The sequence below is a fragment of the Aotus nancymaae genome, unplaced genomic scaffold (assembly GCF_030222135.1).
Source record: "Aotus nancymaae isolate 86718 unplaced genomic scaffold, 86718_ANA_hifiasm-v0.15.2.pri h1tg000020l, whole genome shotgun sequence".
Lineage (NCBI taxonomy): Eukaryota > Metazoa > Chordata > Mammalia > Primates > Aotidae > Aotus > Aotus nancymaae.
The window spans coordinates 10388375-10460463 of NW_026988432.1; the positions used below are offsets into that span (position 1 = coordinate 10388375).

General features: G+C 36.9%; 1 protein-coding gene across 2 annotated transcripts; it reads left to right on the forward strand.

Moving 5' to 3' along the window:
• The first annotated feature begins 18323 nt into the window (after window positions 1-18323).
• Window positions 18324-52050, forward strand: DSEL (dermatan sulfate epimerase like). 2 transcript variants are annotated; one of them, XM_064379037.1, is made up of 3 exons: window positions 18324-18442; window positions 19288-23821; window positions 51775-52050. In XM_064379037.1, the coding sequence occupies exon 2, from the start codon at window positions 20144-20146 to the stop codon at window positions 23810-23812; it is 3669 nt and encodes a 1222-aa protein (XP_064235107.1). In that variant the 5' UTR covers window positions 18324-18442; window positions 19288-20143; the 3' UTR covers window positions 23813-23821; window positions 51775-52050. The 2 variants fall into 2 exon arrangements, with proteins under 2 accessions (XP_064235107.1, XP_012320811.1); XM_012465388.3 differs by lacking the exon at window positions 51775-52050 and having other exon boundaries at window positions 19288-29987.
• The last annotated feature ends 20039 nt before the right edge of the window (window positions 52051-72089 follow it).

Genomic DNA, 72089 nt, shown 5'->3' on the forward strand with positions numbered 1-72089 from the left:
AAATGTCTTTCCATGTCCTTGGCCCACTTTTTAATAGAATAATTTAATTTTGTATGTTGAGTTGTTTGAGTTTCTTGCACATTCTAGATATTAGCCCCTTGTCAGATGAATAACTGGCAAATATTTTCTCCCATTCAACAAGTTGTTTTCTCATTCTATTGCTTGTTTCCTTTGCTGTGCAGAAGTTTCTTAATTTAATATAATCCCATGTGTCTATTGTTGTTTTTAAGCTTTGGGGGTATTATCTATTAAACTCTATCACATTCTGTCCCACATGGTTTTCACTGGGGACCTCACCATGATTCCTCCTCACAGGTGAAATACTCCCAACCAATTTCTGCACGCTTCTGCATGGGTGAACCTTTCACAGCCTCTCAGCTCCTTGAACACCACTTTCCAGTGAATTTATCCTCTACTCCACCTTTGGTCATGCTCTGGACCTTTACATCATGCAAAATTACTAATTTCTACATCCTGCTAGGGTTTTCCTGATGACACTTATTTTTTCACCATATCTTATTCTTCACATAGTAGTCAGAGAAAATTTTTTGAAATAGTTCATATCTTGCTGCTCCCCTGCTCAAAGCACTCTAATATCTTCCAAACACACCAAAGACACAATTTAGTACCCTTACCAAGGAACACAGGCCATGCATTACCTGGTCCTTAGTTACTTCTCCAAATCTTCATACCCCACATCCTCTAAATGCTTTCCAGGTGCACTGGCTTCCTTGCTTTTCCGCAGTCTCACTAAGCACTCCCATCTCCAGGCCTGTGTCTCAGCTGATCCATTTACTGAAATTCTCTTGCCTTGTTCTGTCACTTCGTTTGGTCCCGGTTCAAATATCACCCCCCAAGAAGAACCTCTAAATTAGCATTTCAGTGTTTCTGTGGCTTCTTAATCTGCTTTATTATCTTCCTGTTGTTGCTATAAAACATTATATTTTTTTGTATATGTAGGTATTGTATGTTAGCTTTACACGAAGGTAAGCCTCCTAGGCATCAGGGGTTTTAGTTCTTTGGTTCACTGGTCTATTTTTAGCACTGAGTCTAACTAGAAATTTTAAAATGTGAATGCAAGAAAAATAAAAAAAAGAAAGAATTGTGCTGTGATTAGGCTTTGAGTCCCAACTCAAATCTCATATTGAATTGGAACCCCCATAATCTCCATGTGTCAAGGGAGAGACCAGGTGGAGGTTACTGAATCATGGGGGTGGTTTCTCCCATGCTGTTCTCATGACAGGTAAGTTCTCATGAGATCTGAAGAAGATGCCTTGTTTCCCCTTTCCTTCTGCCATGATTGTAATTTTCCTGAGGCCTCCCCAGTCATGCCAAACTGTGAGTCAATTAAACCTCTTTCCTTTATGAAATACCCAATCTCAGGCAGTTCTTTATAACAGTATAAAAATGGACTAATGCACTTGTTCCCTCAAAACACCTCCTCTTTCTGCAGCTTACTTTAAAACTCTTTCCCTAAGACCAGTTGTTGGTCACATCAGAAATTCAATACAGAAACTTGCCATATTCATAGTTCCTTCTGTACACAGCTAGATTCATAGAACCTCATTTCAGTAGCACTGCTGCAAATACTACAGTCTCCTTGTACTGTCTTCAAGGTGAAACCTAATCTTGGATTGACTTTATAATCTGCTTTCTCCATGAGTATACCCACACAATTCATTGCTACTGCAGAGAATAAGAAAGTACAGCAAATGCCACTCTTTTAAATATTTAGAGAAAAGAACTAACTGAACTTGGTGAAAGATAAACTATGAGATGATGGAAACATAAAGGATGTTGGCATTCTGACTTATGTGACACTTCCCAAAATACAGGGAATGGAAATGGATCAGGTTTAGAGTAGGAGGAATTTGCAAATTTCAGTTTGGCCATGTGAATTTCTGGTTTCGTTTGTGAGAAATTCCATTGGCACTACTAAAAGGGCATTTGATTACCTTAACTTGGATATGTAAATATAGAAAATTAATCTATGGATGGCTATTAATGATGGGGTCATATATAAGATTATACAGTGAGAGGACAGAGTAGGAAGGAAATATCATCCAAGAGCCTTGAGGTTCTTTGAGGTTCCAATAGATAAGGACTGCAAAGGAGGTAGAGGTGAAAATGAGGAAAGTTATTCAGAGGCCAGTGTAAATAACAGCTTCAAAGACATACACTGAACAACAGTATCATAGGCTGCTGAGAGGTCAAGTAAGATGAGAATTGGAATAGTTCTATCAAATTAAACGACATAGATGTCATTGATGTCCTCAGAAGGAGCCTTTTCAGGAAATGGTGAGGGGAGACATGAGAATGCTTTCAGTTGAAGATAGTGAGAAGTGATAAAATCTGGGGAACAAATGCTGGGCAGAGACAAGAAGATAATTTCCAGGATCCAAATCAGAGGTGGATTTACTGACTTTAGGTTAAAAGAGAGATATCTCTCATATTGTAATCTGAGGAGGAAAGAGGCTTTGTGCAGATGTAGGTAGATCTGCAGGTTTGATAGCTGGACAATAAGGGAGTTTCTGTCTATTGATTTTAGTTTTCAAGGAAAAAGAACAATTTCACCTCTAGAAATTAAGGAGAAACATGTCTGGACGTGCAAGTGGGGTTCTAGTTTTTAAGAGAATGTAAAGGGTATTTACTAGTCATGGAGAGTGGGAGACTGAAAAGTTGAGGAGAGGTTCATGGAAGGATTACAGTGCAGAGTTGACAGCCCATTTCTCCAGTTGGGTCCCATCCATCCATCTTCACTGCTATCAATCTGATTCAAGCACCACATCTTGCCAGAACTACAGCAATAGACTAGCCTCTTTGGAAGTACCTTGGTAATTTATTCTACGCAGTATAGCCAGAGAGATATAGTGCAAAACACAAATCTGATATTCATGTTATTTTATATTTAAAACCCTTACCAGCTTCTTACTGTTAAGACAAAGAAAAAAATCTTAACATATGTAACGTGATCATAAAATGTATCATACAAACCAAGAAATGTTTGAGATTAGCAGGAAGCACTACCAGTACTTGAGATGGGAAAGCTAATGTAAACCCACACTATCCTGGGCAAAATGGAACTGATTATAAACCTATGTATTAGATCTTATTTGGTTGAACATCTTTAGTCTTCCATCACATCACATTATCCTCAGCTTTCTTCTATCCAGATAACCAATTGTTTTTGTTTCTCCTGTGAGCCTGCCTCCCTCCCTCTACAGGCATTTGTCCTTGCTATTCCATCCACATGAAACTTATTCTTCTCCCCACCCCTTACTGGGAAAACACACCATAGGTTTGATTTTTAAAAAACAAAAGTGTCTCATGTATGATAGTTGCACTGTAGGAACTATTGTTGGTCAAGGCCTGGACCACCACACTAAGTATCCCCCCCCTTAGAAAGAGAAATTTCCACCAACATGTGAGTATAACCAAGGCTCTCTTCCATATTTTCCCTGTGTCCAGTAGGGAAGATGGTACCCCATGACTCTCAGGAAGCAATAGTGTCATTCTACAAAGCTCACTGAGGGTGGGAGAAATAGACCTTGTGATTATAAGCTAGTAAATGTTAAAATAATTATGTTATAGGAGGCCTGATAACATATGTTGAAAGAGGCCATCATATTTGTCCAGAACAATATTCACATTTATAAAAAAGACTATTAATGAGACAGAGGATTAAAAATTAAAGGCATTTAAAAGGATAACAATATTTGCCTGAGGTAGCAAAACATTCAGAATCTCTTTGTAAGTTGAAATTGCTTAACTTTTAGAAAATATGATCTAAAGTTCAATAGATTATGGAAGGCCTGATTTTTTCCAACTCCTTCCCACAGTTTAGCTCAAGGAACAATTGCCACTTTCTCCAACAAGGCTTCTCTAACTATTCCTCCATACTGCCTGTCTATGTAAAGTAGTATAAAATATTTTTTTCACTTTAACACATCTTTTATTTATATATGTATTAGTGTCAATAGAACTTTTTTCTTGTACTAAGCCACAAAGTCAATGAGAACTACAACCATATTCTTTTGTTCACTATTGTATACCCTTTGCTAACTACTGAGATTGGCACATACTAAGAACTGTAATAAAATCTGTTGAATAAACAAATGAATAAACACAAAAATGTGTTTAGCTACATAATTTTGCATATTGTTTTATTACATGGATTATTTATTTATTTATTTATTTATTGAGATAGAGTTTCACTCTGTTGCCCAGGCTGGAGTGCAGTGGCATAATCTCAGCTCACTGCAACCTCCACTTCCCAGGTTCAAGAGTTTCTCCTTCCTCAGCCTCCCAAGTAGCTGGGTTTACAGGAACACACCACCACACCGGGCTAGTTTTTGTATTTATAATAGAGACAAGGTTTTGCCACATTGGTTAGGCTGGTTTCAGACTCCTGACCTCAGATGATCTGCCCGCCTTGGCCTCCCAAAATGCTGTGATTACAGGAGTGAGCCACTATGCCCAGGCTGTTTTGATTTAGTGATAATCTAAAATGTTATTTTAGAATTTGCCTAATGTCACATAGGAAATTAATGAAAAGGAACTGCCTTTGTTTTCTTCAACCATGACTTTTTAATATCAAAAATAATGGAAACGTAATAATGACCAAAATAAATGAAAAATAAATCAAACATTTGTTCTTCCTCCAATCAGCATTACTTGAATCCTAATCTGGAAGAAAATGTTCTTGCTATCTTTTTTTTTGAGACTAGTGCTCATCATGCTGAGATGGCTTAACTTAGGTGTCCTGGACTAAATGTCTTGCTTCTGAGGAACAGAGTAATGTGGAAGTAAAAGGTTGTGACTTCAGAGACAAGGCCAGCAAAGGAATGTAGTTTCCTCCTTTCTCTCTCTCTCTCTCTTGAAAGGCTAACTCTGGAGGACTTCAGGGGCCATACTGTGAGGACAGTCAAGCTGCCTTATGGTGTGGTCCATGTGAAGAACAGAGTCTTCATGCCAGCAGCCCCTGGGTGAGTCCTATAGAAAGTAGTTGTTTCAACCTCACTCAAGACCTAAGAAAATGTAGTCCTGGCAAACTGTGATACAGTTTTTAAAATGCTGTCTAAACCATTGTGAGACCCTAGCTAGTCTCTAGTCAGTTCTTCTTGAGAGACTAAGTCCAAATCCCAACCACCTCCCTTCTTGGGCTCTTATGCTCCAGGCCACTATACCTCAACCCTAATCATTCAGGGCCAAGTACCAGGAAACCAGGAACAACCCATATCATCAGAACCCATTGAACATATTCAAGCCAGCTGATTGCAAGCCTGCTTACCCTGCCTGGCCTGTTCCTTCCTGAAGAAAGAACAATAAGGACATTTGCCCACCAATCCTCTTTCTACCTCTGCCTCATGATCACTACACATTGCTTTCCGTGAACAGCATTGCATGGCCTGCTATTTCTTCCCAGTGAGCTGTGAATACAGCACAACTGTATTCCTTCCAGTTTCTCCATCTGTCTTTCTAAATAATGATAATAATAATAATAATAATTATTATTATTATTTAGAGATGGTCTCACTCTGTTGCTCAGTCTGGAGTGCAGTGGCCTGATCATAGCTAACTGTAGCCTCTAACTTCTGGGCTTAACGGATCTTCCCACCTCAGTTTCCTGAGTAGCTGGGGCTATAGGTACACACTACCATGCCCAGATAATTTTTTAAAATATTTCTTATGGATGAGGTTTCACTATGTTGCACAGGCTGGTCTTGAACTCCTGGGCTCAAGCAATCCTCCCACTTTGGCCTCCTAAAGTGTTCATGCCTAATCCACCATGCTCAGCCATTCTCTTTTTTTATCTGCATCTGGCCTTGTCATACCTCATCCAAGGTAATATGGTTAAAATACAAATATATTGGCTATAACCCTCTGAGTGACCCTGACCAGGACCATCCTGTTAATTAAGCTGCTTTGATTGTTAATGTTCAGATATTGTGTGAAAAAATAAACTGTTGTTTGTTTACAGCTGCCAAGTTTGAGGATAATTTGTTATACAGCAATAGATGACTAATAGCCAAGATAACATTCTTCAAAATTGGCCTCAAAGCTATTTTTCTCCTCTCTCTATCCCTCTTTGTCTTTTATATATAATAAATATGTAAAGTATACATCAAATTTCACAAGTATCATATATACATATATTTGCCAGACAAATATATCTGACAGGAGAATCATGCTTGTAATTCAGAGTGAATCGTAGAAATTATATCTTTGAAAATGATTCCTCTATACATGTGCTTCAGAGATTTTTATATAATTAAAACATTTGACCTAATTTCATTCCACCACTGTTCAATTCAATGAGTTAACTGAGTGGAAAGTATGTGCCTAAAATTCTGGCTGGAAGTGATGGGAAGACAAAAGAAGGACAGTGCCCAATTTCTGTCTCCAAGGACAGAATGGTTTAATTAGCTCGTTCGCAATCTTTTATTGGTAAACCTGATAAAAATGCAAATTTTCATGCCCTGATCATAACTCTGTTTCAAAAAGGATCTGTAATGGATGTAGATACTTGGCTTTTAAAAATGCTCCCAGAAAAATTTTGGGCCCTAGAAAATTCTTTGAAAAACTGCTCTAAGTTAAGCTGCACATAGAATTGTTATTTTATGAGTTATTTTTTTAATATCAGAATAAGCAACTTTATGTATTACTGAATATGCTTAAAAACAAATAGCATTGTCATGGCACGGCTGCAGATGGGTAGAGATCTGTGTTCTGGTCCAGCAGTCCTTCTGTCTGTCTCACACATCGAGCTCAGATTCTTCACCAGTAAAATGAGAGAACTGCACTACATGTTTCCTTCAACTATTCTCAGTCTTTAAAATTAGACAAGTTCAGAAAGCAAGTTGGTAGACACTGGTGTGGGTAACATGCCCCATGGGCACCGAGGAAGGAGAACTGTCCAGACCCCAGCACAACCAGTGCCTGAAGAATATCTTAGTTTATAGTGTTATTGCTCAGCTGTTTCCTTTATATAATCCTTCATATATAATCGTATATTAGTTTATTGAATTAGTGCTTGAAGTATAACTTACTGCTAACATATATCTAGTTTATACAATCATACTTAATACTTATATCTAGCATACTTAGTTCTATATACTCTTTCTATATACTCATATAGGTATTGTAGTCGGAGCTGTAGTGACACATTTAGTGCTGATTTATAGAATCCTTCTATATAACCATATAGTAGTTTGTAGTAGGAGGAATGCCTAGAGCAGTCACAGAACAGAAGCAGTACATAGGAAAACAGCCAGACCAGGACAAGAACCAAAGATCCAGGTAGTGGTGTCCCTGCCTGAAAGGGCAAACGCTGTATGGCAGGCTTGGAGCAAGTGCCTCTCCTCCTGATAAAGGAGTTGTAGTACCTTGCATCCAGTTCCTGTGGAAAGCAGGCCTCAGGCCTGAGATTCTGGAAATAACTGAGGGAGAAGAACCCCTCTGGTGTGACTAGTCACGGCGGCTGTACACCCTGTCAGTCTTTTCTGCTTCTGGGCTAGCTCAAATCATCCTCCCATAAATATCTTAAGAGAAGAGCACAAGTCTGTCAGCTCCCACTGCATTGGCTTACAGTATCCTTCTATTAGAAATCCTTTGAAGTCTCCAGCCCTCAGATAAGAAGTGTTGCGCATGACACCTGCTGCACTCAGCCCACTTCCTTGCCTCGGTGACCTAATGGGGGTGGACCCCTTTTCTGTACACGACCCTCTACTACTGCTCACGGCACAGCCCCCTGCTGCGCACGGCCCACCTCTCTGCCCAGGTGACATATTGGGGTGGTCCCTTCGCTTGTGATTCACGTGATTATGCATGCCCTATTACTAAGCCTATAGATGATGACCTCACGTACGACGCTGCCCCTTGCTAGTACCTAATAAATACAGATGCTCTGGGGCATTTGCGGGCCGCTGCGCTGATCTCTGCTCACAGGTGGCGTGGCCCCCCAAGTCCAGATGCTCTTCACCAGTTCTTCAGTGTCCTGTCTCTTTACTTCTCAGATCCTGCACCTCAGCACAGCATAAGGGACACTCCAAGACCCTGTGGGACCCCTACAGCCCTACACACTGGTATACTATTTTTGTCACACTATCCTAAGTTATAATATTTTCTATTCCTAATTTCTCTTTCTCAGTTCTTTAGTACACAAAATTGAGTAAATAATGTTTCACATGATTATTAAAAAGACTACATGAAATAAAGTTTGTAAAATGACTTTTAAAGTTTAACAACCCTTAAAGCTCTGTACTAAGAAATGTACCTGCCTCTTCTCATCTGATCTTCTCAAATACCCTATACAGTTAGTAATATTGTAAATCCATTTTACAGGGACACCTATATTCAGAAAAGTTAAGTAACTGGCCTAATACCTCCAGGAAACTTACAATATAATCTCAGAACTTGTGTTCAAACTCAGGACCATCTCATTCCAAAATCCAGCATGTAACTATAAACCTGTAAGAGTGGACCAGAAGTAAGCCTAGGACAACACACAGTAGGTAACTCAGAGTAATGCCATTACAGGGAGGGAATCAACCTTTACCCTTCTACTTCAGTACTTCCTAAATTTCTCTGCTGATGCTAACCACTTGATGTGCCTGCTAAGAACATAAAATTCTAGACTTGATCCCAGACCAAGAAGTCTGCATTTTCAGCTCAGGGAATTATTAAGAGCCTTTTGTGATTTTTTATCATCAGGACTTTTGGAGAACATGGTTCCGTTTACCTCTTTTCTATGTATTATTTTTAAAATGATTACCAAAGAGAGATGACTTTTGTCTTGCATTTTGAGTTTGACTAAATCCCATGACAAAAAGCTCTGGCCCATAGTGACACACACCAATGGTATGCCCTGTTCTTTCATACTGATCCTTTTCAGTGGCCTGCTTTGCGGCCAGCTGCAGAAAAATGGCTCAGTCTCATCCCCAAGGGCTCCTAGAGAAATAGCCAAACTACTAAGTTCTTTGTTTTTGAATTTCCTCGTTGTCTATAGGAAGTCTCTGGCTAGCTGTGCTGGAAACTCTGGAAGCAGGTCAGCAAGAGAGGGTTCAGCATTCCTTTCTTCAGTAGTCAGCCAGCTTGCTTTGTGCCTGGCTGGATTCCAGGCATTAGAACAGAAAGAGTGAACTTCTGAAAAAATGCAAACATCCTAGTGATTTCTTACAACATTTAGGTTTTTACCTATTTTCCCAGCTCCCGAGTCATTACTAATCTTCTATCCTCATTAATTTAAACATGATTTTGAAAATAATTGAATGAGGATATAGACGAACCTTCAAAGTCATTTAAATATGATGAAGTAATGATTAAAACACAGAAAAAAAATGAAGTAATAATTCCTGCCTTTTGTACCATTTCTATACACAGATTCTAAGCTCCATTTGGTGAAGAATGTTTTTTCCCCTTGAGGTTTCTCAGTGTCTGGCACAGTGCATTACTGGGCACTTAGTGAATATTTATCAAATTAAGGAAATAAAATTTAATACACATCTGCAGGAATAATGCTTGAATATATCACCAGTCTTTGATTGTTCCAGACTGAGAGGAGTTATAGCAGTAGATAACTTAAAAGAAAGGATAGTACTTTTTTTTCCCCAGAATTTAGATGGAAAGTTGAATTCCTGGGGTGTTTAGCTAGCATATGCAAAATCAGGAAATTTATTTTCATGCATCCAACTTAACAGTCAGAAGTTAAAAACCTTGAAGTTTATGATTTGAATCAGTTTTATAGATATATTTTATTTGGCATTCACAGAGTTTTCAAGACAATTTACGCCATTATAAAAATTAGATAATTTCCCATATGAGTTCAGATTTCTGGCTTTCTTTGCAAAATCAGGTTGTCTTGTGACACAGGGCCTTACATTCCACATGGTAACAAGCACCTGGCTGGCTTCACCCACATAAATTACCTAGCAGGACAGTGTGGTGCTACCCCTCATCTCTATCAAACTTTACTCTCTGAATCTGAAACAAAATTATGTTCTACCGTAAGTAGCTGGACAATTATTATTATTATTATTTTTAATCGACAGGTAAGGCCAGGTGCAGTTGTTCATACTTGTAATCCCAGAACTTTGGGAGGCCAAGGTGGGCAGATCATCTGAGCTTAGGAGTTTGAGAGCAGTCTGGCCAACATGGCAAAACCTTGTCTCTATTAAAAATACAAAAATCAGCCAGATGTGGTGGCACATGCCTATAGTCCCAGCTACTAAGGAGGTTGAGACAGGAAAATCACCTGAACTTGGGAGGTGGAGGTTTTATTGAGCTAAGATTGCACTACTGCACTCGAGCCAACAGTGAGAGACTGTGTCTCAAATAAATAAATAAAATAAGAAAAATAAAATAAATTGACAGGTAAAATTATAAGTATTTATCATGTAAAATATCATGTTTTTAAGTATATGTAGATTATGGTTTGACTAAATCTAACATATGCATCACATATAGTTATCATTTTTGTGATATCAGTATATCAAACAGATACTGATATATATCTCTGCACTGCCATGTTCATAACAGCCCTATTCACAATAGCCAAGCTACAGAATCAACCTAAGTGTCCATCAATAGATGAGTGGATAAGGAAAATGTGGTACATATACACAGTGGAATATATTATTTAGCCATTTTCAACAATATCAATGAACTTGGAGGACATTATGCTAAGCGAAATAAGCTGGGTACAGAAAGACAACTACTGAATGAACTCACTCAAATGTGGCTTATTTTTAAAAAATTAATCTCACACAACTAGAGTGTGGTGATTATCAGGGGCTCAGGTGTTGGTGGCAGCAGTGGGTTTAGGGACATGTTGGTAGCTGGCAATATTTTTAAAGGTTATCTAATGGTAATTTGCTAATTTTGCAGGATCATAATAGATTTGAAAATTCGAGCTTCTTACATTTCCTTCCTCACTCTATTTTCAAGTAGGGTCTTGGATCTCATATTTTGTGCTTTTAACAAGCAATTTGAAGTGAATCTTCTAATTAGGTAAATTTAATACATTTGACAAAAGAAATAATTTTCAGGGAGTAAGAAAGAGGAGTCAGCCTGTTCGTGATGTATGGGCATTTTTTAAACTTTCCTCTAACCCAGTCTTCCACTATCCCACCACACCTCAACTTCCACCACCTCAACTACTCACCACCAAATACGCTGCTTTTATGTGCGTCTCTGGGGGTGCATGACTCTCTGGTATGTCATTTTATAATATACTTTTAAGGTGTAATCTAGCTCTCTCTTCCTAAGATGACTGATACCCTGAACCCACGAATGTCAGCCCCTGTAGCAATATTTGAACTATATGACCCTGAATTGCTTTCCATTGCTGCTGGAGGCATGATGAAACTCTGACTCTGATATGAAACCATCTTTTCTGAGAATTTGAATTTGAGGTTCAAAAAGGATAATCAATATCTGCCTGATGGTAGAGTCAAGGAGATATAAACTTGTGCTGAAGGATAGCCATGTTGAGTTGTATCACCATGAAGGAGCAGGTGAAATTGATCCTCAGAAAAAGAGAAGCAGGTAAATGCTTAGGAGCAGAGAAAGAAGAGACAGATGGAGAGAGGAATCCTTTAGTGGCTTTCCAGCAAGAAGCCTACTGAGGAATATGGTACTGGCTGGATCTGAGTAAGATGCAGGTGCTGATGGAGGGTTAGTGGCCAAAACTCTACAGAGGAACCTGTCATTTCTGCTCTACCACTAAACTCTGTTTTCTGGGCAACGAACTCCTCTGTTAACTGCCATTTAATCAATTTGCACCCCCCCCCCCCACAAAATGCAAGTTTCAGTGTTTCTAGGTTGTATTCATTTTTTTTCTCTTTTCTGTTTTATAAATCTTATTTGCCTTTATTGGTTAACTCTACTACCTCACTCCCTCACATGTGAATAAACAATTTAAACGTTAAGACAATTAAACTAGCTGCAAAGTAGCTACATACATGTTTCTGAGTTATTCTGCAACATTAGTTCCTAACCCTAGTTAGTCCTTATGCTTCTGCCAGACTGAGAATGTTTCTGTTACATAGCCAAACAAACCCTCAGACACTGGTGTGTGGGCAAGGAGAAAAGAATGAGAATTACATTTCAATAGTGACTCTCAAAATTTGTTAGGCACTTGAGGAACATTTTAAGGTATAGAATACCAGGTTACACACTGAGATTCTTAATCCATAAGGCTGAGGCAGATTTGATAACTGTCATTTTTAACAGTACCATGAACTTTCTGATACTGGTATTCTAAAAATTGCAATTTGAAAAGCACTGTTCCAGTGGAAATAATCAGATAGTAAAGGTAATTTGGGTGTTTGATATGTAAGGGGTTGGGGGTAAAAGGACATTCTCTTATTAATATCAGAAGGGTGTTTCGAATAATCCTAAAAGATACATCATTCTAAATATTATTTGGTAGTAGTTAGTTTACTGCCAATTATGCCTATAGGCATAGCTCAAGCTTTTATAATAGGTGAGACAGCTGGGTTAGAAGTGTCTTAGGTCAAATGAAGAAAAATGAACCCCATATCTGGTAAACAACAAAAAGTCATCTGTGAATAAATGAGTAAGAGCTAGTGTCTTAGTCTGTTCTTGCCACTATAACAAAATACCACAGATAAAGTAATTTATATATAGCAGAAATTTATTTGTTTGAGTTCTCAAGGCAGGAAATTCCAAGATCAAGTTACCAGCAGGTTCTGTGTCTGGGGAGGGCTTACTCTCTGCTTCCAAGATGATATCTCTTGCTGAATCCTCACAGAGTGGAAGGGGCAATAAAGAAATGGACACTGTGTCCTCACGTGGAGCAAGAGATGAAAGACGCTATGGTCCCAACGTGTTCCCCAAAATCCAAGTGTTGGAAATGTAATCCTCAATGCAATAGCATTTGGAGGTGTGGCCAAATGAGAAAGCTCTTTATGAAGAACGGATTAATGTGTTATAAAAAGGGCTTGTGAGAATAATAGGTTCTCTCTTTCTCCCTCTTTTCTGCCATGTGAGGACATAATGACCTTCCTTTCTGGAGGTTGCAGCATTCAGGTGCCATCTTTGAAGAAGAGAGTCTGGACCCTAATCTGCCAGCACCTTGATCTTGGACTTACCAGCCTCCAGAACTGTGAGGAAATAAATTTCTGTTCATTATAAATTATCCAGGGTCAGCTATTCTGTTACAGCAACACAAAATGGACTGAGACCAAAGGGCCAAAAGAGACTGGGGCACTCCCTTCAACCTCTTTTATAAGTCACAAATGTCATTCATGAGAAAAGGACTTCCCAAAAGGCTCCACCTCTTAATATTATCACATTGGTTCCAACATACACATTGGAGGAACACGTACATTCTAGCCATAACGGTTGGCTCTAAAACAAACTGCAAGTAGGTAATTGGCAAGCTAAGGGGACAGTTCAGGACTTGATTTGAACTACCAACAATTTGCTCATAATCCATTTTTAGAGTCAGTGGGATGGGTCACAGTTTCTCATTCTCAGCAGTACTGACTTTCCGAGCTGGATAATTCTTTGTTTTGTGAGACAAGAGGGGAGAGGAAGTTGTCCTGTGCATTGTAGGATATTTAGCAGCATTCTGACCTCTATTCACCAGATTCCATCAGTCCCTCCCACTGAACAAGACCAATATCAAAATTTCTGCAGACATTGCCAAATGTCCTGTTGAGAAACACTGGTGTAAGTAGACCAGGCCAGGGGAAATGGAGGGAGGAAGAGCCCTGGAGAAACCATCTTATGATCCCTTTGCAAGTTTTACTTTGTTTAGAATTTTCTTTCCTATCAAAAGCCAAACTGTACGTAAGCAAATGTGGTAGCAATAAAGCTTTTCATTTATGAATTCAAGGCTTTAGTAGACTTATGGGAAATTTTTTTCCCCAGAATTTGGCTTTGGTATTTTTAAGTTTTAATAGATCTACTTACTGTCATACTGACTCTTGTACATACAGCTGGATAAACAAACTCAAGAAACACTCTCAGTCACATCTTCATGAGCAACTCTGCAGGCAAAATCCCTGTCATTTTGAGATGTTTTATATTCAAAGCAATTGTGAGGAAAAAAAGAATATTTCCAGATTCTACTGCCTGCTTTAAATTTGTGGTTTCATCTTTATTATTGGTGTGGCGTATTGCTGCTGGCCAATTGAGCAATTAAATTTGCAGCTTAAGTTTGGTGTCTGTTTCTAAACAGTCACAGCTGTAATATCGCTAACCTCTGGGGCAGACACTAGTTCAAATATTGCTAGTGGATCAATATAATATACATCTGGCCCTGGTAAGTGGTTCAAGAAATCTGCATCTGAGCTTTCAGGGCCAAAGCCATAGGAAAGAAGAGTTATGCTATCAGAATAACAAAGCTGTCTCCATATTCAAACGCCTATGCTGCATCAAAGCCCAGGTATTGGAGATCTGTACATATGAGTTGCTGAAAGCACAAAAATTGGTTCTCAAATGTATTGGCCCCGTTTATTTAAAAACCACCACAGTAATACATCATGGACAAATGCGATTTTAGATCAGGGACTTTGTGTAGTTTCTAACCTTGTGTTACCGCTGGTACTTTATCGTTCTAAGCCTCAGAGATTGAATTCGTCTATCTTAACATATACATTTCATGCAGAAATTCTCTTGAAAATGTTGTGTGACTTTCCAGTTTCATGTTTCACTTGAATTAAGTCACCTCAAGGCATAGCTCCAATTATGGGTTGTGTGGTAAGAGGCCTCTCAGCACCGGCAGGAGAAAGAGTGTGTGACTCTGCTTAGAAGGTAGTAACCCACTTTAGACCTTTATGCCTTTTTCTCTTCTGTTATAAAATGGGGGTGATAATTCATGTTTAACATTCACCATACACATTCAATAAAAAGTGCCAGGCTCTGGGATAGATATTGAGAAATAAAATTTAAAAAAAAGAGAGAGAAAGGAAGGAAGAAAGGAAGGGAAGGAGCATGAGAATGGCTTCTGCTTTGAAGAATCTATTCTACATAGCATTGTTTCTGTTGTAAGATAGGTGACTGTGGGTAGATTGATAGATATGCAAATAAAGAAAACAGATTTTCATAAGTACTTTGAAATCACAAAGTTAAAATCTCATGTAGATTTAAGATCCTTTTATATAGAGAGAAATCCCCAGAGCAATAGACTGTACCATTCTTCACTTACATTAAAATAAGATACTGCTCCAGGATTCTGAATTTAGCAGCTGTTGGTACATGTGTCTCTTGCCACACTCATAAAGGTTTTTAATGTACAGTAACATAGCATATAGCTCATCCCTTCTATGGTTGGATGCATTATTTATAATTAACTAACTTTGTACCATCTTCACGTGTGGAAGGAGCAATAATTGGAGCTATACATTTTTAGTTCACAGGAAACAAGACTCTCTTCATTTTTAATAGTGCCATTTACCTACCACCCTTTCTGCCAGTGATTTGAATTGTTCAGTTGTGGCTCTTGTTTTATTTTAATGCATTCACATTTTACCACTAAGAAAAGATGTCTGTTCAAAATGAATTAGCCTGAAAGCTCATCTGAGAATGCTGGGAGGCTAGCTGCATCCCCACTGCTTCAGCACAGATGCATGGGGCAGAGCTCAAAGGCCACAATGTCTGTACCTGAATTCATTCATCTGAAAAGTGAAAATGGTCATATTGGTATTTCAAGATCTGAAAACAACATTAGAAGGATATTTGCTTGGCAGATGTTTGTCCATTAATTCTGACTCACCTTGCCCTTGCATCATGAGACACTTTGGGTCCATAGAAATAAATAACTCTACCCACACACTTTGTTCTGAGAAATATTCTGTACATCTACTAGCTGTGTTTACTAACCCTAAATTCTAGGCTCCTCTCTGCAAATAGATAGGAGTCTCTGAAGTCAGGCCCCACTTTTCGCCAACTGCACTCTCTCATAAATGAGGTTGGAGGCGATGGATCCTCTTCCTCTATCAGGGGCTATGCAGCGGGACAATCCAGATTTTACAGGAAGTTGTGTTAGAAGAGAATCTTTGTTTTGGAATGAACCTCAGTGGAGGAGACCAGGCGCTCTCTCAGCCCAATTGTTAAAGGTTTAACTCATTTCAAAAGCAGGTAGAGTACTTACAAAGGGGACTTGAGTGCTTACCCATGACTTGAAGGAGTTTTGAACAGGGTACAGGAGTCAACCATTTGAAATAGAAAGCAGAAAATAAAACAACCTAAAGGGCTGAATATAGGTACAAATGATACAGTTCTGGAGTAATAGATTCTGGCTACAGAAACTCACGAGTTATTTACAGAAGAATTTAAGTATCTGAGTTGAGACTAGGATGACCAGATAAATTCAATAGTCAGAAAAAATTTAACTAGTAAGTGAGGTGGTTGGGTAAAGGACACTGTAAGGGAAGAAATTGAATAAGCATAGTTACAGAATCTCCAAAGCAAAAGCAAGTGTGGCCATTTGAACTGGGCTAGAGTTACTACATTGACAAAATAGAAGAGTGATGAAGAGTTAGAGGCTACATTTCACCTCAACGTTAAATGATTTGAAATTTATTCTGCTAGCAGTAGTCTAATGTTTGATTTTCACCAGTAAATGATCAAAGCAAGACATTTATTTTTAAAATGTTAAAAATATATCTTATTAAATATTACCGGCTAGGAGAGGTGGCGTAGCCGGGCACAGTGGCTCATGCCTGTAATCCCAGCACTTTGTGCCGCCGAGGCAGGAGAATCACGAGGTTAGGAGTTCAAGACCAGCCTGGCCAACATGGTGGAAACCCATCTCTACTAAAGATACAAAAATTAGCTGGGCGTGGTGGTGCACGCCTGTAATCCCAGCTACTCAGGAGGCTGTGGCAGGAGAATTGCTTGAACCCGGGAGGCAGAGGTTGCAGAGAGCTGAGATTGCGCCACTGCACTCCATCCTGGGAGACACAGCCATACTCCATCTCAAATAATAATAATAAATAAAAATAAATAAAAAATTTATCAAAATAGTATGGGAAATGAAGAGACTGAATGTGTTACTAATCTCCAACTGGAAATGGAATTGTTCATTTTTGAAGTTTGTATTTCCCTGTATTCCTATTGCTACTAAGTTATTATTTGTGACATCTGAGGTCAGACCTTGGGTTAGTTTACGCCAAAGTGTCATCTCATCTATCTGTGAGAAGTTCCATATGTGAAGTAAAACAGTATTCCCAGCCTGCTCTAGGATTTCCACGCCCTGGCACTGCACTCACATGTCACAGTAACCGGGCACACTGCCTTCTCCTGTCTGCATGTAGGTCTTTACCGAATATCAGGTCCCATTTTTAAATAAGAGGTTCCTTCTACTTGTTTGTCCCATGCTTCCCCTTATTTATACTACCTGAGAAATTGTTTTCCATCAGTAAAGTTGATTAGTCTTTTCTGTTTTCTCCTGATCTTTGCTACCATCTGGGCTACAGAAGTTATTCTGTATTAATCTGGATATTTTGGTTTTACTCTTCCAAAGGACAGCAAGCTCAGCCAGGCGGCCTCTCAGTTCCAAGGGAGTGCTCATTCCCTCCCTCCCAGCCCTTGCTCTTTCCAAAAGGATGATTTTTCTCATCCTAGTGCTAATCCCTTCCCACTCCAGCTCCTCCCATCAGCCCCCAGTATGGCTCTATTATACAGTTGTCCTCTTTCCAAAACCAAAAGATTTTAACGCCAGCACGGAGGTGTCTTTAGACACTCGCACTCCCAAACTGTCCCCTCCTCCAGCTCAACTCCTCCGGAGGCGCGCGGCCTTCGCTGCAGCCCACAACGCAAAAACCCCGAGCTTCCTCTGCTTAGAAACCCAGGGCGCTTGCCCCGCCTCGGCTCCGTCCCATCTTCTGTCGGCCCCGCCCCGTCCGCCGCCGGCCTGCCCAAGCCTCCTCTGGGCCTTCCCGAGGCCCCGCCTCCGACCCCCAGCCCGTGCTGTCTCTGTCCCGCCCCTCGCCCGCCGGCCAGTGTCGCTGTCTGTCGCCCTCCCTGAGACCCCGCCTCCAGCCCCGCCCCGTCCTATCTCCGCCCCGCCCCCGCCTGCCGGCCCGGAAAGCCGCCTCTCACCCTATCCGGGCCGCGCTGCTGGAGCTGGCACAGTAGAGCGGCTGCCGAGGCGACAACACCTCCTGAGGACGCGGGCGCTGCGCTGGACGAGGCGCCACTGAGACCGCCCCCCGCCCGCGGGTCTCTGTCCCGGGGTCAGGGGTTGCCCCTGCAAGCGCTCGACGTTTCCTGAGGGCGGGCGTGTCCGGGCGGTGCGGGGCGCGGGAACCGAGCGCGGCTGAGGAGACCGAGCTGGGGCCGCCGCCTGCCAGAGCGCTGGGGACGCCCGGAGCCCCGTGACTCTCGGTGCAGAGCAGTTTTCTGGAACTCTCCACCTCCGCCTCCCTCGGGGCCCAGTACGGCGCCGAGCCCCCGTGGGGATCTGCCTGAGGTAAGCGGACTTGGCGGCTCAGGGGTCTCTCAGCCTCCTACCTCAGCGTCAGGGCGGGGAGCGGAGCTTGGGGACGGCAGGGTCGGAGGACGCCAATGAAAAAATGCAACAGGCGGGGCGGATCAGGAAACTCCTCGCAGGAATGTTTCCTACAGAGGGGAGACTTGTCCAAGACTGAAACTTGCTTAGGTTCTTTCAGCCGCGGACGGGCACGGAGAGGCGGCTCCCGACACCGGGGTACGAGCTCCCTCTGGCGGCTCCGCTGAGGACGGGGACGCGGCCACAGGTGAGCGCCGGGCGCGGAGCTGCCGCCCCTCGGCCTGGCGCCGGGTCAGGATTTGGGTTCCCCCGCCGAGAAAAAAACGACTGGTCCGAGTAGTTCTCTTTAGGAAGATGCATTCTGATCCCATGAAAGCGAAACCTTCCCGGAATTTTTAAAAAGGTCTTTTCAACTTATACTTTTTTGTCCCTCGGTCCTTGGAAACAAGATGTAACAAAGATAGCAGGACTCATCTTTGTGTAAACTGCGTTTGAATAAAAACATTTTTAAGTGACTAAAGCCACTTTAGTGGCGTTAAACTCTAGAAATTGTCAGGAGAGTTCGATCTTGTGTATTTTGTATTGTTAGTTGCTTGTCTGCTGACGGTCATTCGGTTCCAAATAAGTGCATTTAAATGGGTAAGAAAAAAATCACTTGCGCTAGCTTAGGTTGTAGATAATACGAGATTTTACCTTGATTCTAAAATTTGTATCAAGTGATTGCAGAATGTTTAAGTCATCAGTTTATGTTCACTCTCAGCCTACCTGGAGCCTCAGAGAATTTTTGTTTTGTCCCCCACCCCTAGAAAAGAGTGTCATGAGAAAGGAACAGAAGAGAGACCTCCCTGTTGCTGAAAGGGGAATTTTCTTTCCCAGTTGGCGGTTACTTCATGATTGGACGAGAAGTACCTAGGTGGCCGAAGGGATTCCATTTTTACAGTTGTAGAGATGACGCTGATAAAAGAAGATGTGAAAATGATTTCTCTTTGTCATAATAGGCTGACGAGTAAGTAAGCCTGAAAAACATTTGAAATGAAGGCAGGAATTTTGAATTTTTTAAAACCAAGTAAGACTTTGACCACTTGTTGAGGATGTTTTTCTCTCATAAATGGAAGAAAAAATTCACAAGACAAGAAGTATAAAAAGTTGAGAGAAATGACAACTGAGTCCACTCACTCCAGGAATGTCAGTAATTCATCATCATCTTTGGGCAAACATACACAAATGGATCATACATGCGTGGTGATTTTATCACCAGTGATGGTTTTCTGTGGTAGAAATGACTCTTAATTTGAATTTTGGAGTGCGTTTTCTCTTTTTTTTACAATGTGTGTCCCAACTCTTTGTGTTAAATAGATTTAAGTAAAGGACGTAAATGCTTAATTCATAGTGTTTTTTTAACTGTACCACTTCCCTGTGTATTATGGAAAATTTTGAGATTTTAACATTCTTTGAAGTTTTACTGGAAGCAAAACTGTGCCAGGGACAGAGATACACAATGTAAATTTTCTCTTTTTGGCAACTGCACTTGCTTAGAATGAACTGAATGTCAGCTGAATTTCACAGCATATCAGATTTACAGTCTTTGTTTTTTTCAAGGCCTTTACTGTATATTTTATACTAACCAGATGGGAAACACGTTGAGCACCATATCTGACATGTATGCCTAAGGAAGGAGCACCCCCATGGATCATGGCGGTAATGTTTACAGGACATTTACTATTCTTAGCGTTATTGATGTTTGCTTTCTCTACTTTTGAGGAATCTGTGAGCAATTATTCTGAATGGGCAGTTTTCACAGATGATATAGATCAGTTTAAAACACAGAGAGTGCAAGATTTCAGACCCAACCAAAAGCTGAAGAAAAGTATGCTTCATCCAAGTTTATATTTTGATGCTGGAGAAATCCAAGCAATGAGACAAAAGTCTCGCACAAGCCATTTGCATCTTTTTAGAGCTATCAGAAGTGCAGTGACAGTTATGCTGTCCAACCCAACATACTACCTACCTCCACCAAAGCATGCTGATTTTGCTGCCAAGTGGAACGAAATTTATGGTAACAATCTGCCTCCTTTAGCATTGTACTGTTTGTTATGCCCAGAAGACAAAGTTGCCTTTGAATATGTCTTGGAATATATGGACAGGATGGTTGGCTACAAAGACTGGCTAGTAGAGAATGCACCAGGAGATGAGGTTCCAATTGGCCATTCCTTAACAGGTTTTGCCACTGCCTTTGACTTTTTATATAACTTACTAGATAATCATCGAAGACAAAAATACCTGGAAAAAATATGGGTTATTACTGAGGAAATGTATGAGTATTCCAAGGTCCGCTCATGGGGCAAACAGCTTCTCCATAACCACCAAGCCACTAATATGATAGCATTACTCACAGGGGCCTTGGTGACTGGAGTAGATAAAGGATCTAAAGCAAATATATGGAAACAGGTTGTAGTGGATGTAATGGAAAAGACGATGTTTCTACTGAGTCATATCGTTGATGGTTCTTTGGATGAAGGTGTGGCCTATGGAAGCTACACAGCTAAATCCATCACACAGTATGTTTTTCTGGCCCAGCGCCACTTTAATATCAACAACTTGGATAATAACTGGTTAAAGATGCACTTTTGGTTCTATTATGCCACCCTTTTACCTGGCTTCCAAAGAACTGTGGGTATAGCAGATTCCAATTATAATTGGTTTTATGGTCCAGAAAGCCAGCTGGTTTTCTTGGATAAGTTCATCTTAAAGAATGGAGCTGGAAATTGGTTAGCTCAGCAAATTAGAAAGCACCGACCTAAAGATGGACCGATGGTTCCTTCGACTGCCCAGAGGTGGAGTACTCTACACACCGAATACATCTGGTATGATCCCCAGCTCATACCACAGCCACCTGCTGAATATGGTACTGCAAAAATACACACATTCCCTAATTGGGGTGTGGTTACTTATGGGGCTGGGTTGCCAAACACACAAACTAATACCTTTGTGTCTTTTAAATCTGGGAAGCTGGGGGGACGGGCTGTGTATGACATAGTTCATTTTCAGCCATATTCATGGATTGATGGGTGGAGAAGCTTTAACCCAGGACATGAGCATCCAGATCAGAACTCATTTACTTTTGCCCCCAATGGACAAGTATTTGTTTCTGAAGCTCTCTATGGACCCAAGTTGAGCCACCTTAACAATGTATTGGTGTTCGCTCCGTCACCCTCAAGCCAGTGTAATAAGCCCTGGGAAGGTCAACTGGGAGAATGTGCACAGTGGCTTAAGTGGACTGGTGAGGAGGTTGGTGATGCAGCTGGGGAAATCATCACTGCCTCTCAACATGGGGAAATGATATTTGTGAGTGGGGAAGCAGTGTCTGCTTATTCTTCAGCAATGAGACTGAAAAGTGTATATCGTACTTTGCTTCTCTTAAATTCTCAAACTCTGCTAGTTGTTGATCATATTGAGAGGCAAGAAGATTCCCCAATAAATTCTGTCAGTGCCTTCTTTCATAATTTGGATATTGATTTTAAATATATCCCATATAGGTTTATGAATAGGTATAATGGTGCCATGATGGATGTGTGGGATGCACACTACAAAATGTTTTGGTTTGATCATCATGGCAATAGTCCCATGGCTAGTATACAGGAAGCAGAGCAAGCTGCTGAATTTAAGAAACGGTGGACTCAATTTGTTAATGTTACTTTTCAGATGGAATCTACAGTCACAAGAATTGCATATGTCTTTTATGGGCCATATATCAATGTTTCTAGCTGCAGATTTATTGATAATTCCAATTCTGGACTTCAGATTTCTCTCAATGTCAATAATACTGAACATGTTGTTTCTATCGTAACTGATTACCATAACCTGAAGACAAGATTCAGTTATCTGGGATTTGGTGGCTTTGCCAGTGTTGCTGATCAAGGCCAAATAACCCGATTTGGTTTGGGCACTCAAGCAATAGTAAAGCCCGTAAGACATGATAGGGTTATTTTACCCTTTGGATTTAAATTTAATATAGCAGTTGGATTAATTTTGTGCATTAGCTTGGTGATTTTAACTTTCCAATGGCGTTTTTACCTTTCTTTTAGAAAATTAATGCGATGGATACTAATACTTGTTATTGCCTTGTGGTTTATTGAGCTTCTGGATGTGTGGAGCACTTGCACCCAGCCCATTTGTGCAAAATGGACAAGGACAGAGGCCGAGGAAAGCAAGAAGTCTTTGTCTTCTGAAGGGCACCACATCGATCTTCCTGATGTTGTCATTACCTCACTTCCTGGTTCAGGAGCTGAAATTCTCAAACAACTTTTTTTCAACAGTAGTGATTTTCTCTACATCAGGGTTCCTACGGCCTACATTGATATTCCTGAAACTGAGTTTGAAATCGACTCATTTGTAGACGCCTGTGAATGGAAGGTGTCAGATATCCGTAGTGGGCATTTTCGTTTACTCCGAGGTTGGTTACAGTCTTTAGTCCAGGATACAAAATTACATTTGCAAAACATCCATTTGCATGAACCTAGTAGGGGTAAACTGGCCCAATATTTTACAATGAATAAGGACAAAAAAAGAAAATTAAAAAGGAGAGAGTCTTTGCCAGAACAAAGAAGTCAAATGAAAGGCGCCTTTGATAGAGATGCTGAATATATTAGGGCTTTGAGGAGACACCTGGTTTACTACCCAAGTGCACGTCCTGTGCTCAGTTTAAGCAGTGGGAGCTGGACGTTAAAGCTTCATTTTTTTCAGGAAGTTTTAGGAGCTTCGATGAGGGCATTATACATAGTAAGAGACCCTCGGGCATGGATTTATTCAATGCTGTACAATAGCAAACCAAGTCTTTATTCTTTGAAGAATGTACCAGAGCATTTAGCAAAATTGTTTAAAATAGAGGGAGGTAAAGGCAAATGTAACTTAAATTCAGCCTATGCTTTTGAGTATGAACCATTGAGGAAAGAATTATCAAAATCCAAATCAAATGCAGTGTCCCTGTTGTCTCACTTGTGGCTAGCAAATACAGCAGCAGCCTTGAGAATAAATACAGATTTGCTGCCTACTAGCTACCAGCTGGTCAAGTTTGAAGATATTGTGCATTTTCCTCAGAAAACTACTGAAAGGATTTTTGCCTTTCTTGGAATTCCTTTGTCTCCTGCTAGTTTAAACCAAATATTGTTCGCCACCTCCACAAACCTTTTTTACCTTCCCTATGAAGGGGAAATATCACCAACCAATACTCATGTTTGGAAACAGAACTTGCCTAGAGAGGAAATTAAACTAATTGAAAACATCTGCTGGACACTGATGGATCGCCTAGGATATCCAAAGTTTATGGACTAAATGCTGCAGGTCAGCAGAAATTTGCACTAATACTTTCCAACCCACTTTGCAGATATGAATTAGAAGAGTTTGTTTATTCTTGTAATGTGTGTGTGTGTGTGTGTGTGTGTGTGTTTTCAGTGTTATTTGCACAGAGAGATTGTTTTAAAAATTGGCACCATATTTGGCCTAGCAGAATTTATTTTTATGTTATCACCTCCCTTGCCTTTGTTTCTGAAAATTTCGTCTACTAAAATGTTTCTGCTACAGAGTGGTAGATGAAGTTATATCATGGAGGTCAGGGGAGATGGGAAAATTTTAAAGGTTTTTGTCTAACTCTCCTTCATTTGTAACTGTGCTAATCTATCTAGGGACCTCAAACACTGCTAAAGGCCTTGCAATTGCTGCTTTCCCCACGCATCTCTTGCTTTCAAGATGGACTACAAAAGTTCCTTATCCTTTTGAAAAGATCTTCTGACACACTTATCTTGCACAAAGAAAAAGAAAAGAAGAATTTCTTTTACTATATATAAGGTTCAGTGATATCACTGAGGAAATGGTGAAAGCTCCTGTCAGAACTATAGGATTTCTTCTGGGAAATACAGATGGAAATACAGAATGAATATGTTTTTTTGAAATCAGAAACTGACTTGAAAAGCCTCCTCAAAGTTTTTTACTTAAAAATAATAAGGAATAAGTCTTTGAACAATCTGGGTGCCAAGGGCTGGTAGATTATTTTACACGTGATTGTCTGTGAAACTGTCCTTTCACATTTTTTCCTCCCTGGGCTACAGCTCTTCGCCATCACATCACTCCTACCCTATCCTTCCTGTCACTGTCAAGAAAAACAATCAGTAGTTACTAATTGCTAAACTCCCAATATTTGTGGGGAATTTTCCCCCTGATGATTAGTTTTGCATTAAAGACTGACACAGACTTAGAATCAAACTTATTTTGGTGGAATTAACACTCTGTGACTCAAAGTAATGCCACTGCAGTGTCTTTTTAGACTGGAAACAGAATTGGAAAACTGCCTGACTTATCTTGCATCCCTTTGAATGAGTTTACAGACTGCCAGTGTCTGCAAAAGTTGAAAGCAAATGGGAGATGATGTCAGAGGCATCTGTTTCCTTTACCATCTGCATCTTATTATAAATGTAGTCGTCACAAAATGTGGTTTATTTTATTTTGGTAGGCTCTGAAATCAAAATGCTATGCCATTATAAGCCAGTGGAGTAATTACAATGTATTGGATGAAAACATTAGGCAGTGGCGAGGCTTGATGAAAATCTCTGTACAGATTTCAGTCTTCCTGATGTTTCAAACCGTAGTTCCCCCAAGCTCTCTTAACACTTGAGAGTCTGTCATTCTGACCTAGATAAAAGTGGTTCTTTCTCAGTAGTTTGTTATCATGTCAAAATCTGCCTCCAGAGTGATAAAGCTGTGGATATGTTACATTCCAGCTAAACCTAACTTGGCTGTCATTTTTCTTCCATCATAGTGTGAATGGAGACTGCTCCCCCTCCCCCACATCTTTCTTCCCATATCTCTCATGATCTTCCTTTTATAATGTCGAAATGAATGAAAATCATGTGAATGTAGGTTGAGAGGGCACTGAAGACCTGAATCTACACTATTATTCTCAAGAAAGATTATTCTGTCTATCTCAAAGTTACCGACAAGCATATAAAGTGGTATTTGGATGATATGTACATGAATATTGCATGGTACATGGATGATAACACTATTTCTGTTATTGATCAGAGTCTCAGTGTTTAATTTCAATTCCCAGGATATGTGACCTTGAATCAGATCACATATAAAAAGTCTGGACCGTCAGTAGTATTAGGTCTGATCAAGGTAGGAATTACAACTGTGTGCAGGTAGCAAACAAGAAAGCAGAAACTATTACTGCCTTTATTTTAACGTTTTACAGACAATACAGAAATGTACTCATGGGCAGGAGAAGGCCAGTGGAGTGTGTGGAGTAATAGGGGAAGAAGAATTACAGAAAATGAAAAAGAAAATGAGTTACATTGAGAATGAATATGGGGACATGTTATTGATAGCAAAAGAAAGGTACAGGCTTACCAAAATGATCTTTACAATGTATCCCAGGTTTCACCCCCACATGGCAATGCAGAGTTGTATTTGCCCGTTTCTATATTCACCTACTCCCATCCCAAGGAAAAATTTTAGACATGCATCTTACTATTTAGTTAATTCTAGAATAGAAAGTTTGCTGGAGAAAGCATCTACTCACAGATTCTCCTATAAGAAATGTTATGTATGGGTTAGGGGGTGACGCATCCATTGGATATGCATGCATTTGATCCTGCCTGAGACCCCTGCCTTAGAAACTGAATTCCTAAGGGTACTGACTGTCCCAGCACATTCCCAGGTCCTGCACTTAGGGTGATCTAGGAGAATTTTAAATAGCTTCTACTCTTATTTTTGTTCATATCTTTAAAATAATTAAAAGAGGGATTATCACTATCTGACACTTCTGAAAGAAACATAAAATTTCTTTAATGTAAAATCCATATTTTTCTACATTAACTTCCCCAAAGATAGGCCTAATTGAGATAAATGCTTTTTATTAAAATAATAGGATTGAAATTTTAAAATTTTGAAAGGACTTACTAATTTTGCTGACAAAAGTAAAGTAACAAATATAATTGGCTTTTTAAAGTTTCATACATCATAGATTTATTCAGGATGAAATAAAAAGGCCATATTCAGAGTTTATTTACTGTAATGAAAATTCAGAGAAAATAGGAAATAGGAAAATCTGCTCAGGAAAAAGAAGCTAAATCTACATAAATTTAATTTGTAGAATTTAATTTAAAATTCAAATTTTAATAAACAGATGACATGAGAATATGTACATATTAGGTATAGACACCAAAATATTAGACATTTAATAATAAATACCTGACAAGAATGGGACAGTCCTTCCTTATATCAAAGTTCCCAGGTCTTGGTACATTGCCCTCTGCAAATGTACTCGAAGAAGAACCTCCTCCACCGCTTACTTTTGATTGGCATCATTGTTCAGCAGTGATTTCTGTACATCACCAAATATCCTAGACATTCTTGATATGCAAAGTATATCACAATTATAAGTGAGTAAATATTAATGATAATTTTTGAATTGCTTTATTTGGGTTAATTGATCAGAAATAGAAAAGTATTCATTTATTAATTTAGGAAAAAGTGTAAGTAGAAGGCAGTATAACACCACTTCCAAAGATAAGGGTACCTAACATACTAAGAACAAGACAGTTAATTTCTGGGCTATTATCTGCTAATTTAAATGACCAAATTTTCTAATGTATCTGATTAGTCATTATTTTACTTCATTTTGGAAGAAAAATTATCTATATAATTTTTAAAGACCCAAATGACTTTGGATTTTTGCATAGAGGATAATAGACACTTTTTAAACAATAGATTCTGGCATTCTCTGAAACACTTGAGATGTTTGAGCTACCATTTATATGGCCTTGTCTTGTATTTAGTCCAGGTAACACATGTTTAATTGATTCTGTTTTCAAAGACAGATTCAGCTAGGTCTTCCAAGCAATTATTAGTTTTTGTTTGTTGTCATTTTCGTTTCACATGCTATCCAGTTAATGCAGCACTGGAAATAGACTGAAGATCATAAAGTTTATGACTGAAAATCATAAGTTTATCAGACCTATGTATAATAAGACTCCTGTTAATACAAAAATAAAAAGCTAAAAGCAACTTGTCTATTATTGGGATAATTTTATCATACCCCTTTTCCTTAGGTCTTTGGGTAATACTGTTAGGATTTTGTATGGAGCCGAGGAACCAGCAGTTGGAAAATGGAGGACAAGTTGAATACTGTTACCCAAAGCCACAATTTTAGCAACTGAGCTTGGTGCTTCTCCACCTCCCCAAACCTCCGATTCTCGTGCCTCTGTTCCCCTAACTTAATTCCAGGTCCTGACGGCAACTTTCTAAATGGCGAGGATGTACCTGTATCAAGCATCTGTATTCTACATCTGCCCCTACTGCCACTGGTAAGATCTACATTCAGGCATGGTATCACTAAAAGAAGAAACTGCACTAAAGTGATGTAAGGTTAGCATATTGAAGATGCTTTTTTTTTTTTTTTTTAAATAGAAAGCAGTATAACACTACTTCCAGAGGTAAGGTTCCCTAACATTCTAAGATATTGAGACAGTTAATATGTGGTCTATTTACTGCCTGCTTAAATGTTGACTGAATTGTCAATAATTGGTTTTACATTGGGTAAGGATCTATCATGAATTAATCACTTAATATGTGCTGCACATTGAATCATAAGGTTTTTATGTATCATTCATTACAATACTCACAACAACTGTCTCTAGTAGTTGTTTTACATACATGTTTGAAAATCATGTTAAGTGATTTGTCCAAAGTAAATCAGCTGATAAATGGTATGGCCAAGATTTAGGCACATTTTATTTCAATTCTATAGTTTTTTGAAGGAATTTTAAATGAATTTATAATTCATTGTTAATTTGCCTATTTACCATATTTTTGGTGGGTCTACTGTCTAGGTACTGATTAGCATAAAGAAAGAACATAAAAGTCAGTTGACTATGAATCTGCTCTGTAGAGACTGAAACTATTAGGAGTTCATCAGGAAGAGGAGGAGTGAGAGGAGGGGCATGCAAGGTAGTGATTACCATCCAAGGAAAAGCACCAAGAAGTGGTACCTGTTCTATAGTAGACATGGCTTACTTATTTCTGAAACAGCATGGTTAGAGGAAAAAGAATAATTTATTGAGTTAGGGGGGATTATGATAGGTAAATTCAAGTAGAGATCACTGGGTTTTGAGTCTGTATTTCTCACAGCATGTCTCATCAATGAATAGCTCTTCTAAAAGAGATTCTGGGTTATCCATAAGTGCAAACAAAATAAAACTACTGTAACTCACTCTTAGAGTTTCCACTCACTCAACCACCCCAAGTTTGGTCTGTATTTGAATCAAGGAATGACCTGAAGAGTGAAAAAAAATGCCTGAGTGTGGTCTGACTGCCCTGTGTGTGGACCACTGCTAGTAATGGTGGTACGAAGGACAACTCAATGTATTTGTTTCAGGCTCCGTCAGGCTTTTCTTTTCCTACTCTTCCTACTCTCCCTGTAAGTACCTCCAGATCCACAGTGCCGGGCACAGCTCTCAATCCTGGGAATGCGGTCGTGAACAAAGCACACATAGTCTCTACCTCCATGGAACTGACAGTTTAACATTCTTTTTCCACTTTTCACACATTTCCCAGCAAAAAAGAGCCTACACCAAGTAGAAGTGAGAATGTTGTGAATTCTGTGACTAACAGTTGATCAAATATATTCAAATAGAGTTTGTTTTAGGGAAAATCAACAATCTGTTGTTCTTTTCCCTGTCTTGTAAATAATGACAGAAAAAAGGAATCGAAGGAGGGAGGGAAGGAGTGAAATGGGAAGAAAGGAGAGACCCTAAACCTGAACACAGAAAATAAAGTACTCCAGGAGAATCATTCCCATAACAGTGGTGTTAATTATTGTATAAACTGTTTAAAAGACTGAAATATTAGGATAGATGAAACTTGAAAGAACAGAAAGGTAAATTATAATCATCTAAGTTGATACTGTTTCACAGTACATGACAATTGCTCTTTCTATTTTATACTGTTTAAATGATTTCTGTATTGCTGACTTTTGAGATGAATGTAATTTTTCTTTCAATGTCTCAGGCTTTCAAGTGTCCTAGATTACCATTAAAAATGTTGTATACATCAACAAGTTTATATTTTATGTGATCTTTGAAATTAGAAATAAGTGCAAATCCCCCAGGCAGTATCTATTAGCTCTGAGGTCTTATTATCAAGTGCATTAACACTGATGTTGAATTTCACCTAATGTCTCAGGTTTTCTAGTGTCCTAGGTAAGCAGTGGTCTCTCATATGTTGCGTTTTTCTCTATTTCTGACCGTGGGATACATACATTATTTTTTATGGTTTAAAGAGGGAAATATTCATGGTCATGCAACATCCTTAATGCTCCTTGTTTCTCTTTTTGGAAGTCAATTTGGCTCCTACAACTGTCACTTTTCTCATTTGCTAAATGAGAATTATAAACTCTTCAAATCTTGCATTAAAATCTGACACCCCTCAATAAACTATTTTTACTTTATCCATTGCATGATGCAAATAATGCTCCAAACCCTTGTACTATACTGAAAAATTACTGCTAAGTTTTATTAATTTTTGTTTGTTGTTTTAATGGTATGTTCATATATTCATTCCTTCACTTTGTTCCAAAAGATTACTTTTTCTGTAGATTTGTTTACATTACTTTCAACTTTAAAATATGGCTATTTTAACTTTATTGGACCAATTTAATTTAATGCTTCAATGCAATATTTCACTTAAAATCGAAGGGAGATTTATACATATAAAAACACAGTACAACCAAGAAATTATGAAATTGTTTTGATGAGATACTCATTAAAATATAAGTTCATATAAAGGATATAGCTAATAAAAGTTAACCACACGTAAACGAAACAGAAGGTTTTTACTATTATTTTTAAACTAACCTGAGCACTCTGGCTAGTTCAGTGCTAACTGGAGCACAACACACTTTCAGTTGGCTTATGTACACCAACTATTCTGATTATCTCTCTAGATTTGTCGAAATAAACTGAAATGTACACATGTGCCATTGTTATTTTGACTTTTTCCCAACAATAACTATAAAACTATTTAAAATACCCTGTTGTGGAACACATGAATAAAAAGATACATGCTTGTATACCCATACACAAAATTTCATTACATTGAGAGACAAGGTTTTCTCTGTTCCACCATCAGGTTGTACTGGTGGGTTTTTCACAAGCCTCATTTTTACCTTTCCTCTATTTCTATCCTTAATTTGAAGGGGGACATTACCATTGAAAATGTTATATACACAAGAAGTTTATATTTTATCTGATCTTTGGAATTACAAATAAGTGTAAATCCCCCAGTTAGTATCTACTAGCTCTGAGGTCTTATGCAAGATTCTTAATTTTAAATCTTCATTTTTCTATCAGTAAATTCCTGCAAAGTTGACACAAGGATTTTCAAAAAGTATGTAAGTTAATGGAACAGTAATTACTTCCTCTTTGTGACCTTCTCCAATATTCTTGTCTTACTGATGAGAGAGAGGCAGCAGAGGTATCTTTACTTTCATTCTCCTACAGTATATGCCCGAAGAGAAAAACCAATATAAAATGTGATGCATCTGTTTTAAGTGAGAAAATATTTAAAATATTTTCAGGTAATTTGGGCATATATAGTAGATATCTATACTAATCACATACCTATCTTAGTATTTAGTATATTAATTGAGTTGCACAAACTGGGAAAATAAAAATTACCCAATATGTTGATTTAGAAATGCTGCTTTTTTAATGTTCATATTTCAACAAACAATTTTATTCAAGCTTTCATTTTCATTATCTTCATTTACAGAGCCATATTTTGACTTTTCTCAAAGTATATTTACTTCTGAGATTTATTGAGATATAAACATTTCTGAATTCATGTTTGCTGCTGTTATTGTTTTATTCCATGTCACAAATGTTTTTATTTTTTCTTTTGAGACAGAGTCATCCCACTTTGTCACCCTGGCTGGAGTGCAGTGGCATATTATCAGCTGACTGCAACCTCTGTCTCCTGGGTTCAGGCAATGTTCATGCCCCAGCCTCCTGAGTAGCTGGGATTTCAGGAGCCTGCCATCATGCCCAGCTAATATTTTTGTATTTTTAGTAGAGATGGGGTTTTGCCATGTTGGTCAGGCTGGTCTTGAACTCCTGACTTCAGGTAATCAACCCCCTCATACTCCCAAAGTGCTTGGATTGCACGCATGAGCCACCCTGCCTGGCCACAAGTGCCATTTGCATAACATTAAGCATAAGTGTGTTTATACCTTCATTTGATAGATATATATTTGTGATTGTCTACATTGTAATTATTGTATTTTTTCCATTTCAATTTTTTCCACTTAAGTGTAAATAAAGCTCAGCATATTTTAGAACATTACATTTACTCCATTGGCTATGATGGAAGAAATAGAAACCAGTTGGAGGAAGTGTATTCAAATTACATATAAATGTGTATCTATATATTATTACCTTAACACCATACATAACAGAGGCTTATATCAATATAAAATGATCAAGTCTACCTAGAATGATCTTTTCTGTTAATTCACAGGATATTCACACATTTTTGGGGTTGTGCTTTTGGTTGGTGCTTTTTAAGTTTGGATGCTTTCTTTTTCATAGCTTGTATATGGGGACCCAGGAGCAAGTTCCAGAGCCTCCAGTCAGAAACTCAGCCTTTCAGTAGGAAAGTGGGAGTGTGCACTTCTGAAGTAGGACTGAGTGTCATAGTACTGTGATAGTGAGGCACATACCCTCAATGGAGACTAAGTCCTTGTGTGTGATTGTTTATTTTGGATATTGCTGCCACATCCTTGCATTAGTTGTCTGTGAGCAGTTATAAACCACTATTGTGTTGATTCTTGCACATATGAGCTTTATTGTCCCTCTTTGTTGAATTTTAGATATTTGGATATGCAAAATAGATTAATATGTTGACAATGAAAAGATGCATTTACCCTGGTTGAGAAGTTGGAAGCCCTCCCCTATGATATCCATAAGTTGTTTTGGCCGGAGCACCTGGGATTTAGGTTTAGAATTCATATACTTACACATTCTACAAAATGTTATGAAGCATATTTAATATGAAAGATAGTAATAAAATGAGCATGAGTGTACACACTAACCTTGCTAAGAAATATTCAGTTAATATTAGTAGTTCAGCTCTCCATCTGACCTTCCATTTTCACATCCTCTTCTCCCATGAACCATCCCAGAGGTTACTTCTGTCCTGGATTTTGTGTTTATCATTTCCTTGTTCCACTTTATAGCTCCACCATATGTAAGTCTATTATTATCAACATACAGTATGATTTTGCTTGTTTGTGAACTTTATTTAAATACTGACTGTATTAGGGTTCTCCAGAAGGACAGAACCAATAAGATAAGGTTGTTAGGGAGAATTGGCTTACAGGATTACAAGGGGACATTCCACAGTAGGCCATCTGCCAGCTGGGGAAAGAGAAGCTGGTAGCCTTGGCTCAGTCCAAATTTAAAACCCTCAAAACCAGGGAAGCCAACAGTGCAGCTCTCAGTCTGAGACTGAAGGCCGGAGAACCCCTGATAGGCTGCTGGTTCAAGTCCAAAGGCTGAAGAACCTGGAGTCTAATGTCCAAGGTCAAGAGGAGAGGAAGCCAAGTATGTGGCATGGCAGGGAGAGAAAGAGAAAAAGCCAACTCAGCAAGCAGTTCTTCTGCCTGCTTTGTTCTATCCTTGCTGGCACCCTATTAGATGGTGTCCACCCCTGCATTGAAGGTGGGATTTCCCCTCCCAGTCCACTGCCTCAAATGCCAATCTCCTCTGGCAGCACCCTCACAGACACACCCAGGAACAATGCTTCATCAGCCATCTAGGAATCCTTCAATCTAGTCAGGTTGACATCTAATATTAACTGTCACATTAACATATTGTATATATTAGTATCTATCTTGCTTTTATTTTTTGCTCAAAATATTATCTAATGTATGTGATGTTTGTAGGTGGAGATCACATATTTTCACCAAGGTAGTGATTCATTATATGAATATACCATTGTAGGAACATGCCATACCTTATTTATCTTTTAGCTGCTTGATAGGTTTTAGGGATATTTCTAATTTTTGCAAATTCAAGCAATTTTCTGTTAAAATTATTAAGTATATTCCATACTGTGCAAGAATTTGGTTTTTTTGTTACTTTGTTTGTACTAAGAGCCTTCCCTCTCACAGCTACCCAGTCTTCTTTTTTTTAACACACACACATATATATATATATAATCTAGAGCTGAAAGGTTCTGGATTCATATGATATGTACATCCTCAACTATTCTAGACAATGCCAAATTATTTTCCAAATTATGTAAGTTAACACTGTAATATGGAAGAGTTTCTGTTCTAGATTTTCTTCTGCACTTGATATTTACAGGATTTTTAATATGTTCCTGTCTGATGGGATAAAAGGATGTCAAATTATGATTTTCATTTACATTTCTCTGATTAGTAATGACTTAGAGCTTATACACACAAGTGTGTGTGCACATGTACACATATACCCACCCACCCATCCAAACCCACACATCCACCCAAATTCACACACATAGTCTTTATTTTTGCCTTGTGTGTTTCTTTTCTGGAGTGAAACTGGGGTCATTTCTTTTACCCCTTTTTTTATTCAGTTTTTTTTTTTTTTATTGACTCACTGAAGTTTACTATATATTATGAATACTAATCCTATTTTGGTTATATTTTATTGTGACTAACTTTTTGGCTTATGTTTTCTTGATTTTTGCAGAGTGACCTTTATGATAGCTTTAGATATACAGATGTTCTTAATTTGAAAGTAATCAAATATGTCAGTTTTCCTTTATTATTTATACTGTTTTTGCATCTTACTAAAAAATTTTCCCCAAGATGTTGGCCCTAAAAATATTTTCCTGTATTTTCTCCTAAGCATTTTTTATTGCTTAGGAGAAATAATAAATAAAACTTATTTATTGCTGCCTAACAATATTATCAGAAACCTAGTGGCTTGAAACAACATATTTTAATTATATCACAGTTTCTGTGGGTCAGGAATCAATCATGACTTAATTGGGTACTCTGGTTTATGGTCTTTCACAAGGCTGCAATTAAGTTGCTGGCTAGGGCTGCAATGTCATCTGAGACTCAACTGGGGAATCATATGCTTCCAAGCTCACATGATTGTCAGCAGGATTCAGTATCTTATAGATTGTTGAACCTAAAGCTTCAGTACTTTTCTGGTTGTTGCCTGGGGTCCGCCTTTAGTAGCTTACCATGTGGACCTCTCCTTATAGCAGCTTGCTTCATTAAAGCCAGGAAGAGAGTCAATAGAGAAACTCTGCCTACAATGTAGCCTAAATTATGAAAGTGACACCCCATCATCTCTGCAGCATTCTATTGGTTGAAAGCAAGTCACAGGTCCCACCTATACGCAGAAGGAATGGGCTACATAAGGGCGTTAATACCAGGAGATGGGGATAATTTTGAGGGGTCATATTACAGTCCATCTGCCACAGATTTTGTCTTTCATATATAAGTATTTAATCTACTTTATATTAATTATTATATCTATTCTGACTTTTTTCCTGTATGAATAACCTATTGTCCTAAATTGAAAAGATTGAATAATCTTTTTTTTTCCCCCACTAATCTTCAATGCCATCTCTACCAAATATCATGTCTCTGTATTTTGTAGGAGTCCTTTTTTGGCTTTCTCTTCTATTCTGCTGGCAAATTTGATTACATCAATGATGATATCACGCTGTCTTTATTACTGTAGTCTTGTTAGCCTTGAAATCTGGCAAGATGAGTCTTTATTTTCTTTCTCATTGTTGTCTTGGATTTTCTTAAACCTTTGTTCATCCATATGCATTTTATAATTAGTTTTCACAGTTCCTCAAAACAAACAAAAGAACAATGCATTTTAATTTTAAGTGCATTGTATGAGTTTTGGGAGAGTTGACCTCTTTAATGGGCATGGCATGAGTCTCCTTTTATTTAATACTTGGTAATTTTTTAGTAGATTTAAGTCAAAGCACTTTATATATTGTTATTACTGTGAATTATGTTTATTTTTAGTAATATGTTGTAACTCTTGCTAGTATATAGAAAATGCAGTTTATTTTTGTGTATTTATATTGTATCAGGGACCTTATTAAATCTTCTTATTAATTCAACAATTTGCCTGTAAACTCTTGGAGATATTTATGTACATGGTTTGGTAACGTGTAATTACTGAGAATTATATTTCCTTCTTTCTAATTTTATAACTTTTTAATATTCTTACATTTGTTAGGACCGTCTATGAAATACTGAATAGATATGGTAATATTTGTAATGGGTAGTCTTGTACTATTTATAATGTTAATAGAGTGCTTCTAACATTTCACTGCTTTCCAAGATGGATGCTGTGTGTATTTCATATGTTTACATGATCAGGATGTGATATTCTCTTCTATTGCTAGTTTGATACGTGACATTTTATCCTGAATGCATGATGAAATTTATTGAATGTTTTTGCTTCATCTTATGAAGATTCTCATGTGTTTTTTGCCTTTATCAGTTAATGTAATACATTATGTAAAACTCTTTCCTTATTTGAGATTCAATCAAACTTTGTTTGCTATGATAAAATGAGCCTGGGGATGATTTGTTTTATTTGTATAGTTTGCTGAATTTTCTTTGTTAATAATTCGTTTAAGATGTTTACATCAACAATTATAATTGTGATTTGCCTGTAATCATCTTTTCTCATATTGTACTTGCCTAATTTTGAAGTCAACATTATACTTGTCACATAAAATAAGTTGGAAATCTTCCATTTTTATGTTCTTTAGATGAGTTTGCATAATATTGAAATGATTTAATACTAGAATGTTCATTAGAACCTATTGGTAAAGTCATCTGACCATTGTATTTTGTTTGTGGGAAGATTTTTAACTATGTATAAAATTGTATTTTGTGCTTATAGGCTTATTCTATTTAGCTCACATAGTTATTTTGTAAGTCTGTTTTGGCAAGCTGTAGTTTTAAGAATTTGTCTTTTTTGGTCTCATTTGGTTATGTAGGCTGTGTTGTGTGGCGTGACCTTGACTGCCTGGGCTCAAGCCATCTCCCACCTCACCCTCCCAAATAGCTGGAACTACTGGTGCATACCACCAGACCTTGCTATTTTTTTTTTTTTTTTTTTTGGTAGAGATGAGGTCTTGCTTTATTGCCCAGTCTGTGTCCTTTTCTTTTTCACATTTATTGACCTAAATTTACTCAAAATGCGTTCTGTTGCCTCTTTAACTCTTCACCCCCTACATATTTTTTTCTATCTTTAGTATTGAGCATGTGTGCCTTATTTTCTTCTATTACTTAATTGGAGTTTGCCTTTTATATAAGTCTTTTTGAAGATTAACTTTTAGTTTTGGTTTGTTTCTAACTTCTATTTTATGTACATTTGCTGTTGCATTAACTTTGGTTCCTGATTTTACATATTTCCTTCATTCTATTTTTTTCTAATTTTCTTTTGATGTTGTGTTTTGTATCTTCTTTAATTTAGATATATGATCCACTCTTTTGGTCAGTGTCCTACTGCCAAAATCCACCAGGAATAAGCTGGATTTATTGCATATTGCAGTGAGAGAGATTTAAGAAGTGTGGCTTCTCTCTGGATTAGTTTCTCTCAGGAAGTAGGAGTAGTTGGGTATCTGAATAAACTTGTATAGAAGAAGAGATGAGTACAAAGAGGCTAAAACTATAATTGATGAAAAAGTACCCTTTGCATATATTAACTGGGAGACAGGAATGTGTACTATTTTGTGGTTTAGCAAATGTTTATACTTCTACTGTATTCAAACATGATTATGAAGTAGTGTCTTTTTCTTGATCCACTGTGGGAACAGAGTGGCTTTGTTCTGTGAAATATTCATGTTTAACAAGAGGATATTGGGCCTGGCTGATGGTAACAGACCAGCTCCTCAGTGTCAGGAGCTATTGTTTTTCCATTTGCATTTTAAAATTTTTATTATTTTTACTATACTAATTTAAGGCTATTAATTTATCTTTTAAACCATTTTGCTTATATTTCACATATTTTGATATGTAGTTTATCCATTAACCTTTCTAAGTGTTTTCTGAATTCCAGTGAAATTCATGGTTGAGTTATTCTTAAATTTATATACTGCTATTTATCTTTTGTTATTATTTTTATCTTAAGTATGTTGGAACTTCGTTTAGTATTAGTTTGACATGTAAATTTTCATTTTGATATTATCAAACATTTTGTGGTCTGATGTTTTTAATATACATACTGTAAATAGATGATAGCAGGATTTTCACTCACATTCTAACAATCATTGTCTTTTATCTGAAGTGTTTATATCCATATGATTATTGATATGCATGGATTTATTTATAATTAGTATGTACGTTCTGTCTATACCTCTTTTAACTATTAATATATTCCTTTTTAATTTATTTCTTTCTTGAATTATTTTGAGATGATTAATGCTTCCCTTCCTTTTATTAAAAACAATGCATCCTACTCTTTTATACATCCAATATTTATCTATATTTATTTCTATGTTTATGTTTTTCTTTCTGTACCATCATACTGTTCAAGCCTTTTTTCTGTGCTCATTTTTTTCTGCCTTAAGTGTATCTTTAATATTTTCTCAATTTTTGTTTGCCTAAAATATGTCTTTTTATGACATTCATTCTTGCAAGGTAAGTTGACTGTACATACAGTCCTAGGTTTACAGCCCTTTTAATATATTATTCAACTTACCTCTTTTTACTACTTCTGTTTTTTCAGTGAAATAGGAAGCAGAACAATAGATGAGAAAAAAGATGGGGGAAGAGGTCTTGGAGGCTGAGAAGAGAAAAGGAGGTATAAAATAGGCATAGTCATCTAGGAGATTGAGAGAGTAAAGGGGATGAAGAGGGGAAATTTTGTACCGTTGCTAGACAGCTCTAATGGCCTTCTTGAAAGTAATGACTGTTCACTTAATGTAAGGAACCTGGTTTACCTCAGCTCTGTTCAGCTAGCTAGATTGGCCAGATTGTGTTTTCCCCAGGAGTGAGAAGATGACAGAAAAAAAAAAAAGTAGAGATAATATTGCATGCAAGGGACTGATTATAGAGGGTAAAGTGACTTATGAGAATATGAGGCTTAGGAAACACTGTAAAAGGGATTTTAGATTCTGGTGGCATCCAAGACTGTTGGATTGGAGGTACTAGCTGGTAAGATTAACTAAATAAACCAGTTATTGTTATTTTCAAAATTGCCTCGTAAGCACAGAAGGCTAGGATAGCTCAAATCATCATTGCTGCATTCCAGGGAGTTGGAAGGAAGAAGAGAAGAGAGCAACATCCCAGATGACTCTTTTCTGAAAAGAGCCTTTCAACCAACAACTTCCACTTTCTTGAGGTATAATTTTGTAGAAAGGAATTTCTGGAATTACTTGAGTTGTTAAAAACATGAAAGCAGACACCTCCACAGATTCAGATTTCCATGGCCTGGAGGAGAGGGTAAAATGGGTTACCAGCATCTGCATTTTTTAAATGCTCACCCTCCAAAGGATTCCACTGTGTAGTGGAGGGAAATCCACTGCATTAGGCAGGTGAATAGTCCATTCTTGTTTTCTGCAGTACTTATGTCATATAACATTGTTGCAAACACTGAATTAGTGAATGATACCCTATTGCTCCTGGGGAAATACAGTGTTAGGGGTCCCAGAAGGCTTTGGTCACTGAAATTTTATCCATCAGTCAATAACCTTGGTTCATGAGTGTTTCTGTTTAAAGACACCTTATATAATAAATATTATTGATTGGTCTTCAACATTGAACTCACAGCCAGCAGTGCTGTAACTCGTACCTGTATGAAGCTTATCTAACACTTGTATTTTCTTTGTAAGGCATATCACACATAGCCTTCTTGAGCCTAGGAACACTAGACAGCCCTGCAGGTCTACACTTTGGGGCCAATTTAAACAGCAAACTCACTAACAAAAATCACACAGAAAAGTGTGAAAAACATGGTATTAAATAAACCCTGAAAAGTACACTTGTTTATAGCATGAAAGTAGAAACAAGCAGGCAAAGTACTACCTTGTTCACCCTTAGCTGGGAATGTGCTCACTCTTCAGGTAACTTAAATTTTTTGCCACTCTGCATATATCTGCAAATGACCATTGACAGTGATTATTGATTTTTGAGGTAATATAAATATTAGCAAGAAGACAAATTTACAAATGCAAATCTACACACCATAAGGATCAACTGTTTCTGAAGTTCTTTCCTCTCTGTATCTGATGGCTCTGGTTTTTCAGAGGTCTCTGCTTGAACAACAGCTCCCACATCCACTCTCCCTTCTGTCCACCTGTGCTGTCTCTGTCCCACTTTAACAAGAATTCTTCTGTCTCTTTCAACAATTTGCAAAAAGTTTTGTTTTAATCTTATCCTTTCGCTCATTTTCAGCATTTTTAAAAATAATGTTCTTTGCTCTCATTATAGTATAGTATTGTGGAAGGAGGACATCTAGAAAAGTCCCTTTTGTATTAAAAAATAGATATGTTTTGAAAAATGTCTTTAAAAATAAAGAGAAATATGAGGGGCACCCCAAAAACCCTCTCTGAGAAATATCTACTAGCATTTTTCTGAATGTCCTTTCACTTTTAGGTTTAGAAAGGTACATGAATAAATAAAGTGATCTGAATTGGGATTAAAAGTATAATCTACTTTTCAATGATAAAGTAAATATAGATCCAGTAATATTAATTCTCATATAACTCTCGAGCTAATTGCTAATTTATTTGGGTATATTTTAAGTTTATTCTTCCCAATAGCTTTCTAAAGTACTTTATAGTATTTCCAATTCAATAATTAATGGATGAAACATATTGTGCACAATAAGAACTAATCTTATTTTTCTCATGTGCCCTAAAATATATTTCAAGTGGATTTATGGCTTAAATGTAATCACAGGCATTTCAGATTACTATGAGGAAATAATTGCTTATATAATATTGAGGGTAAAAGAGGTAGGACTAACTAATCATTAGACAAAAGCCAGGAACTGTGTAAAAAAATATTGAAATGTTTACATACATATTTTTATATCTTCTCTATATCCAAAAAACAATAACAGTAACAGCACTAAAAAAGAGCACCAAATTAGAAAACATGATTGTACTATAAACTGGTAAACATTTAATATTTTTAATGTAGAAAAAGGTTTATAAATCTTTAAGTAAAAGAGAAAATTTTCAACTTAAAAAGAGAAATCAAAATGATAAAATATGTTAAAACAATCTGTTTTACCAGTTCAGGTATGCGTACTGTTACTTTTCTTCCATTTTTTAATTATTTCTACTTAATGTCTTCCTCCTACTACTTACTAAATGGAGGAAAAAGACATACAGGAAAAAAAAACGTCTAAAATTTATTGGAATTTAATCAGAAGTTTTCAGGACTAATTCCAAACAAAATGAAGAACGACCTAAAATCCCATGTGGGCAAAGCTTTCACTGCTTCTCACTGGTATAAAGTATCATGATAGAGGACTGGTTCTGCTCACCTAAACAAATGACAATTGTGTGTGAGGGCCAAAATTGCATGCTTATACCATTTCGTGCCATTGACATTGGTGGTTCATGCAAAAGGCCAGTTCATTTTAGTTCACCTTGTTTGCTTAGTTTGTTGTTTTTTAAAAGGACCACCTACTGGATCATTGTTACTAGAGCTAGAAGAGCTGCCTACATTAGGTACATATTATACAGAAATCAGCCATCTTCCCTTACCCTTAACCCCTAAAAAACCATTAGGAACTTCTGTCGAACTTAAATTATCAGCCTAAAATTTCCTCTCAAGGTAATTCTATTTCAGGTGTTTTCTTGTTCTTTCCTACACACAGACTTGCTTTGGGGTCATGCTTTCCAACTTTCAAGGCCTCTCTACATTCAAATTCTGAAAAAAAAGGGGGGTGGGTATGGGATTGGTTAAAAGTCACTTCAGTTTCAAAAATGTCCTGGGCTCCTTCAGTGATCAGTGGTCATCACAGAGACCAGCTTGGCATCTCAAGCCATAGATGAGGGATTCATTTTTCTCAACCCACAAAATATTTCTTCTCTCAAGCCAAGAGGCCCAACTTAAGTTAAAACTAAGGCTACATTAAGGCTACATCTCTTTTGTTTGTTTCTTGGTTTAGACAGTAGGGGAGAAGTAACATGGCCAAAAGTCAAAAATAAGCACTTAACACTAAACTTAGAAAAATCACTGTTGTTTATTTGTTTCTATGATTGTTTTTAAGTATTGTGAAAGAGAAAGTGTAACAGTATATCAAAATGTAGGTTATCAGCTATTGTCATTCTTGTTCATATTCTATGTTTTGTATAGAATTATTCTATTATCCTAGCTTTCCATTTAGGATGATGTCAATTACCATGAAAATGATGGGAGTGAGTACTCCTCAGGTACATCCTGTTTACTTCTGAGTGCTCCATTTCAGATGCTTTTAAGAACGGCACACTGTGACAGACCTACACATGGCCAATGCTGACTGCTTTTAGGCACTTACATTTTCTGTTTTCTTCAGGAGGTAAAGCATGCCCACATGTCTAGTTCCTTGAATAGTTCCCCAGAAGAGGGGCATTCTTTTTCATTGTGATATTTACTTTAAATCTGGCTCAGTGGAAGTGATGGTGTTTAGGATTTGGATTTCAAAACCCTAAGAAAGTTTCCTTACCTCTCTTTCTTTCTTCCTTTATTTCTTCCTTCCTTCCTATCTTCCTTCCTTCCTTCCTTCCTTCCTTCCTTTCTTTCTTTCTCTCCTTCTCTCCTTCCTTCCTTCCTTCCTTTCTTTCTTTCTTTCTTTTTCTTTCTTTCTCTCCTTCCTTCCTTCCTTCCTTTCTTTTTCTTTCTTTCTCTCCTTCCTTCCTTCCTTCCTTCCTTCCTTCCTTTTTCTTTCTTTTCTTTTCTTTCTTTCTTTCTTTCTTTTTTTTTGAAGTTTGGATTTTTTATTGTATTTTTTCATTATTATACTTTAGTTCTGGGATACATGAGCACAACATGCAGGTTTGTTACATAGGTATACATGTGCCATGGTGGTTTGCTGCACCCATCAACCCCTCATCTACATTGAGTATTTCTCCTAATGCTATCCCTCTTCTAGCCCCTTGCCCCTCAACAGGCCCCAGTGTGTGATGTTCCCCTCCCTGTGGCTATGTGTTCTCATTGTTCAACTCCCACTTATGAGTGAGAACATACAGTGTTTGGTTTTCTGTTCCAGTGTTAGTTTGCTGAAAATGATGGTTTCCAGCTTCATCCATGTCACTGCAAAGGACATGAACTCATCCATTTTTTACTGCTGCATAGTATTCCATGGTGTATATGTGCCACATTTTCTTTTTCCAGTCTATCATTGATGGGCATTTGTGTTGGTTCCAAGTCTTTGCTATTGTGAACAGTGCTGCAGTAAACATATGTGTGCATGTATCTTTATAGTAGAATGATTTATAATTCTTTGGGTATATACCCAGTAAACGGTTTGCTGGGTCAAAGGTTATTTCTGGTTCTAGATCCTTGTAGAATTGCCACACTGTCTTTCACAGTGGTTGAACTAATTTACACTCCTACCAACAGTGTAAAATGATTCCTGTTTCTCCACATCCTTTCTAGCATCTGTTGTTTTCTGAGTTTTTAATGATCGCCATTCTAACAGGCACTGGCATGAGATGGCATCTCATTGTGGTTTTGATTTGCATTTCCTTAACTTTCTAAGATTTGCCAGGGGTAATATAGTGAAGAGCCAAGAAAAAATCCAAATGTAGTTATTTCACAAGACATTCATTATTTTCTTCATTTTACACATTATTTTCTTCATTTACCTCTAAATCAAAGAAAGGTAAAAGAGAGGAAGAATAAAGTAGAAACATTCTCAGCCAGCTTCTGGGTTGTTAGTAAATTTGCCTCATTAGTAAATCCAAGCATTTTACAGCCAGAAATAGAAATAGTATTAGCAAATCATTAGTATTATAGCTGATGGGTTAAACCAGTACTGGAATGCTATTACTCAAGAAGAATAGCTAGCATGGAAAAAGTTATAAGTAAGATATAAATTCTGGGAAACTAATATTTAAGGGGAAGGCAGAAGTTTAAAAAGGTAACTGAGGAGAAGCAGTGCTTTAATTGCATCCTATACGTTTTGATATGTGATATTTTCACTGTTCAGATTATGTTCTATTTTTATTGTTATTTTTATGCATGCTTTAAATTTATCACTCTTAATTTCCAAATACATAGGGATTAGTAGTTATGTTTTTTGATAGCACTGTGATAAAAATATTGTATATTAATACCTGGAGATTTTTTGAAACTCACTTTATCATTCTGCATATGGTCAATAATTGGAAATTATTTATGTGTCCTTGAAAACAAAGTGTATTCTGAAATGTTTGGGCATAGTGTTTTCTATATGTCCATTAGGAGATCACATTATTTAAATTGTATAAGTCATCAACAACACATTGGTGAGTGTGTACACACACAGTTTTTTCTAACTTGGAGAGGTGCTTTAAAATCTCTTATTAAGATGGCTTTGTTTCCTAGTAGTTGTGTCAATTTTTGCTCTATGTATATTTCTGCTATTATATTTACTTCTCATTGATGTAGGCTAAATACCTATGAGTAGAATGCCAGGGTTGTATTATGTGTGTGTTGAATTTTTAACATTTATCTTTATTAATTTTAACCTAAAAGCGCTCATGAGGTGTTGTTAATCATAGGTAAAGATACTAGATGTGTCACTGCAAATAATAGGTGTTCCCCTCCCTTTGCCTTAGTCCTTACCCTTAGAACAATGTGATGAGAAGTAGGCCAGTTGTCCTATACAAGTAGCTAGACAGCCTGATAGCTAGGGATAAAGAAAAAAATAATTTTTCTCTGCTTATAAAGGGGAAGGAGGCAGCTGCATTCCCACCCTTCTGAAAGGGACTCCTTCCTTCAGCCTTTCAGCATGCATGTATATGAATCTCTCTCAGAGCCAGCTAGCCCCTTGTGACCCAGTTTTTATGACCTAGAGATGTGTCCAGATTCTTGGAGACCATTCGCCTTTGATATGTAAATACCCAGGAAAGTAACTGCTCTTATTTTTTCAGGTACCTTGGACTCTTAACCTGGAACCTAGTACAATTGTAACCATTTTAGTAAAATGAGAAGTTTGTCTCCCTCATTGGGTCAAAACAACTAAGTAGACAAATGGCTACAGATTTAATTGAGATCTCTAATGGTTTGTGAAAATATTTCTAGGAGGTGAGGGCTTTTTACAGAAACAGTGAAAAATCTAGGAAAGTTTTATTTCCCTCTATGTAGTATATTTATCTGTTTAAGAAACTGAAAAACAGTTTTCAAAAGTGTTTATACCATTTTACATTTCCACCAGCAGCACATGAGAATTCTAGTTTCTCCAAATCCTTGCTGATACTTGATGACAATCATTCTGTTAAATTTTACCATTCATGTGGATATGGAGTTTGCTTGTTGTTGTTTTTTTTTAATGGAATCTTAGGTAATTGATTTTAAAATTATATTTTTCTAAAACAATAATTTTCAATTAATTTTTTTAAGTACTGACTAGACTTTATTCAACAAATTTTTATATATCTTTTTATTTCATTCAATAGAGTATATATTTATACATCCCATATGATGTATTATGCAATCATAGGATATTTACAGCTGTATGTTGTTTTAAAATATTTAGAGTTTTCTCTTCTGTCCTTCTGTTAATTTTATAATTTAATTTCATTGTGGTTAAGAAGATGCTTTGTATGATTTCGATTACTGCAATTACTGAGCATTATTTGATGCTCAGAATATTGTCTATAAATGTACCATAACATGATAAATACACACAAGCACTTAGAAAGGATGAATATACTGATATTTTTATGTATTACACTTTATAATTTTCATTTAGGTCAAGCTAGCTGACAGTATGTATATCGTTATTAATTTTCCTTCGACTAGGATAATTTTTTTTAAATTTCTGTAGTACAGGTCTGCTGTCAAGACATTATTTGCCTCTCACCCAAATAGATGCACTCTCTAGAAAGCACTTTGAATATACTGATACTTTTATGTGTAGCACTTTATAATTTTTGATAAGGTCAAGCTGGCCAATAATGTGTATATCATTATTAATTTTCCTTCAACAGGAAGATTTTATTTAAAATTTCTGTGGTACAGATCTGATGACAGGACACTATTTCCCTCTCACATTAATAGACACACTCTCTCATTGGAAAATATTTTCATTTTGTTTTAAATTTTTGAAAAATATTTTCACTGGAAATGGAAATCTTAGGTTGAAAATATTCTAAACTTTTGAAATATTATTACACTGTCTTCTGGTTTTTATTGTTTTTGATGAAAGTCAGCAAACATTAATATTATTGTTCCCATGTATGTAAAGTGTTCTCTTTCTCTTTCTTCTTTGAAGATTTTCTTTTAAGGTTTGAATTAACAGTTTGATTATGATGTGTCTAGGTGTGATTGTTTTTGTACTAGTTCTACTGCTGTTAGAACTCCCAGATTTGGGTTTGAATATACAGTGCAGAGTAAGCCCAACACTGGCACATCAGTGCATAGGAGCAGAGAAAAGTTTATTTGATTTAGCCAAGGCGTGAGAGTGGGAGAGGCAAACTCTCAAGTCTGACCTGCTTTTGAAGGAGATTTTATGAGTAAGGAAGTTGAGTGTGAGGTAAGAACCTTCCGTGATCAAAGCTGTTTGCCTCCCTCCTCAGACTGAACTTCTAGATGCCATCAAAGAGGTCTGTATGACCTAAGAATCATTGTTCTTTAAAAGAAGAACAATTTCATTAATCTTGCAGGCAACCCCTGGGGACTTAGAAAATAAAGTTAATCAATTATTAGTGACTACTCTCTACCAAAATAACTACATGTAAGCAGTCATGCATGAAGGAAGAAAAGGACAAAGAGAAAAGTAAAGCAAACACTTTATGATTTTTATAATATAGGATCAGTTACACTAATTAAGATTGATGAATTTCTTAAATTCATAAAATTGTGCCTTTCTCAACTTAGGGAAATTTTTGTCCATTAATTCTTCAAATATATTTCAACTCCATATTTTCCCTCCTTTTCTTCTAGAATGGTATTTATGTGATATTTAACCTTTTGTTTTGGAAAGTTAACTTGGCTAAACTCAAAGTGCAAACTGAGTTCCCTATTGTTGACAGCAGCCGAGGTGTATTTTCAGTTCTTTTAGCTTTGTCAGTACTGCTTGGAATCTGTTGCATGCAAGTGTAGTTTCTGGATCTGCCAGAGATTCAGTCAGAGTTTATGTGCAGAATTTGGTGCTACCCTTCTGTGGTTTTCTTTTCTCTGTGATTTTCCCCATTTAAAAGTTTTCTAATTTCATTAGTAGCCTTGACATCTGTCTTCTAATTCTTTAAGAGAGTCAGATTACAGGTTTCTGGCTATTTTAGCTGCTCAATGTTAAGCCAACTTGCTGAGAAGGCCACAAAGATTTTCAAAGATAAAATATTTCTTAAGTAGGATGATGAGGACACATTCTCTGTGTGTTGATTTTCCATTTGTATTTATTTGTGTGCATTTATTAATTTGTATTTCCTTATACTAAAGAGTTTTCAATTTATTATACTATAGTAGATAGCAGACAATCTTCAAGAAGAAAGAATTTTAGAGTATGAAGGAATCTTTGTGATCACCTAGACTGCGTATGCAGAAAATTATACCTAGATAACATAAGTGACGTTTCTTATTGGCATATTGTTAATGACAAAATTAGTATGGGAAAACCTCCTGAAAGTTCCCCCGAAGCTTACTATTAAACAAAAAGACATGAATATCTTAAATGGTCTTGAATTTATTTTATTACATTATTTTATTTTAGACAACAAATCTGTGTTTAAAGTCTAGGTATTTCTTGAACAGAAGGGCTTAGTACTGCAAAATGATAGGCATTCATTGTGAATTGGAATATTGGAAATCTACAGTTTATAGGTAAACTTAGAAAAACAAGTTGAGTATTCTGTCAGAATTTATTCTCACTAGCAACAAATTTGAAAAAAAAATGTTTCTTTATCATTGGTTCTCAAGTTTCTTGAAACAACAGGATTTTCTTACTAGCAGTGCCCCCTTGATATTATTCATCAGTTTTTCATTTGACCACACTCCTGTAATACTTCAATAACCTTGAAATAAAACTCAGATCTCAAAATACACTTTTCTCTTCCAAACAGAAAAAAACCTGCAGATAAAAGAAAATAAAAACTCCCAAAGACACTTTGGAAGGTTTTTGATCTGCTAATGTAACTATTCACAGCTTTTAGAGACCATTCAGCATAGAGACTCATACCCATTCCTGCAGACTCCAGTTAAACAAGCATCCTTGAAATTACTGTCACTTTCAGTAAAGAGCTGGGACACATAATGCAAAAGAGGAGAATGGATCCCAGTTCTCAACATTAAGTTTCCATTTGTTTTCTAGTTCTTTTTTATCTTTCATGGAAATATATAATCCTCAAACTGAATAACAGAGGCTTCATGATGTGTGCATTCACTCCTCAGCATAGGTCATTACTGATCAAATTATATTTTGTTTGAATTCTCCATAAAGATATACCTTGGTTACTTGCTATTGGTGATTCTGATGTATCTTATGGTCACTGAAACTATCAACTTTATAAGGCATAGTAGTTATGCAATTTACTTTTCAGATAACGATATAAGAGACTATTAAAGCCAGATTGACCTTTTCTAACAAGTGTCAAAAATACTAATTTTTTCTTAAATAAATTGATTATGTGCTATAAAATAATAAGAATTTTTGGAAAAATGAGTGTTTGAGAAAGCATTAGGGTAAAATTTTTCTAGCTAGAATTATCTAATTACTTTGGAAATTTGTCCTCAACATGAATATAGGATAAGGCTTTCTAAGTATAACAAAATTTACATGCTTGGGTTTCACTCCTGGTAAGGGACAAGTTAGCTACCATTGAATCAACTTCCCATAGATAGTTGCTGTAAACTCTAGAGAAAATACAAAAATGAACAAACGACACTGGGGAATGATCAAAAGTTAGCAGAAACTGGCAAGTAAACCACCATTGGCAAAAGGGAATGGTGGGAGTGATTTTCATATTTTCATCACTTCTAGCCTGAGGCCACCCCTTGTCTGAACCACACATGGAAGCAAAAATAATTAATACAAATAAAAATAAATAAAAATAAATCTTCACTGGGAAGTGAAAGATGAAACAGGAAAAGGAGAGTACCTGGGATTGGAGGCACAAATTCTCTTCATTTGATCTGCTTAGCTGGCAGACTCACCACAAATGCTAAAGACAGAGTCTTAGTAGGCAAGGTAAGAATAGAATAACTGAACAAAGACTTGGCCTGCTACTCAAGACCATAAATGCAATTTGAGAAAAACCCAGTAAAAGAAAATCTTGACACATTTGACAGCATAAAACTTTAAGAAGAGAATAATTGAGTAGGAAAAAACACCAGAACAAAGTCAAGAGACATATGGAAAATGAAAGAATATATACCACTGTATCACTGATAAAGGGCTGATATCTTAATCATAGGAAACTCATAATATGAGAGAAAAAGTCACAAAAAGCTCATGACAATGGATTTAAAAAAATAGACAATCTACCAGAAACATATTTAAAACCTCTTTGAGCATATGGAAAGATGTTCAGCCTCTCTGATAATCAAAAGATACACATAAAAACCATCATATTATCAGACTGACAAAATTAAGATGTATAATAATACACTGCTAACAAGTATATAAAATACTCTGCTTGCAAGAGTATGTGGAAACAATAACTTTCTTACATATCTAATAGGAATGCAAACTGGTAAATCCTTTTTTTTTTTTTGAGATGGAGCCTCACTCTGTCGTGCAGGCTGGAGTGCAGTGGCACGATCTCGGCTCACTGCAACCTCCTCCTACCAAGTTGAAGCAATTCTCTGCCTCAGCCTCTCCAGTAGCTGGGATTACAGGTGCCCTCCACCATACCCAGCTAATTTTTTGTAATTTTAGTAGAGACAGGGTTTCACCATGTTGGCCAAGCTGGTCTTGAACTCCTGACCTCATGATCCACCCGCCTTGGACTCCCAAAGTGCTGGGATTACAGGCATAAGCCGCCGCATCAGGCAGGTAAAATCCTTAATGAGGGAATTTGGAAATATCTTTAAAAACAAAACAAAACTAGATATGTGTTAACCTTTCATCCACAGTCCAAATTCTAGGAATTTACTCTGAATATCCAACTCATTCAATACAACACTATGTATATATTTTATAAATTTTTCATACATTGATGTTTTATTTAATATCAAATATTTCATATTCTGTATTCTATATTTTCTTATTTAAAAATAAAATCAAACCAATACCTATGCATAAATTTGAAGATAGAATTAAGTGAAGGAAAATAGCCCTCAAAAATAAACTTCTAGTTGGGATTCTGCCTTCTCTTTATAACATGACTAGCATTCATTTTTTTCAGCAGAATGATCACACTATATTTCTAATTGAGAAATTTCTTTTTTCTAAAACTTATTTGAACATTGTTCTTTCTACATCTCTGTTTTCATGCAACTCTTCTTTAGAGGCGATGTGGACTTTAGGTCTCTGGGAAGGGGCACCTGAGGATACTACTGGTCTTTGTGACAGATAAGTGTGGTCAGAATATTTGGTGGCTGTGTGTCAGGGGCTTTGTTGGGCCTCTCTGTTATGCAAATATATCACTCCGAGGCTCTCTACTTGAGGAAATGTTTGTTTCCATTTTTAATCATCCTGGAATGAGATGCTGAGGGTGGTTTCCCTTTGTTTTCCCACAGACCTTCACTATAGTCTTGTTAAAGTTCTGTCCAAAGTACCGTTATGCTTTGAGGAATGAAGGAGGCCTGCTTGTGTTCCAGATGTAGTAGTCATGTTCTCTGCCTGAACACAAAATAGGGCATTTCAGTGGTCTACATGCCACAGAGAGTGTCCCTAGTACAATGGCAATGTCCCTAAAGTGGTCAGCTTTGGATGTAGCACTGAGACAGTCTGGTAAAGACACAGGTGAGAAAGGGGGTGAGGGATGAGTAAGGAGAACACGTGAAACCACCATCAGGAATTTGAGGAATTTACCTGGACTAATTTAGGGCACTTAGACCACCATATCCAAATAAAACCAGTAATATGGATATTAAAATGGAGTGTAATATTCCTATTATTTTCATTTTGGAAATGTGAAAATGGAGACAGGCACATTACTTGGAGTTGCCTACTGCATACTCCAAATTTAAAGCCTCATTGTAAAATGAAGTAAATGTCATATACTATTGTAATAGGGTGGGATGCAAGAGGGCCCAGCTCCCTCCCTGATTTGATGTACACGAGGTTCTTGGCCTCTCTTTGCCCCAAGAAGTGAGGGAAGGGGCCCTGGAGATACGGTGAGCTTACCATTCAAGTAAATATCAGACCCAAAGAGTTAGCAGAGAGCGAGTTATTAGACAGAGAGAGAGAGAGAGAGACAGAAGGAGAGAGAGCTCTCACGCTGCTGTGGGAGGGGAATCCGGAGGGGATATCCGCACTGGTAGAGAGAGAGGGAGAGACAGCTCCCACGCAGTTGTGGGAGGGGATCCCAGAGAGGGAAATCGGCACAGGTAAAGGGCAGGGGGATTTTAACCCAGAGTTATTCCCACCCCATTCATGTTCTTGTTCAACGAGAGGAGTTCATTCAAACTTCCTCTGGAGTGATTGATGGGCTCTGATCCCAGATTGGTTGCTTGGGCCCATAACAGAGCCCCTCCTCCCAGGGCCTTTGGCGGGCTTTCTGAACAAAGAAGCTCACCTGGAATTTCTACCTAGCCTGGGGACGGGAAAGTCAGACAAATAACTTTACATTTGAAGCCCCTCTTGTCCCCAGATGGGGGTGTGGATGGAGGTATGGCGCTGGGAAATTACTGCCTTTGAAACACAGGCAATTTTTCTTAACACAGTCCCTCACTATTCCATAATATAGACAGTTGCATTTTAATAGTAAGCTATTAATATGAACATGGTCATGAAACGATTTATCTCAAAAGTTTGTATTTAAACTTGAGAAGCTGAGAAATGAAGGATGCTTCTTGTGTGGCTTTTTATGCTGCCTGCTTCCTTTGCAAACTTAGACTCAAACTGCTGCCTACCTACGTGGAAAGTGCTTAGTGTTGCTTTGTTTGGTATTGTTTTGTTTCTTCACAGAAAAGGGAAGGCAAAAGGAAAAGAGAAAAGGGAAAGAAACACAGAGAAAAGAACAGACTAAGCTTCTCAGGAGTAAAGGCAGACAGACTTCAATCCCAACACCATGGAGACTAGGGGAAACCGGCGTGGCCCAGAGCTGTCACTCTCACTCTCCTCTTGCTTGGACAGCTGCCAGTATTCAGAATCAGCCTGTCTTGTTGCCCACTGAGCTTCATGCTTGCAGACAAACACATCATCTGTGCCAAAAACCTTTCGCCCAGTTCTGACACTTCCACTTTGAATCCCATGACTCTTCTCGATTGTACCACTGATGGTCCAGGACACAAAAAGCCCTCAGGCCATTTGATTTAGGATTTGAACAATGGAGAGATGATCATGATCAGAAGAAAAATCCTTTACACTTGACAAAGGCAGAAATAAAAATCCAGTTCGAAATTGACTTTTGAGACTGGAGAATAATGGGATACTTCACCCATGTTACTTTCTGTTTTGCAAACGAAGTGTCTTTTTGTGTTAGAATTTTCAGGAGCCTCATCCACTAACCGTAAGGTATTTGCACATGCAATTAAAATCTCCAGATTTTTCTTTTTAAGGAACTACTCCAAAAAGCTTTCCTTTCCTTTGAAAGTATACCACTGAGTTTTGAAAAGTACCGGATTTTGCCTGAGTTCTGTAAAATGTTGTCTGTGTTTCTACATAGCATGACAGATGGTCAAAACCATGTTTTCCCTTGATTTTGTGTCTACTGAGTTAGTTATTACTCCTAGCTTGCTGCCATCTACAAATCTTAAAAACATGCCCTTTATCTGTCTTCCTCCAGGTTATTAATTAAAATTTTAACAAAGCAGGGCTAACAGCCAACCCACTATAGGGCTTTGTTAAAGAATATTGTACTTTGCAGTTTGATGTTTATTAACATTCTTTGGCCACCTAGCTACAATATAACTCAATTTTCTGTGAAAAACTATTAATCATCCTATTTTTTCCTTGTCTTTGATATGAGATAAATTTTATAGCACTATTTCTCATACCATCTGTTGTGAGGGATAGTTTGCTTTTTAATTTACAATTGTCAGAGACCTATGCTTTTGTAAAATACAATTAAAAACAAACATAAAAATAAAATTATTAGAAAAATGAAATAAAAGAAATGAAACTAATAATTTTATTATTAGATTTAACAGATCAAATATTTCAATACTCAAATGTACAATAAGAAAGGGTTGCAAAAAATGCACACATTTTTCATTAAAATCATTTTTATAGGTAATTTATATAAAAAATATTATTACAGTTGCAACTTTCTATTGTTCCACAACTATAATCAAACAAAGGTTATAAGTGAAGTAGCAATCCCGGTACTAAACTTCCATATGTGCATTTTGAATCAATCATGTATGTCAACGAAGTGATAAACTTGCTTTTTTGGTTGTTAATTTATATAATCTAGGTTGGATAAATGACGGTGTCACTCATAGGGGATAGTGTCGATCTTAAACGTTTATGCATTGATTTCATAACACTCAGTGGAGAAGCTAGTCTCAGATAGGCATGTTGCTTAGACTGGAAGAAAAGAATTTGAAGTAATTACGGTAAGCTGATGGAATTCACTTTTATCTATTATAAAGCAAGTGATTTTGTATTTTTAAAATTTATCTTAAATCCTTCAACAATAGTAATCTTCAGTAATCTAGGAAGAATAATAATACATCTAATCATTAACTTATAAATTTAATTTTGTTTTAATCATATTTTAATAGCATGGATTTCATATTTTTCTGGTGTGGATCTTTGATAAGAAAATAAAATTCAAAATATTCTGTTAAATTTGGAGGTGCCTGGTGATAATTTTTCACAGATGTATAATAAGATCCCATGAAGAGTGTGTGTGTGTGTGTGCGCGCGTGTGTGTGTGTGTGTGTGTGTGTTTTCCAGGCATGAAAATAGTAGAATGATTTACGAAAGACATTAGACTTGCTGTTTATTTTGTGTATTTTAAAAGTTGGGGTCAAGTCAGTTTCTTTTTTTTTTTTTTTTTTTTTTTTTTTTTTTTTTTTTTATTTATTGCATTTTAGGTTTTGGGGTACATGTGAAAAACATGCAAGGTTGTTGCTTAGGTGCATACGTGGCAGTGTGATTTGCTGCCTTCCTCCCCTTCACCCATATCTGGCATTTCTCCCCATGCTATCCCTCCCCAATTCCCCACCCCCCCGCTGTCCCCCCCACTCCCCCACAACAGACCCCCATGTATAGTGCTCCCCTCCCTGTGTCCATGTGTTCTCCTTGTTCAACACCCGCCTATGAGTGAGAACATGTGGTGTTTGATTTTGTGTTCTTGTGTCAGTTTGCTGAGAATGATGTTTTCCAGGTTCATCCATGTCCCTACAAAGGACGCGAACTCCTCGTTTTTAATGGCTGCATAATATTCCATGGTGTATATGTGCCACATTTTTCCTGTCCAGTCTATCATCGATGGGCATTTGGGTTGGTTCCAGGTCTTTGCTATTGTAAACTGTGCTGCAATGAACATTCGTGTGCATGTGTCCTTATAGTAGAACGATTTATAATCCTTTGGATATATGCCCAGTAATGGGATTGCTGGGTCAAATGGAATTTCTATTTCTAGGTCCTTGAGGAATCGCCACACTGTTTTCCACAATGGTTGAACTAATTTACACTCCCACCAACAGTGTAAAAGTGTTCCTATTTCTCCACATCCTCTCCAGCATCTGTTGTCTCCAGATTTTTTAATGATTGCCATTCTAACTGGTGTGAGATGGTATCTCAATGTAGTTTTGATTTGCATTTCTCTAATGGCCAGTGATGATGAGCATTTTTTCATATGCTTGTTGGCCTCATGTATGTCTTCTTTTGTAAAGTATCTGTTCATGTCCTTCGCCCACTTTTGAATGGGCTTGTTTGTTTTTTTCTTGTAAATCTTTTTTAGCTCGTTGTAAATTCTGGATATCAGCCCTTTGTCAGATTGGTAGGCTGCAAAAATTTTTTCCCATTCTGTTGGTTGCCGATTCACTCTATTGACTGTTTCTTTTGCTGTGCAGAAGCTGTGGAGTTTGATTAGGTCCCATTTGTCTATTTTGGCTTTTGTTGCCAATGCTTTTGGTGTTTTGGTCATGAAGTCCTTGCCTACGCCTATGTCCTGAATGGTTTTGCCTAGGTTTCCTTCTAGTGTTTTTATGGTGTTAGGTCTTATGTTTAAGTCTTTAATCCATCTGGAGTCAATTTTAGTGTAAGGTGTCAGGAAGGGGTCCATTTTCTGCTTTCTGCATATGGCTAGCCAGTTTTCCCAACACCACTTATTGAACAGGGAATCCTTTCCCCATTGCTTGTTTTTATCAGGTTTGTCAAAGATCAGGTGGTTGTAGATATGTTGTGTTGCCTCCGATGCCTCTGTTCTGTTCCATTGGTCTATATCTCTGTTTTGGTACCAGTACCATGCTGTTTTGATTACTGTAGCCTTGTAGTAGAGTTTGATGTCTGGTAGTGTGATGCCTCCTGCTTTGTTCTTTTTGCTTAGAATTGACTTGGCTATGCGGGCTCTCTTTTGGTTCCATATGAAGTTTAAGGTGGTTTTTTCCAGTTCTGTGAAGAAGGTCATTGGTAGCTTGATGGGGATAGCATTGAATCTGTATATTACTTTGGGCAGTATGGCCATTTTCACGATATTAATTCTTCCTAACCATGAACATGGAATGTTTCTCCATCTGTTTGTGTCCTCTCTTATTTCGTTGAGCAGTGATTTGTAGTTCTCCTTGAAGAGGTCCTTTACATTCCTTGTTAGTTGTATTCCTAGGTATTTTATTCTCTTTGTAGCGATTGTGAATGGCAGTTCGTTCTTGATTTGGCTCTCTTTAAGTCTGTTATTGGTGTATAGGAACGCTTGTGATTTTTGCACATTGATTTTGTATCCTGAGACTTTGCTGAAGTTGCTTATCAGTTTCAGGAGCTTTTGGGCTGAGGTGATAGGGTCTTCTAGATATACAATCATGTCGTCTGCAAATAGAGACAATTTGACTTCCTCCTTTCCTAATTGAATACCCTTTATTTCTTTTTCTTGCCTGATTGCTCTGGCTAGAACTTCCAGTACTATATTGAATAGGAGTGGTGAGAGAGGGCATCCTTGTCTAGTGCCAGATTTCAAAGGGAATGCTTCCAGTTTTTGCCCGTTCAGTATGATATTGGCTGTCGGTTTGTCGTAAATAGCTTTTATTATTTTGAGATACGTTCCATCGATACCTAGTTTATTGAGGGTTTTTAGCATAAAGGGCTGTTGAATTTTGTCGAAGGCCTTCTCTGCATCAATTGAGATAATCATGTGGTTTTTGTCTTTGGTTCTGTTTATGTGGTGAATTACATTTATAGACTTGCGTATATTGAACCAGCCTTGCATCCCCGGGATGAATCCTACTTGATCATGGTGGATAAGCTTTTTGATGTGCTGTTGTAATCGGCTTGCCATTATTTTATTGAAGATTTTTGCATCTATGTTCATCATGGATATTGGCCTGTAGTTTTCTTTTCTTGTTGAGTCTCTGCCAGGTTTTGGTATTAGGATGATGTTGGTCTCATAAAATGATTTGGGAAGGATTCCCTCTTTTTGGATTATTTGGAATAGTTTCAGTAGGAATGGTATCAGTTCCTCTTTGTATGTCTGGTAGAATTCGGCTGTGAACCCATCTGGGCCTGGGCTTTTTTTGGGTGGTAGGCTCTTAATTGCTGCCTCGACTTCAGACCTTGTTATTGGTCTATTCAGGGTTTCGACTTCTTCCTGGTTTAGGCTTGGCAGGCGGCAGCTGTCCAGGAATTTATCCATTTCCTCCAGGTTTTCTAATTTATGTGCATAGAGTTGTTTGTAATAATCTCTGATGATGGTTTGAATTTCTGTGGAATCTGTGGTGATATCGCCTTTGTCATTTTTTATTGCATCTATTTGGTTATTCTCTCTTTTCTTTTTTATTAGTCTGGCTAGTGGTCTGTCTATTTTGTTGATCTTCTCAAAAAACCAGCTCCTGGATTTATTGATTTTTTGAAGGGTTTTTCGTGTCTCTATCTCCTTCAATTCTGCTTTGATCTTAGTTATTTCTTGTCTTCTGCTAGGTTTTGAGTTTTTTTGATCTTGCTCCTCTAGCTCTTTCAATTTTGACGATAGGGTGTCAATTTTAGATCTCTCCTTTCTTCTCATGTGGGCACTTATTGCTATATATTTTCCTCTAGAGACTGCTTTAAATGTGTCCCAGAGATTCTGGTATGTGGTGTCTTCATTCTCGTTGGTTTCGAAGAACGTCTTTATTTCTGCCTTCATTTCATTGTTTATCCAGTCAACATTCAGGAGAAAGTTGTTCATTTTCCATGAGGCTGTGCGGTTCTGGGTTGGTTTCTGAATTCTGAGTTCTAACTTGATTGCACTGTGGTCTGAGAGACTGTTTGTTATGGTTTCCGTTCTTTTGCATTTGCTGAGGAGTGATTTACTTCCAATTATGTGGTCAATTTTAGAGTAGGTGTGATGTGGTGCTGAGAAGAATGTATATTCTGTGGATTTGGGGTGGAGAGTTCTGTAAATGTCTATTAGGTTTGCTTGTTCCAGGTCTGAGTTCAAGTCCTGGATATCCTTGTTAATTTTCTGTCTCGTTGATCTGTCTAATATTGACAGTGGTGTGTTGAAGTCTCCCACTATTATTGTGTGGGAGTCTAAGTCTCTTTGTAAGTCTTTAAGAACTTGCCTTATGTATCTGGGTGCTCCTGTATTAGGTGCATATATATTTAGGATCGTTAGCTCTTCTTGTTGCATTGATCCTTTTACCATTATGTAATGTCCTTCTTTGTCTCTTTTGATCTTTGTTGCTTTAAAGTCTATTTTATCAGAGATGAGAATTGCAACTCCTGCTTTTTTTTGCTCTCCATTTGCTTGGTAAATCTTCCTCCATCCCTTTATTTTGAGCCTTTGTGTATCCTTGCATGCGAGATGGGTTTCCTGGATACAGCACACTGATGGGTTTTGGCTTTTTATCCAATTCGCCAGTCTGTGTCTTTTGATTGGGGCATTTAGTCCGTTTACATTTAGGGTTAATATTGTTATGTGTGAATTCAATCCTGTCATTTTGGTGCTAGGTGGCTGTTTTGCCCTTTGGTTGATGCAGATTTTTCATTGTGTTGATGCTCTTTACCTTTTCGTGTGTTTTTGGAGTGGCTGGTACTGGTTGTTCTTTTCTATGTGTAGTGCCTCCTTCAGGAGCTCTTGTAGAGCTGGTCTGGTGGTGATGAACTCTCTGAGTTCTTGCTTGTTCACAAAGGATTTTATTTTTCCTTCACTTATGAAGCTTAGTTTGGCTGGATACGAAATTCTGGGTTGAAAGTTCTTTTCCTTAAGGATGTTGAATATCGGCCCCCACTCTCTTCTGGCCTGTAGGGTTTCTGCTGAGAGATCTGCAGTGAGTCTGATGGGCTTCCCTTTGTGGGTAACCCGACCTTTCTCTCTGGCTGCCCTTAGTATTTTCTCCTTCATTTCAACCCTGGTGAATCTGATGATTATGTGTCTTGGGGTTGCTCTTCTAGAGGAGTATCTTTGTGGTGTTCTCTGTATTTCCTGGACTTGAATCTCGGCCTGCCTTGTTAGGTTGGGGAAGTTTTCCTGGATAATATCCTGAAGAGTATTTTCCAGCTTGGATGCATTCTCTTCGTCACATTCAGGTACACCTATCAAACGTAGATTAGGTCTTTTCACATAGTCCCATATTTCTTGTTGACTTTGTTCATTCCTTTTTACCCTGTTTTCTCTAATCTTGCCTTCTCGTTTTATTTCATTGAGTTGATCTTCGACCTCTGATATCCTTTCTTCTGCTTGGTCAATTCGGCTGTTGAAACTTGTGCATGCTTCACGAAGTTCTCGTGTTGTGTTTTTCAGCTCCATCAATTCGCTCATATTCCTCTCTAAGTTGTCCATTCTTGTTAGCATTTCGTCAAGTCTTTTTTCAAGGTTCTTAGTTTCTTTGCATTGGGTTAGAACATGTTCTTTTAGCTCACGGAAGTTTCTTATTATCCACTTTCTGAAAGCTGATTCTGTCATTTCATCACACTCATTCTCCGTCCAGTCTTGTTCCCTTGCTGGTGGGGAGTTGTGATCCCTTGTAGGAGGAGAAGTGTTCTGGTTTTGGGTGTTTTCATCCTTTTTGCGCTGGTTTCTTCCCATCTTTGTGGATTTTTCCACCTGCTGACTTTGTAGTTGTTGTCTTTCTGATTTTGGTAATTTTAAGTCTGCTGTGGCAGAACTCATAAACCCCCTGCTCTTCCCCCGAGGTGTTCTGTCCCAGGGAGTTACTGTTTTCTGATGTTCCCCTGTGCGGTTGCTGTTTTCCCTGCCCACAAGGTGGCAGCCTAGTCACACTCAGGTTGCAGAGGCTTCGCTAAGCTGCTGTGGGCTCCACCCAGCTTCCGTGTGAACTTCTGGGTGTAGTTAGAACTGCTTCCGCTATGTTGGCCCGCCCCTGTAGTGACGGAGTCTCTGTAGTGGCGGATTGCCTTGGTACAGAACAGCAGGGTGCCTATGGAGAACGCCCCTCCTCCACAGAGCTGGACCGTCCCGGTTTCAGTTGTGTTTCAGGTCTTCTTGCTGGGTAAGAGGGGACACCGTCTCATCCGATCTGCCTCCGGAGCCGCTGCGTTGGCTAAAGCCGCGGCTCTGAGATTCGTGGCGCTGGCCTGGCTCCCCGTTTCAGCTCCCCTTGCTGGCTTATAGGGGACTCAGAGTCTCTCACTTTATACAGTGAGCTGTTGCCTCAGGGTGCCGGCCCAGCGGCTGCGCCGTTCAAGCCAGCGGCGCCAGCGGCGCTGGCGACCCGTGTGGCTTCTCTGCGTGTGAATCTCCTGTTCTGTGGGCAGTAAAAATCAGTCTGGAAATACGGCGTCCACTCACCCTCTGTGCTTTCTCTCGGAGCTGCATTCCCGAGTTCCTCCTAAGCGGCCATCTTGGATCTCCCCAAGTCAGTTTCTTATATTACAGAAAGTTCTTGCAGAATGCTCCATTCAGTAATTCAAACATTGTCAATAGAACTTTTTTAAAAACCAGAATATATACTGCATTTCAGCACACTCTAAGAGTTGTTTATGACGAACTTCTGTATTAAAACATAATGAGAATAATCTAGGAAGAATAATACATATATTTATGTAGTATCAAAGTTTTACAATATCACCAAATAAACTGTTTAGTTCAATTGATTTTATTTTTTCATTCATAGCAAGTGTTTCTGATGAGTGAAGCAGTCTGGTGATTCACAGTCTGATACAAACTTCTTTATCTGAGTAACAATTCCAGACTGTTTTCTTGTCATTAAAGTCATACCATCAGAACACATTCCTAAAAAATTTAAAATTCAAAACACAGACTTTGTGATGAAAACACAAACTTTCATAGTTTTATACAATTTAGAGCCAGTTGCATTTTTGACAATAATGAAGCTGTAAACACAAATTATTTATAACACCATCCTTTTCATATAACAACAGATGAGCAAATCGTGACATTATTAGTAATAAATAAAAGAAAAACTATGCATTTGTAAAGTCCCAAGAAAAAATACTTAGCCAAATTTATGTGTACTATGAGCTGGTCTTCAGGATTATCTCTATTTCCTGAGTAGAGTGAGCTCTGATATCTCTGGCCATTTGTGTTAAATCAACTTGTTTTTTAGAAACTGCAAGAAAAAAATGATGCTATCAATACACATATATGTTTGTTTTAGTAACCTGAGGTGCTAGATTATAAGAAGCAAGCAAACCACTAGTGCTCCCATATCAAAACTGAGTATTTGTTACTGTTGGATTTTAATTTACTACACATTTTATCAACTATTTTGTGTCAATATATTAGTAGCCAGTATTATTGAAGTATAACTCACATACTGTTAAACTTACACTTTGTAATGTATAGTTCTGTAAGTCTTAACAAATTCATATAGTTTTGTAAATAGTGTTACCGTCAACATATAAAACAATTTCATTACCCTCCAAAATTTGCTTTTGTTCTTTTGTTGTCAATATCCCTACCCCCTCCATTTCCCAGGTGCCAGCAAATACTGATGTGTTTTCTGAGCCTATAATATTGTCTTTTTCAGAAGGCCATGTATATTGAACAATACAGTATATAACCTGAATTTGCTTTTATCACTTACCATACTGATTTGAAATTCATTCATGATGTTTGTGTCAATACTTCTCACAACTGACTAGTTTTCCGTCATATGGAAGAACTAGCATTTTACTGGTTGTAGGACATTTTGACTATTTTTGGGTTTGGTGAATGTGAATAGAAAAGGTATAAACCTTCATCCACAGAACTTTCTGTGAATAAGAAAGTTATTTTTCCTTTATAAATACCTGGGACTGAGATTTCTTGATTGTACTGTAAATATATGTTTAATAAATTTTCAGAATATTTTTCAAAGCAAATGTATAGTTTTGTTTTCCCACTACCAATGTATGAACTCTGTATAATTGTCAACACTTAGTATTGCCAATTTTATTTTTAATTTTAGTTTTGCCATTCTAGTATCTGTATAGTGGAATCTTACTGAGGATCAGGTTTGCATTTCTCTAATAACTAATGATCTTGAGCATATATTCATTTTTTTTGCCATTTACGTATCTTCTTTGGCAAATGTTTGAAATATTTTGCTGTTGTTTATTTAGTTGATTTCTTACAGTTTTGTTAGTTCTTTAAGTATCATGGATATAATTCTGTGTTCAAATATACATTTTGAAAATATTGTGTTCCAGTTTATGGCTTTCCTTTTTATTCTCTTATGTCTTTAAAAGAGGAGAAGCTCTTAATTTAGATAATATACAATTTATTTATTTATTTTAAGGTTTACATTTAAGTATATGTTCTATTTTGTGTTAGGTTACATACATGATATGAGGTTTGGGTTGAGGTATATGTGTATGTGTGTATATATATATGTGTGTGTGTGTGTATATATAAATAAATAAATATGTGAGTGTCTCGTATTCCAATACTGTGTGTTGGAGATAATTTTTTCTCCATTGCATTAACTTTGCACTTTGTCAAAAATGACTCACCATATGCATATGAGCTTATTTCTGCACTGTCTATTCTGTTATATTGATGTATATTGCTGCTTTCACTTATCCAACACTGTCTTGATTATTATAGCTTTAGAATTAGTATTGAAATTATGAAGAGTTAATCCTTCAAGTTTATACTTTTTCAAAATTGTTTTAGTTTCTTTGCCTTTCCAAATAAATTTTAAATTTCATGTGAATTTCTCCCAAAAAAGTCCTGTTGTGATTTAGTTGAAATTGCATCATATTTTCAGATCAATTTAGGGAGAAATAACATAATAACATTTCATTATAAATGGAAATAACTCCATTTACTTAGATGTTCTCTGATATCTTTCATTAGTGTTATAATTTTCAGCATTCTGACTCTGTACATATTTTTTAGATTTATGCTTAATAAATTAATTATTTTTGATATTGTAAATGGTACTTTTAATTTTTAATTGGCTTTGCTGTTATATAAAAATTGAGCTAAATATTTGTATTAACTTTGTGTCATGTGATTTTGCTAAACTCAATTATTAGTTATAATGGCTTTGTGGATTTTGTGGAAATTTCTACATAGCTTATTATGTCATCTGTGAATAATGAAATTTACTTCTTTCTTTCCAAACATTATGAATTTTATTCCCTCCATTATCATACCTGTACTATAGATAGGTTTGAAATGATTTCTTTTAAAGTGTATTTTTCTGATAAAGTCTATTTTTCCTTTGTTCTTGCTATTTTCTCTGGGCTTACTATTTTCAAGACACATGAGATGCATTGAATAAAGAAAGGTGAATGCTATATGGTTCATGTTGAAATATTTCAATTGAGCCAATTTCGTAAACACACAGACTGTTGATTCTGTTTCTCTGACTATTCCTAACTAGAATCCACCTGAATATTACTATCAGGATATAGTGCTGATCTGAATGATTATATATATATATATATATATATATATATATATATATATAAAATACACATGTATATATTTATGTCATTTTCTTGTTTTCCCCTCTTCTCTCATAGCAAAAATTCTCCAAAGAAAATAAGTCTTTTTGACAATTAAAACAATAAACTTTACACGTCATTGAAACATTAGAAAATATGTCTGCACAAATGAATAATTTAAAAATAAATCGTCAATGAAATGGAGATAAACATGGTAACATCTTGGCATGTGTACTTCTAGAATTTTTTTTCTTTGTTTTTTAGATGGAGTTTCACTCTTGTTGCTCAGGCTGGAGTGCAGTGGCGCTATTTCAACTCACTGCAACCTCCGTCTCTCCGATTGAAGCGATTCTTCTGCCTCAGCCTTCAGAGTAGCTGGGATTACAGGTATGCACCACCATGCCCTGCTAATTTTGTATTTTTTTATTTAATACTTTATTGTGTTTTAGGTTTTGGGGTACATGTGAAGAACATGCAGGATTGTTGCATACATGGCAATGTGGTTTGCTGCCTTCCTTCCCAACACCTGTATCTGGCATTTCACCCTATGTTATCCCTCCCCAACTCGCCACCCCTCACTGTCCTTCCCCTAGTTCCCCCAACAGACCTCAGTGTTTGATGCTGCCCTCCCTATGTCCATGTGTTCTCATTGTTCAACAGCCGCCTATGAATGAGAACATGCTCTGTTTGATTTTCTGTTCTTTTGTCAGTTTGCTGAGAATGATGGTTAGAGACAGGGTTTCATCATGTTGGTCAAGCAGGTCTTGGACACTGACCGCAGGTGATCCACCTGCCTTGGCCTCCCAAAGTGTTGGGATTACAAGTGTGAGCCACTGCACCTGGCACTTACAGAATTTTATCTGTGAGTAATTACCCATACCTCCCCATAAAAGACAAATTTTAATATGCGTTAGGTCACATAAAATATTTTTCGTAATCTATTTATTTCACATAACAATGTATAATGAACATCTTCTTCTGACACTAAAATATCTATATCGGCATTTGAATATGCAGAAGTATTTTTTAATTTTCAAGTCCTTGGTACTAAATAACTACTACTCACTCAGTTTCCCCTTCATAGCTTACAGAGAAAAGACTGTAGCAAATCATACCTTTCAGTAGGTACAGAACATAGGGAAATATTTTTGAATTTCATAATTATACTGAGATATAAATTACAAATCTTGGACATTGATAGACATCTACTCATATTAATTTGGCCTGTGTACTTACATAAGCAAAATAAGATAGTATCTGGGAACACATTTCAAACAAATTTCTACTTTATCAATAAATCGAAAATGTGATCACCATTCATTTGAAGTGAAGTACCACCACTTCAAACCATGCAAAGGAATGATTGTAAACTTATGATATTTAACTGCGACTTTAGTCAATATATTTGGTTTTATATTTTGAATAATGATCTGTTCTGTAACATGCTGATCTGTCACCAGTCCATAGAAAACCTTTGTAAAATCTGGGAAAAGATGTCCTTTCTGGATGGATAAAGCCCTGAAATATGCCTGACTTGACAAGGTGACACCCCTTCCTCCATATGAGGCAGGTACAGCCCCATGCCAACCCCAGTTTAGTAAGTGTACCTCAGGCTGAATTTCTGCTCCTGTTCTCCTGTCAAAACTGTATGTGGTACCCTGACCAGCTGCAAATACTAATGAGAGATTCAAAGTAAAATTAGTATTCCTTACTATATTGTCTTACCAAATTCAAAAATGTTACTCTCTGCTAAGAAACATTATTTCAGTATTTCATATGCAGATATTTAGGTTGATTCTCAAACAAACGTGAAATTTTTCAGTCTGTCTCTGCACTTTAAAGAGATAATCTCCAGGGTGCAAACTGTCACAGGCTGAGTCACTAATGTATTTTGACTTTATACTAGAAGAAACCATTTCACATCTGGTATTAAAAAGTGTTTGTGTTTCTTGCTTCTTGTGACAGTTCTTGGCAGAGTTTGTTAAATCATAATGTTTATTTAAACATGTTTTAAAAGATGTGCCCAAATTGTTTTTATGTCCTTGTAGTTTAATCATAACATTATGTGCCACTGAAGACCAGAAGATATGTGATTTATACAAATTATCCACAAATTGCTGGTTGGGTGTGATGGCTCACACCTGTAATCCCAGCACTTGGATGGGCCAAGACAGGAGGATTACCTGAGGCCAGGAGTTCAAGACTGGCCTGGGCAATATAGTGAAACTCTATCTCTACACACACACACAAAAAAAAAAAAAAACAAGAAAGAAAGAAAACTAGCCAGATATAGTGGTGCATGCCTGTGGTCCAAGCTACTCAGGAGGTTGAGGTGGGAAGAGGTTGAGGCTGCAGTGAGCCATGATCCTGTCACTGCACTCCAGCCTAGGTAACATAGTGAGACTCTGTTTCAAAAATAAATACATACATACATACATTATTGCTACTTGAATCTAAATCCTTTAATACATGATGTACAATGAGGCTTGTATTTGTGGAACTCTCAATAAAATCATACCTAAAAATGATAGAAAATTTCAACCCATGAATAATTTTAAATTCAGACCAATGTTCGTCTGCATCAAAGCAGAGCTCTCCCTTCTGTGCTTTTGTAAAATTTTGACCATCCTTGTATGTATAAAGTTATCTCTGCTGTAACGAAGTTACCATAAACTTAGTAGCTTAAAACAACAGAAATTTATTATTTTACATTTATGGAAATCAAAAGCTTGAAATGGGTCTCATTAGGCTACAATAAAGGTGTTGTTAGGTCTGTGTTTCTTTCTGGAGTCTCTAGGAAAGAATCTGTTTCCTTGCCTTTTTCAGCTCTTAGAGGCTGCCTGCATTCTTTTGCTAAATCCTCACAATGATCGTCCCCTCTCTGCAGGAGAGTTTAGACTGTGCTGCACTTTTGAGGAGGCAGTATTGCACTTCTACTTCCCTGCTTATGTTCATTCTGATCCTGTCGAGGGAACAAAGGATCAGAGATTGAAATGTGAGCTCTATTAGTGAGAAAGACAAGGTTGAAGAATGTGACAAAGATGAAATCCCTAATACTTAAGACCTTATTTAGGCAAAGTTTCCCACTCAGCCCCAAGCGGTGCTGGAAATTGCACATGGAAATCTGCCCTTACAGTACTCTTAACCTGCAGGAGTGGATTAGAACACTTAATCTTATTCTCATGTCAGGCTGATTCCCAAGAAACATCAGGACTGGAGTCTACACGATTTGGCAGTTCCCCTCTAGATTTATCAGCAGGTAACTTTGCCCCTGTGGAAAGAAGAGGAGAGCCAGTAAAAACCACTCCTCATGGAAACCACAGCAGTGAGTTTTAAACATTCCTCTCTGCTGTCCAGCAGACTAGTCATTTCAGTAAACATCCAAATCAGCCAATTCATTAAAAATACCAAAAACCAGCTGTGGATTAAGACAGACAAAACATTTATCTTTGAATAAAATACAAATTTTTAGAAATTTATTAAAGTCAGTTGTAAAACCTGGTAACATTATATAGTAGTTTAGCTATCTCAAAGTAAAAATTTCTCCTCATGGAAACCATAGCACTGAGTTGGAAACATCTCAAGTTATGTTAGGAAATAGATGCAACATTTACTAGTAAATTGACTTGTAGGAAGTAATTCTCCAAATAATCTGATCCGCCGTTTCTTCACATTTAAATTTCAAACTATTTATTTTGATACATGCTACCTTACATATTTTGGAATAAATAAAATCTTGTTTTAAATTATTCAAATGCTTAAGGGAACAATAAAAATAATTATCTGACTATAAATATCACTTTTCTTTATACTAAGATCTATAAATTGCAAAGTATGTTTCCATGGGAACATATTATCTATGGTTAACGTGAGTTTTAGAGAGGCTTTTTACTTTAGAACTTACTTTAGAATTATGTGCTCTTCGAGATCAGAGATGGAACTGGGCTAACCATTATAAAATGTATCACCATGCATTCCTTGGGAGCGCTGCAAAAGTTTGTGGAGGTAAAAAAGATAAGCAGGAAATTATTTCGACTTGGTTGGAGCCAAACTTCCTAAGTTCAAATCCCCTTACTACAACGTACTAATATTGCATGACTTTAGGCCAGTTACTTAATATTTTTGTGCCTCATTCTCTTCAAGATGTAGAAGGATTATAATAACAGACCTTCATAGGTTTGTTGTAAAAGTTAAGTTTAATGTGTAAAACCCGTAGAATAGCAGCTGGCAGATTGTAGGCTATTATAATAAGTGTTCATAGTAAAAGAAATGGAGACTTAGAGACTTATCTCATGTCACAGGATTAGAAAAATCCAGGACTTCAGCCCAGTATTGTGATTAATTCTGGCTCTGTATTTAATATGCCAAAATTATCTTTGTGATATATATTCATGGGACTTAAAACATTCCAGTTTCCTTAGGGCTAGATGTTTGGGTATGGATGAAGATGTTCCTATAGTGAAATTCTTATGATATCCGGTGTTGTGGGGTTATCCATTTTTAAAATACAAATGCGTAATTTGACTTCTGATGCCCTGTAACATCTGTGATCTCAGAATTTCTTTTGATTTTCTCAGGATTCCCACAGGATTCCACTGGGATTCTTATCTGTTTTTCAGGTTGCAATGTGGCCCCTCTTCTGCCTTTACTTTATCACTATTGCTAATTTTTCTTGTGCATTTGCATCTGATATTTTCCATTGCATGATTTGTTTCAAATTTGAACAAAAATCTCCCCTCAATTGTCCAATAAACCATTAATAAAAGATTGTGATGGGATATAATCTTTTCTTAAGTTTTTGAGCATATTTCAGAAGAATTTTAGCATGGAACAGGTAATAATTTAAAATTTAATATGAGACTTTTTCGTTGGCCCTGGACTACTGTCTCCTTACAGAAATCTTGTTCCCATCTTTTCTCTCCGTGGTGTGCCAGGAAGCTCAACATTCTGGTTTCTTTTGCTTACCAAACAGAGAGCAAAATTAGCTAACCTCAGAACTGCCACTTTTCATTATACATCATTCAAGAAAATAATTATTAATGTCATAAATTAAATTTGCTCTTGAAACCTTAAGCGTAATCATGATAATCTTTTCCTTCTTGAAAATTAACTTTAAAATTTATATTTTTATTGAATATAGATGTTTATGGTTATTGATCATTTATCTATATAGTTACAGAGTAATATGAAGCAATTTTAATATGAGACAGTCAAACCTTGGTATTGTAGTATGACAACCAGACTGAGGAAAACTAAGATTTATCAAATGGTTTTTTACAAGGGCAAAATGTGTTTTAATCTGAAAGAAATGTTTATGTACAGAAAAGACTATGTAGAGAGTTAAGCTACCATTGTTTTTTAACACATCATAAAAATGCCTCAATTTACATTTAAATTCAACTAAAAAAATCATTAGTCTATTTATTTTACTTATAACAGTAATTATATCCCTTCATACATTTTAAATTGTACTTTCAAATATAATGTATTCAATTTTATTTTTAAATATTTTAAATACACAAAAGGAAAACTTTTCCAAGATTGAAAGAAATCTTGTAAATCTAATAATAAAAAATTAAATGTAGTAAGTCTTAAGTTCATTTAAACATTTTCAGCAGTCATTAAAACATTGTCACGTTGCTGTGATGCCAAGTTGCTGTCACAACTTAAAGTCATTTACTTAACTAGACATTTTAAAATTGAAATCTTAAATCTGATCTTTCAAAATCTCTGCAGTGATAATGTTTATGAAACACTGTGCGCCTTTCAATGCCAAATAGCTGCAGGTTGTTCTAGTGATAAAACCGTATCCCTTACTTTATCATGAAATAATTAAATCAGTGAGTTTATTTGCTTTTATTATCTTTTTACTTAGTTATAAATCTTTCCAGGGTTGAAAGACAAGTTCAGGAAATAATTTTTGTTATTTGAAAACAGTTGTATGTCAGAACTGAAGGCTAGAATGTTGAACCTGAGAGCAATTTATATTCAGGGTGACTTGACTTGCATTAGAGATAAACTGTGCTATCTACCAAGTAAGTGTGAATATGAGACTTTAAGTTAAAACTATATTTACAAAATATATGAGGTACACTATGGTGTACATATGTATTATCTGGTATAAACTTACAGATTCAAGTTGTACTTTTATTCAATTATTTTCCTTCCATGGGTTGGAGAATTTTCACACCCCTCCTGTCCCCAGTGTGCGTGCACACACACACGCACACACACAAACACATACACTGCAGCTAACTTGCTTCTCTAATCTTATTATAATTGAATTGTATATTAATAGAATATTATTTGTGTCTAGCCAGACAAAAATTCACGTAGCTATTTTTATGCAATCTGAAAGATTCTGCCTATTTCAGGTCTTTTTCTGGCTGTGCAGGTCTCATGCCACTAAAGTTAGGTTGATGGAACATTTATGTACATAATGTGTTCCTTACATTAAATGATTTAAACTTTCTAAATTCAGTGAGGCATTCTGTCTTCAAAAATTAGGAGAGTGCCTCACAAAATCTAAATAACTTATACTAAGTCATAAAACTGATGAGCAGCAAGCTCAAGTTGATCTCATATCACAGTCAAGTTTCTATTCACTACAATGTGGGGCTTCATTTTTTAAATAACCATCATTACAACATTTATTTAAATTCTATATACCAGGCATAGATTTCAGGGAAGACCCGAGGGATTCATATCTGGTGAGAAGTCTTGTGGATAAACTGGGAGTTATTATACAATAGTACCTATGAGAGCAGAAAGACTGTGGTTAAATGAAAGAGCTATGCAATTCATGTTAGTGTGGGTAAATTTAGAGAACTGCATAGAGCAAATACATCATATTAAAATTTAGGAATATCTGACTCCTAAGACCCACAGTTGGGTCTATTTGTAGTGTGACTTGGGGCAAGTCACTTAACCATTCTTGCATTTTTATTCTAAATATGACTGATGCAAAGAACACATTAAATATGCTTTTCCATGTGTTGGAAAATTACTTAAAATTTATTTCAATGAAGTTCACAAATTCTTTCTTATTCAATATATATATTCACTTTTGTGTATAGTTTAATAAAGCAATTGTTATTAATTTACACATTGAAAATAATTTTGTCAATACTAGTTTTCTTATGATGACAGGTTTTCTTACAATGACAGGAATCATATACTGTCATTATTATTGAGAAATTATTGAGCAAGGCCAATCTAAATTACTAAGAAGTTAAAAAATAAAATATGTAAGTCAAGCTTAATATTGCTCTCAAATACAGAATACTTAAAACTTTGAAAAATTTAGTGTTTATTCTAGGACCAAGTCACTTTCTCACACCCAATATACCTATTCTCTCTTTCTCTCTCTTCCATAAATATTTCTCTGATACATTCATTAGTCCTTTCCTTTTCTTAACTTTAAAAATTTAGTGTAGCTAGTATTCTAATCCTGTATCAAATGCATGTTACACATCAAGGTACCATAATGTACTGGTGTTTTTATAACATGTGTTTTGTTTGTCCAAGGCAGGTCTTCAAAAGCATGGTAATTTTTATCCAAGATAATTATGATCCTAGACGAAAACCTTGTGGTCTTCTTTGGTCCTCAAAAATATCCTTTTATCAATAACTGCGTGGTTTTGATGGAAACACAGAAAATAACCTTTATCAGGCCAATTGTCTTCATGTAAACTTGCTTTAGGGGAATCTACAGTTCAATTTTTCCAGCTTAATCTACTCAGTAGTTGTGTGTGCCCCAAAAAGTTTCTTTTATCAATAGAGCAGCACCACGTGGTACCATACAACAGTGAAATTGAAGTACATAGAGCACATGCAAGGATGCATGCCCCTCGTCCCCACATATTCTCACCTGCTTTCCTCTGATGTCTGAAGTAATACTGTGAAGGGAAAAGTGATAATCATAGCTGTAATTTCAACTAGCTTAAGCAATTTTGATGTTTAATGAAGAGATCTATATTGAGAATTTTACATCACCAGTATAATCAGTGTTTGCTAATGTTAAAATTGTATGTCCTAAATGTTGAATTTACATAGTTCTTAAAAATTCTTATATTTTTTACTAGCTCAGTAAGTGCCTCTTATTTACTGGTGGCAGTAAGTTGGCTCATTAGGGATTGTATTGTATCACATTCTGAAGAAGTTAAGTCTCAGCTAATAGAATTTTTTAGTATAATTAAAATTGCTCTTTGGCACAGTCACATACATACTCAATTATCCAGTATGTAACTATAGTTTAATTTGATAGCATTTGTAACAATGAAATAAATGTATTTCAATTCTCTTTATTTAGCTTATATCAAGTAACTAAAAAAATGATTGTAATATTTCTCTTGAACTTTTAACTATTATTTGTCCAGGTTAATTCTTAATTTTTGCACATTTTTGGTTGAGCAACTGAGATAAAATCAAATGTATTTGTATCAATTTATTATGAATGAAAGATTAGGCTTTTAGTTAAAGTATATTCTGGAGACTCTAAGGCAATGAAATTCCTAGAGTTGAAGGGATATATATCTGTGTGTCTGCATATGTTCTAGGGATGTTGAGTTCTCTTTGGTAATAACTTGGTGCCAATTTATTTATATGGGTAGGGAACAATGGAAAGAGAGGGAGAGAATAGGACCATGAAGCAAGGATTCCTGCCAGAAAGCTAGGCATGGGACTTTCTATTTGTTTAGTTATGTGATACTGACCTAGCCACCTAACTTTTATGAATTCATTTCATTTTCCTAAAATGGATATAACAATTATATTTACCTTTGAGATTATAAAAAGATAAATATGTAAAACGGCTCTAAATATTGAGTCATATCTAAGATCTGGATATACTTCTAGGCAGAGGTTAGTGATATTTCTCTAATATCTAATCAAAATGAGGAATGGACTCCCAGTAGATCATGAAATATAGGCTTAACATGCTTCACAACTAGGGCAGCAAAATGGCAGGCATGTTTGAACACCTAAGCATGGGGTGGGGTTAGTGAAGAGACAACGTTGCTGATGAAAGCTACATTACAAGAAGATAATGGGGCTCCAGAAGAAGAATCCTCATGGTTATGGTGTGTCTACTGCAAGATGGAAGAAACAGTAGTTATGGGAAAAATTTAGCCTATAACAAAACTTACTTTTTCCAAGTTGTCTGTGGTTACCTTCCCAGTTTTGAGATTAAAAAGGGCTATAAACAACTATATCTTTAAGACCCAACATTTCTAGTCTGGGTCTTTCTCCACAGAATAGTTGCATATGAGAAAGGAAAAATG

Excerpts from the sequence above, each read along its gene's own strand:
- DSEL (XM_064379037.1), top strand. The coding sequence starts at position 20,144 with ATGCCTAAGGAAGGAGCACCCCCATGGATCATGGCGGTAATGTTTACA.